Here is a 72089-nt window from a genome sequence, read left to right as displayed (position 1 = left end):
CAGCTTTGCAATATTATCTTGGCTGACTTTGGCCTAGATCAGTCAGCCTTGCTTCAGGAAAATGTTTGAGAGTCAGTGTAATGACTGTCTGATCAGTTTTTCTAATTCTCTCTTTCTACAATTGGACACCCAAATTGTACTTCTAATTAGAATTTTTTTCAGTGACTGATTAGAGGCAAGATAATTTAATTGCCAGTATGTTAGAAGGCTGCCTGCTGCACAGGAGACTAATGTATTGAATTCTTAAAAGTTGCCCTCTGAATTCTTGTTTTTCAAACTTTCTTGCTGAAGCCTCACATACCGAGCCGAGCTGAGATCGTGGATAAATAGCTATTCTCAACTTCCAGAGAGCAGCGAGGCCCGGGGGTGAGCATGTGCCTTAATAGATGGGTAGTGATATACATAATATTTCAGTTTTGACAGCAAATCTGTTCTTAAGTTGCCGTGACAGCCACTCAAATTCTTGCCAGAGAGCTATCAAATGGAATGGATTATTCCCTGTTCCCCGTCTACAAACCAAACTGAGTGGGGCATGACACAGTTCCTCTGGCAGTGGTTTGTGGGATGGCATGCTGCCAAGGAACAAAGGCCCCAGCTTGGCAGGGCCATGTGACAGAACAACAGGAACGTCTTCATAGCCCCGGCACAACCTTCAAAATCGCACAGGTAAAGGAAAACATCTGTGCACAGTCACAGCCGCAGAAGATCGCAGCCTCACTCAGACGTGACAACACAGCTGCTTATTGTGCTCGGCACCGTACTGAATCACACCAATTAATGTCCTCATGATCCTTCCTTCCTGGCAAATTTGGGTAAATGCCGCCATCGGTTCTCTCTCAGAGTTGCTTCCAGTGCATCTCTGAATGTCAGTGTATCAACATCTGCAGAAAAGGCCATGTGTGATGGCTGAGAGCCTCTCAGCGTCATGCACTATTTGTATCTCCCCCTGAGAGGTCTCTGCTCTTCCTCACCATTCATGGAAATAAACAGCCACTTCACACACTTTGGATCCTCTGTGCAGTAGTCATGATTTGACATGTTCTATCATCGCCTGTACAAGACAGTTTCATTAACATATGACAAGACTGGAGATGTGAGACAAGACTTCTATTTCAGTTCGATTCACCTCAAAGTTAATTGAAATCTTGTTTGTAGACAGACTTTACAGCACACATCAGCAGAAAAAAATCTAATAAATAATAACAACATGGACCAAATGCAAGTCAACAACATTAAAATAAAATGAGTTGTTCGTCACTCATTCAAGCACAGGAAGTCACAAACATGGTAGAATTAAACAGTCTACAAGCTTCTTTTAGTCCTATATTAACAGTGAAATTGATGCCCAGGGGCTGCAGAGAACAGCGTTAGCTGTCCTCACCACCACCACCATGCTCCACAAAGACTTACTCACACCACTCAACATAACTGTCTGTTTTCACCAAGTTTCCCCAGTGTGTTTATTAGTGCCTCTCAGAGAACGCAGCTAAAACAGAAGAAGCCGCTACTTAACAGACACAGATATAACTCATTTATCATTGTCCCCTTCCTGCCAGGGTGAATTACAGCATCAACCAACAAACGTGCTAAAATCAGAATACTGAATTCAGAAGCATGTGGACAACAGATGAAACGAGCCACTATGAGCCAGATATAATGAAATCTGTCAGTACAGAACCCTCTGACTTGACGTGATTTGATCAGGTTCACTATCAATCACTATCGCATCTGCTTTTCAATATACTGTAACCTGAAACACTTCTTATATAGCCCTCAGAATTTTCTCAGCTCTCCAAGAAGTCTAAAAGATCTTTTCCAAACTTTAGTGATATTTTCTCTCTGCCTTCTATCTTTACAGTCTCCCTCCTCCAATTCCAGTATTTGCCTGTAGTGAATTAGTTTGTCGAATGCTGCTTGGGGGTGTATAATGGCTAATGTTTTCCAGACGGTCTAATTTGTCCACACTTTATCTCCATCTTTATGCCTCCCTAACCTCCCTCTACAACCTCCCAGCCCCCTTTCTTTCTACTTTTTGCACTTAATAGGGATGCAGTGTTTGATCATCACGACTCTGCAGCACTTTATCAGTTCAGCGGTCACAAAATGTTCGTGAAGTTCATGTGCAGGTCAACGAAAGCAGCAATATATGACAGGCTGCTTCACCCGCGGTGTGTGAAGGAGAGATGCTGCAGGTCCTTCCCTCCTGCTGCTGTCAGACTTTACAGTCAACACTGCTCCCAGAACACCACACACGCCAAAACTGACAACTTCACTCACGTGCAATATCAGCTACTACAGCTACTATCACTACTTTCTATGTGCAATATTCTGCACATTGTCAGTTTTATTTATTCAATTACTGACTTATTTATCATATCTTGTCTTTTCTACTGATGTCTCTTATTATCACACTATCCCCTTTGCTGCTGTTAACACTGCCAACTTTCCCACTGTGGCATTAATAAAGGATTAGCTTATGTTATTAGGCTACTGAATCAAAGTGGAACATGAGTAGCCTATAGTTCAGCCTACAGGCTGGGATTGAGAACATACTCAGATTATCATCGCTGCTGTACAGGCTCCATGATACTGTTGTCGGAATGTGAATGTCATAAATTATGCTTCTCTGCAAAGGAAAAATGTAGTAAGGTAGCATATTTGGCCAAATTAACAGACTGTAATCTAATTTAATATCTGTTTTACCATAAAGAAAGGTTGATGGTATAGAAATGTATAGGTTTTTATTTTTATTTTTTTTGGAAATTAGCCAGCAAGATTTTACAGTTACTACAAAACCAAAGCACAGTGAGTACAGTCTGTCTTGGTAATCTGTGAGCCGCTGTCACACATACTGCACTCTGTCACTGAGAGACAGTCAACAAGATAGCTAATGCAAGGCTGGAAGTGTAAGCTCACTGTAAGATAACAAGCAAAGCAAAAACCACGTTTGCCTACTGGTTTTACCTGCCTGTAACTGGAATTGTAAAATACCACTTGGTATTAACTGACATTGGCACTGACATTCAGTTTGTTATTCCACATAATGAACTGAGGCAGTGGTGGTGGTTAAATCCAATCATGATGGAGAAAAACACACACTAAATGCCAAACTGGTTACTTTCAGCTGGTAGAGTGGCAGAATTGTCACCTGCGTTTTTGACTCTAGTAATATTCATACAATTTGGTGTAATAAAGCTTCTTCCAAAGCACATATTTAAATGTACTAAACTGCAAATTAATGTTTTAGCTATATTTCAATATGACCATTATAGTATACATTATTAGGCATGCAGGCCTAGCTTTAGGTGGACAGACAGACACCTAACAAGACCAAGATAGGACAGATTTGTCACAGTCATGTCTCGTCAGATCTGTTAATGTGTTTTGTTCACGAGCGTCATGTCTTGTCTTGCACTTCCTGTTTTATTGTGAAACCTAACTCTCCTCTCGTTTCAGGCCCTTGACTTCCCGGTGTGTTTCCCCGCCTGTCTGATTGTCTACCCCGCCCTAATTGTCTCCACCTGTTCATTGTTACCTCGTGTACTGTATATATAGTCCGCGTCTCCCTTTGTCCTGTGCCAGATTGTCTCATGCCATGTCTTGTACTGCCTTGCTGTCTAGCTTTCTTGATCCTTGTCTCCTGATTATCTAGTAAGTCTCGTTTGTAGTATTTAGTATTTCTTTTGTTGTTACTTTTCTCTGAGTCTTGTTTTGCCTTGCGCTTTTGTTTGATACTTTTCACATAGTTCTTTGCCCAGTTTGTTTGCTACTTTCCATTTGATCCTTAGCGTCTTTTGTTTGTACTTTGATTATCTTGCATTATTTGTTGCATCATCCTGAGCGATTTACGTTAATAAAATATTCTTATTTTGAAACTTCTCGCTGCTGTGTGGGTCTGCATTTCTGAGTCCAGAAACCTCGTGCCTCCGGGCTTGTCAATTTACTGTCATGTCTTGTCAGATTTGTTAATGTGTTTTGTTCATGAGCGTCATGTCTTGTCTTGCACTTCCTGTTTTATTGTGAAACCTAACTCTCCTCTCGTTTCAGGCCCTTGACTTCCCGGTGTGTTTCCCCGCCTGTCTGATTGTCTACCCCGCCCTAATTGTCTCCACCTGTTCCTTGTTACCTCGTGTATATATAGTCTGTGTCTCCTTTTGTCTCGTGCCTTGTCCTGTACTTGCCTTGCTATCTAGCGTTCCATGACCATTGTCTTCTGTGTCCCTGTAAGTCTAGTTATTTGCCATGTTGTACCTTTTGTTTGCTACTTTGTGATCTAGCTTTTGTGATTAGTCCAGCTTTGCCTCTTTTGTTTGATACTTTGTTGTTGAGCCATTTTGAGCCATAGATATTTTGTTCCTTACCCAGTCTAGTTATCCATAGCGTTTTCAGTTGTACTTTGTTACCTTTCCTTGTCTGCATTTTGTCATTTATCCTGAGTGCTCTGAGTTAATAAATTTTCCTTCTTTTTTTGAAACTTCGCTGAGTTGTCTGTGGTCTACATTTTGAGTCCTAATACCTCATGCCTCCGGGCCTGTCATTGTGTGTCACCTTCACATAAAACATTTCACTACACAAACTTGATAAACTGGGAGAGGGGAAATAATCAGAATAAAAAGGAATTAAATGAAGGCATTACAACCATTCTAGATTATCTGTTACAATTTGCTGGCCAGAAACTGTTTTGTTTTTTTTTCTGAGCATCACTTGGTTCACAGTTTTTGCTGCCTTCATTGTGCTGTGTGGTAAATAAGAATTTATGAAAGCATTAACGCTACAACATTGCATGACTGAGTCATTTTCTCACAATAATGAAATAAGTAGCTGCTACATGTAGTGAGCATGATGTAATTAAAAAATAATGAGACTGTGCAATTAAAATAATTAACATATTAGCTGCCCAGGGGCATTATAAACCTATGAATTAACAAGTTTCAAAATAGCCATTGACTCAGTGCCTCTCTTCAGCCTATGAGTTGATATGCTCTCTTATCAGAAAATGTCTTATTTTGCAGCTGCAGATATTTTGCCTCACTTCTCCTTATCTTGTATGTAGCCATTTAGATGTCCCAAAGCGAACTGCTGTATTCCACATGTTTCTGAATTAAATTTGCATGACTAGGGCATGTTTCAGCATCTATTGTGAGCGATTGTTGGCTTACTAGTGATGAATAAATAATGACAATTAAGCTATTTGTACAGTGTTATTTTACAGTTTGACATAGCCTCTTTTTCAAAATGTTGAAGATGGAGTTACACGTCGCACACTTCCTTATATTGATTTGACTTGGTCATATTTCTAACAGAGATCATAATGAGTAGTTAAAAAAAATGCAATAATCACATGATCACTTCTGGAGACTGTGGTGTCCCAGATATCCCAGCTGTTTCTATTTTAAAGGGCTGGTAGGTCATGTGCCTGTAGATTCATATAACAGAGAAAATTAAAGTTGGTTTTACAGGGGTCTTTTGGGGGACTTTGCAGTGAATGGTGTTTGCTGGTTACCTGGCAACTGTTTCTCAAAGAGAAATAGTTCCAACACATAACTCCTTATACAACAACAAATCACTGTTTTCATATTTTGTTTGCTTTTTGTACAAATCACACAAACAAGATAGAATATGTTAATTAGTGAGCTTTGGAGGCGCTGTAATGCAGCTTCCTTTGCTTCTCAAGCTAAGCTAAGCTAATTGTCTGAAATAAAAATGTCATGAGGCTTCCACCGCAATAGTTCTCTGGTGCATCAAAGTTTTCCATTTTTTCACTTTAACAAAATGAAAGCAAAACAAAAAAAAACAATTCCACAGAGAGGCGGAGGGGTACACAGCATCACCCGCACACACGAAAACATCCAGCTGTACTCAAAGAACAAGTTCAGTGAGAACTAACAATGTTCAGCAGGGTTTAACAGGAAGTGGCACGGTACCTCAAACACTAACTGACACTGAAATGATACAAAGCAAATATTCCCACATGTCAGATCCACAGATTTACTGACAGAATGGGTCAGTGAATGCAGCACAGTGTGTGGAAACACAATGTGAACACTCAGGCTATTGTAAACTCCTCACTGACAGGATTTGGAGACAAAAACCCAGTGAATGGCATTCGTAAAATGTGATGAAAAACTGCTGTCAGACTGCTGTTTCGCACTCAAACCAGAGACTCACTCACAGCAGCGATTTCAGTATTTTGAGTACGCATCCTGACAGATTCTGCTCATTTCCAGTAGATTGCATGAAACTAAGAGAGTATACGTAGAGCAGCTGTCACAGCATAAGACACAGACAACACAGCTTCATTATAAAATGCTAGATGAATCGTTGCTTAGCAGAAACATAAAGCATTAACTAAAATATATTGCCAGTCTTCATGATAAGTATTGGGTCAAATCTCAGTTGGAACTTACTGTGAGCTAACCAACAATATTAAGTCTTGCAGCAGCCTGAGCTGATAGACCTGTGCACTTGTGGTCTCTCTGTCATCACATACTAACCCCCCCCCCCCCCCCCCCCCCCCCCCAAAAAAAAAAAGGGAATAAAACCCTTGCTAAAATGGATGTTGCAATGGTGAGCATCTAATCAAATTTGGCAGTATTCTACCCATAAGAGAGAGAGAGCGAGAGAGAGCGAGAGAGCTAAACAGCGGCATGGAAAAGAAAATATTGATTAAAAAGAAAAGAAGAGCAAAACACTGAAGGAAGATGCAGACAAGAGCTCTGTAATAACAGATAGATCCCATGCTGGGCAGCACGTTGCCAAATGTTCGTGTTAAGATGCCAAGATGCTGTCTTAACTTTCACGATTGTGTTGCTTTGAACAATGCCCGTCCACACAAAGACAGAACGGGTCACACACGCACCCACTCAATGATTTTCAACCAGCAGCTGTCAGATCAATAACAAGCCCATGTGAATAATCAAAGCAGTGCAAACTGTCTTTAATTTCATTCACTCTTGTATTCACTTTGAAATAATTAATATTCTAACTCTGATTTATAGAAGTATGCATTCAGACAGAGAAGAAACCAATTAAAATGCAAGTTCTGGTGTGTGTTAATAAGTTGAACTGAGGCGGAAAAAGCAGCCACAGTCATGGGGGGAAACAGCTTGGCCTAAGGATGGCGCCAGAGGAAAGACCGGGTTAGCCGCTAATACGGCTCAGCTGAGCATAATGCTAACAATAGCATGCTAATGTGTACACTGAAATTTCTTTTAGCTGATTGCTAGCTGTCATTGTGTCAGGATTTTTATAATAAAATTCAAAGTTACATTGCATCATTAGAGATAAAAATGCAAAAGGTTCATACTATTTACATTTCCAGTGTCCACCGCTAGCTATATATGAAATCTTTTCCATACCAACTCTGCTGAATGGGCGGTTCTGGGCCCTTTAACACTGTCTTCAGTGTTTATATAATGCACATATTTAAGCCTCATTAGTTATTTTAATGATTTCATTTAGCTGAATCACCAGAAACAAAATCAGAAATATTTATCAGTGAACCTGGTGGGTGTAGTAGAGATGTATTAAAATACACAACACTTGTATCAGCATTGGCCAAAGTGTTTCTGATGTTGTTAGCCAAGCAGGTCTTTGTCACATTATGTTGACATTATACAATCTCCTTAGATGTTTTCTCTGCTTGATGCACGCCAATGATTTGACCCTTCTCAAACAGACTAACATCTTTTCCACGACCACGGGATGTGTCTTTCGACATGGTTGTTTTGGAAATGAGAAGCAACTTATTGCACCAGTTGGGGTTAAATAACTTGTTGCCAGCTGAAAGATAATCGCCTATGCAGTAATTATCCAATAGGAGGCTCGTACCTATTTGCTTAGTTAAATCCAGGTGGCAACTTTTTTTTTGGGCCGGGCAGTGTATTTTACTGCATATCTTTGTACATGCATTGTGATTTACCTCAACCACTGCATCGTTCTACATTTGGAATTAACTGTCTACATTCAGATTTCCATCCTCAGCATCCGTTGTATTGCAGACAGTATGCAACAATGTTGGATTGTTTTTCTTTGTCTTTTTTTTTTTTTTTGCATTTTTTCCACTTGTTCCACCTTTGACAAGTTCACGGTGAGGTGTTATCCACATCTCGTGTTTTTTTTTTTTTTTTTTTTGCAGCACAGACCCAAAGTGCAGCAATAAAACATAAAGTGTTATTCTCGCCAGTGGATGTTGTTATACCTCCAACTTTAGAGAACTGGCAGTAACAACAATGAGAGCAGTACTGTATGCTGCCAAGCCTGGAGCTTCAAAAACTCACCATCCTCTCAGTCAAAGCTGTGTATCTCACTGGAAAGCACTGTACACCTTCAGGTGGATTTCATCTTTCAGATCACTTTCCACTTGTTTTCTTTTCCTCTAACTTCTCTCCCCATGCAGTGTCTTTTCAGAGGAACAGGTTCAATCCTAAGCATGAAAACAGAGACAACATGCAAAGTAGCATGAAGCTTTAATAATTACTTACATAACACTTTCTTTCCATGTGTGCTCCCTGCTCCAGGGGTCAGATAAGCCAGTCAGCTACAGAGCAGCATGGGAATCGTTGTTGTGTTTCAGAGCAGCAAACTTAAAAGCTTCCCAGCCTCATGACCTCTTTTTAAGAATTTTTCAAACTGATTTGCATACATTCAAGCCAACATTAAGGCACATATGAAAGAATCCCTCAATGTGGTGCAACAGCCACACTTTGTGCTGGAGTTCTGACCCTTCTTGTTGGAATCGTAACCAGTCAAACCCCAACTCATACTACGCATGCTACTGGAAATTGGGATTTTCAGTGGTTCCTGTTTCTCTACAGTCTTTCAAAGATAAATATCTGTTATTCTCTTAGAAATCATTTAAAAAGAAACTCAATGTAACTCTAGATCTGCTTCAAATGTAGACTTTACAGTACCATCAAGTATTAATTAAGTGTTAAAATGCTGTGCCTTCATTGTTGCAGTTCTATATGATAAAATTAAATACACTGTAATATGATTCATTGTTCGGGTCAAAAATGGGGCTCAGGAATTGCCCATGATACCCACATAATATTTGCCAGCAGTCAGGTGCCTGCTTGTGTGATGCATTTCCGGTTGCTGGCCGCAGTGCCCGAGAGGTTTAACACACACTGAGACATCTTAATGAGGACATCCCAACACTCACGCCAATACAAATGCATGGTTCACTTGAGCTTGGATGATACGTCGGCTTGGTGTATTTTCACGCAGAAATAAAGGATCCAGAATTACAGTTGATGACAGTGAAATCCATCGGGAGCTGGGATGAGTAATATAGTTGATGAGTTATCCAGAATCACATGGGTCTAGATAACCAAACCAGTACATACTGATGCTCGGTCAGGACCCCTTGACGTCACTTTTTAGGGCACTGGGTGGCCCTTAAGCATAATTTTTCAACATGCGAGCAAGTTATCAGAAACAGTTGCACTGTTTTTGGTTTAGGCACAAAAAGTGCTTGGTTAGGTTCCAGAAAAATCATTGTTTGGATTAAAGTAATACATCAGTTACATACGTTAGTTATGTACATGAATGTTAACTGAAATGAAACTGAGATAACTGAAAAAACAACAGGACATGAACCCTGGTCTCCATCCAACCTCCTCCATATGTGGACTTTTCTTGCTCTTTATAATACGTCATTTGTTACATTTGGACTGCAGACTGGTTGTCTATAGTCTGTCCTGCATGTTAAAAAATGACGCTAAACAGGTACCCAGTGCCTTGAAAGGTGATGCCAAGGGGTCCTGACCGAGCAACCGTACGTGCTGAGTTGGGAGTGAGAAGGGTCGCCCGAACAAGCAGATAGGTGAACTGGTGGACAATTCACAGCTGTACCAATGATGAATTCTGGGATACGCTTAGCTCTGAATACTGCTCCAAAATGATATTAGAATACAGCAAGTGGGCATCCATTCTGAGCTAAAAGTACTGTGCCTCGCCATTTTTCAGACATGGGACACCATTGCTACCCAGGAGGTGTATGAATCTGCATGTTGTTAAGATCTAAGCATCGGGACAGACCCTCCATCCAACAATAAATGGAGCATCTGCAGGTCTTGAAAAACCTTAAAAATCATTTAATGTAGTTACCTCAAAAAAGTCCTTTGAATGTATAAAAAAGTCTGACGTTGGGCTGTTATTACACAGGGATAAACTGCGACTGTGTAGTGTGTTGTCCTGCAGGAGGCTGTTTAATCCTGCAGTTTCACTCAGTACCATCTCACCTATTACATCACCTCATAATGGTCAAGTGTCAGTTTTAACAAAAACTTAAATAAATTAAATGAATTCTTAATTGGTTAATCCAACACTGTATACAATTTATCCAGGTCCAAGTTACATTAATTTAGTCAACTATATAATTTAAAATTATTGTTATATACTGCTGGGAAGTACTGTAATATGATAATAAAATAGAAGGGCACACTGTAGTGCAGACCTCTGCCCTGTAATTTGGATCCATTCCAGAGTGTAATGGGTTCCTCCTTGGCCAGTGCTACACTCTTCTGAAAGTTTCATGAAAATCGGGTCAGCAGGAATCCTGTTGAAAAACACACAAACAAACCCAATTAAACATATATAAATCAGACATAACTGGAGGCCAAATTGTCCCTCCTGGTTTTCCAACATGTCTGTTTAGTTTACATCTCCGAAAGCACGATGGGAACCTCATTGGCAACAACTGAAAACATCTTAATTTCACATTGAAATCATACAAGCAATTGTAAAAACAATAGGAGTGAAAAAAATCCATCTTTTTTTGTTTTGTTTTATATTATCAGTACATTTCAGTACTTAGCAATGTTATGTCCTATCAACACAGTTCTTCCTGAAACACCGATATCCTCCTGTATCCTTTCATATTCAGATATCTGCAGGAACCCAGGCAACAAAACGAGCACATTTCACATTGTGTTAATGTTTTTTTTGTGTGTGTGTGTGTGTGTGTGTGTGTAAATATTAAATAACACATATCCTAGAACATGTACAGTACCACTGACACAGCAAACAGTGGCATTTCTGAGTAGCCTAATTCATTCCAAAAATAGCAATAAATGACATGCCTAAGATAATGACTGTGTAAATAAAGGGAGTGAGAACAGGACAAAAATAGTGGAGGTTTCAAAGTGTTATTGGTCACGAGACACACTCTTTTCTGCATTCACCAAAGGGGGAAACTTGACACTTAAAATGGGTTTAGAGGCCAATCACTGGCATATCCGCATAAAAATGTGGCAAGATTCTGTTTTTCAGGCTGAGTAAGTTAATCCAGAAACTTTATCGATTCGATGTAGCTGAATGTTGTTTTTGCATGCACTGCGTCACCTCAACATTAATTGTAAAGATATTAATTTTCTCTTGACTTCCTCCAAGCAGGTCGGAGTGCAGATTGAGCTCTAAAGCAGCTCCAGACCTGGTTGACCTCCAGTGTTTTGCTCCGAGACTTCTGCTCCCTGAAACTCATGCTTGTACTTGCAGAATTGTCTCATTACTCATTTCACCAGTTTACTTACCCGTGGATGAAGGTGGATTATCTGCGGTGGCAGTGTATTTGGTAGCCTCATATCTCTGCTGACCTTGAGCTGTCATTTCTCCAAACACAAACCCCCACTCCCACACACCTCTCCATACCCAATAAGATACCAAATGACCTTAATTAATGGCATTTCACCTCCTCTGTATTTTCCATCAGTCTCTCCGAAAGCCCCCCGGAGTTCTCCTCTGCCCAGAAACATTAAATATTCATATCTCCATCATTTTAATATTTAAGTCAATCAAATGGATTGCACCAGATAAAACTAACAGCAATTATCTATGCAGCGATAGGGAGATTTATTTAGTGTCATGAGTGACAGTCGGTGAAACATGAGGCTGAATGTCTGCTGCTCTCCTTCTCCTTCGCCAATTTTTCTTTTTTTTTTTTTGACAACAGTGCGTCTTTCAAGGCTTCCCATAACTTAAAGAGAATTGCTGGCACAGCTTGTGAAGAGTTTTGAAGAAGTGAGATATCTACTTTTAACAAAAAGTGACACAGACCCTTTCACAGAGGCTGACACCATAAGAATTATAACCGTAGTACCATCCAGTAGATTGTTGTGGATATCATGGCTAAAAGAGCTCAAGTGGCAGCTCCATTTTATTGAGATTTAATGATTGTGAACCTCAGGCTTCTTCGATAGGGGCTGTGCTATATCTGCCTGAAAAAGGCTGTAATGCTGCATTATCGCTGAATTTCTTCACATATCAAAAATCAAAGCATTTCAATTGTGTGCACGTCTCCTGTGACAGGAAGTAAGCAATATTTCCACTGGGAGGAAATCTTGGTCAGTTTTGCCGGTTGACCCTGAAAATACTGGCCTCAATCAATTATTCAGTATAATGATGAATTATATTGCTTATCAATACCAGATGTATTTCAGTATCTGTATTGATGGCGAAAAGTCTGGTTCACTTCCTCGCAGTTATAAATCATGTACATGACAAGTCCTGATGGATTAGATGAAGAGACACTGTGTGTGATGATTCTGCAGGCTTTACTAATCGTGGACATTGGCAAATATTTTCACCAAACACCAACTGTACATACATTTCTAGACATGCTTAAAGCAGCTGGAATCATTTCTCACTATTCTGTTGCAACATAGAAGTGCTGTAATAAAACTCTGGAAGCACAATCCCTGTCATTCCCAAAAGGTTGGAACAAAAAGCTTGTCAAACTAAAGGTAAAGCTGCTTCGTTTATCGATAATAATATTAGCAAGTCAGCTGTGTTACCAATATCTAACTATTCTCAAACCCCACTAGCAAGTTGTGTCATACATGTCAAAATTCGGATTTGAGAATAAGGGAAATTTCCCAGCACCCTCACCACTATCCACATACCCCTCACATTTAGACAAGCAGACACAGTGAATCCTAAAATCACCACCAGGCAACCACCTGCTTTAAAATATCAGAGCAACAAGAGTTACTAGAACTAGTTCATACATTAAGTGGCAGGTCAGGTGGTCAGAGTCAGGTACTCCATCCCTCTCCAGTTTGTCCTTCTTCTTTTTCTTCCTCTTCTTCTTCTTCTGTTGGCATGTGGCGTTTGAGTGAATGACTCCTTGTCAATATATGTTACAGCTAATGCTCTACATGCTGCCACCTGCTGTACTGGAGGGGAATGTAGCAAACACATCAAGTATCGCAGTTACGCCTCCTTTCAACATAACATCCAATGGGAGGACAGCAGGAGAGAAGGCGAAAGAATGAAATACTCCTGGGAAAAACAAGGGTTGAGATGTGTTCACAAAATGCTTTATTTTGTCAACAGCTGCTTTCCCGCAGCTTGTTTTCTTCCTCACACCTCTCGTACTTTTTCTCTTTAGGAAGATTGATTTGACTTATTATTGACACACTTGCTTCAAAGTTCACCTGAAGGCATTAATGATTTTCAGATAGTAATTTTGTCCACCCACCTGCTGGAGCAGACTAAACCACGTGCACCTTTCAGAGGGGGCTGCCCTTTGACAGGATTGCATAATGTTTTAGATACAAGAAAGCCAGCAGTAGTAGTTTACTTGCCCTCTCCCTGTTGGACCCCTGGGTATAGTTCCACCATTCCCTTCACTACGTCTCCTGCTGGTGAGTGAACCAAACAGTAATGGTACCAAAACTACTGAAACACTCAAAAGAGCTGAAGGAAACTACAATATCAGATAAAGATTCTCTGTGGATTTGTCGCTATAAGAAACTACTTTCACATTATATATAGTAATTTGATCCACTGCTAATATGAAGATTGATAAGAGCAGCTTTAAAAAGTAGTCACAGGACATATTTCTGAGCATGTGGATGTGCCAGGCCAAAACCAGTGTCTAGGACCCCAGAAGTGTATAGTAACAACAACCCCGTGTTATTAGCCCATATGGTTAAAGCCTAGTAAGCATGTAATAAAATTCCCTGGCAGAACACTTAAGAGTTTGCAAAGAGCTGTGAGAAAACTCCCCCAAAGCTGTGTGATTTCAGATGATTGCATCATGAAAACAATGAAATTTCAAGTAGGTGGCACCATATTTATAGGCCAAAAGGCACCAAAGCACCTATCTGTGTGGTCCTCTGCTGCACATCTGGCCGCTATCCTTTAAAGGGCTGCAGGATGAAACTCTCTGACATGCTACAAAGGCTCTGGCTGAAATGTGGCCTCATTTCACATCCAACCAAGATTATTCTTGATTTCTTGATTCAATGTGTAAAAAAAAAAATTTCTTGTGGGCCAGCTTGTCTTGTGCGCATCACTTTTTTCCCTCCCCCCCTTCCATCTATTGATTATCAGCGGCTGGTCAGGAGAAACCTGGCCATCCAAAGTCGGTTCACTGCATCTGCAGAATCAGTTCACCACCAATACGCCAAAACAGGCATCAGACACTTCGGTCATTGTGATAAATGATCAGCTTCAGGTCATTTCTCCTAAGCGTCTCTTCTCACGTTTAGCTGGCCATTCCCAAAACATTTCTGGAAATTTCCACTTCGTCTCCGGTCTCCATAACGCAAATACCCCGAGATCAAATGTGCACTCACTTGAGCAGAGGAATGGCAGGTGCCCACAAGCTGGTGGCGCATTACTGTGCTGCGAAGTGCGATGGGTGTTTTCACGCGTCACCAGTGGGCGCTTCTTCCTGCGCACAAAGAGAGCAGAGCCCGGGGATGCGCACAATGTGAGTCTCCGCTCAGAGGCACCGCTGTCCTCTCTGCGTCTTGGCAGCATCTTGCGGAGCGTAAGACGAGGAGGTCGAGGATCGTCCCGGCGTAGCGCGTTTCTCCCTTCAGCCTGCAAACTCACTGACTGTGGAATTTAACCGCGGTGGAGGTTGCTGCTCGTCCCATCCTTAAAGACCGAGAGGCGCACTTAGACGGAGCAGAATCCAAACTGCCGGAGCAGAGAGCAGCCTCTTCTTTGGCCGCTGAGAGGACAAGAGTTGCTGTGAGACATGTTACCCGCTCACTAGAGCCTGAAATAGCACATCCGACGGATACTGGAATTACAATCCAAGCAGTTTAATGAAGAGGAAAAAAATTGCGTCCTAAAACAAGTAAGTATCCGGTCAGAAATCACCGCTGCCGTGTTTGCACATTAATTTCCCCGCCTTTGAATATTAATACGTTCGGAACTGTGTGTGCCAAGTTTGCAGCCTTTGCTTTGCAGAGAAACAGTCGCGAATGCAACTTCGTTTGACTCAAAATGCAGAACGTTACAACCTAAAAACCATGTCCCCGTGCCGAGATGTCTTCATCTAATTGAGTAAAATCGGAGAAAGGAGCGCTGAGACTGAGTGTGCGTGTTGATAGTGGTCACACATGCATGATGTTGATGATTGCCTCTCTAGACGAGCCTCAAACGGTTTGAATGGTCCTACTGGGATTTCCACTGTTGGGGCTCATTTCCCTCATCCAGGACAAAGTCCATATGGTGCTGCTCTGCTCAGTCACACAGAGAAACAGCATCAGGACCGCTGCCTGGAGAAAAGCTCTCTCTCTAACTTGTGTAAAGAAATAATTTCTGTCCCTGCAGAGGAAACGGGTTTTATTTTTGTTTGTTTGTTTAATTGCGATTTTTTGTTGCTGCATCTGAATGCCGACAGACATCATGATATTCTGATGTTTGCACAGCATATTTCTACAAACAATTCATAGGATTAAGTTGCATCCTGCAGGAGAGCGTTTTTTCTCTCTCTCTCAGAGAAATGAAGGCAACAGCTCAGCTTCACTCATTCTTCTGGAAAACCAAATGTTTGGCCACCAGTGGTCTGCACACAAGTGTTCTTTTTCCCACCCAGACGGCACAAGGAGAGACAGCACGAGAAAAATGCCCAGCCCGCTCCATCTTCAAAGTATCCTACTATTCAGCAGGGATTGTAATCGCTCTCCCCACTATTCATGTTTATTTATAGATCCTTTGCACATATTTTGAGCAGTAGCCAAATGAGAGGTGAAACACGTCTTTGAAGCCATGCAGTGAATTATTCTATAACGCAGCAATTTCCGGCATGGCAGTGCAGGGATGAAAAATCCCTTTTGATTGAGGCAGATTGGCAATAACATTGTACAGCCAGGTTCTTGTTCGGGAAGCCAGCGAAATGGATTGAATAGCATAAAAAAAAATACATAAAGAGCATGCCTGAGTGCCTGCTGCTCCTCATCCTTGACCTCCGGTCGTGTGTTTGAGGCTGTATCTAGGATGAGGGTCTGGGGATGTGCCTGGCTGATGATGGGGTTGAGAAATGAATCGCTGCTCCCCTCTCCTTTAAGTGCACTTACTCTCCTGCCCCTGTGTTAGGCAGCAGCTGAGGGATGCAGCCGTGTTTAACACTGAAGGGAGTCACTGGGGGCGTCCTGCTGTCTTCCAGGGATTCAGAGATTTTTCGCATGAATGTACACAGCTGTATATTGTCTGCAGAGCGTCCAGCCCAGATGTTTAGTCCCAATGTGGTAAACAGATATTTAATGTGTGAAAAAAAAAAAAAAAATCTCAGAAGCGGTCATAAGTGCATGTGAAATCACATTTTTTATGTTTTTTTTTAAAGTCCTCATACTGAATATAGCTCCCTGCTTTTCACTTGATATTTATATTGAATATTTATTCAAGTGGAGCTCCCTTTTTTAATCCATTACTATGTTGTCCTGCAGCATTCAGACGTGACCTGAGCCTCAGCTCCAATCATGCGGTCGTATTGGTACATGCACAGTGTGGCTCGTCAGGCACACACGTGAAGTGGTTGCTTTCCTCTCGCCTGCGAGGATGTGCTTCAAATGAAATTGAAGAAACATCTCAGGAGAGAATATGCATTCGACGTATTCTTTCATGAATGTTAATGTAACAGCTGTTGAGATTGGTTGGCGGGGGGGGTGGCAATTACATGAAATGCCTTTTTATTTGAAACCTTATTGCGTAATTTGCCATGGGACGCATTTCTCACTCACCTTGGATAATGCAAAAGTTATGGCGCAATCAATACCAAACAATTACTCCTACCCTGCTTCTTCTTTTCATTCCACAACTATTTCGCCATAGCCTAAGCCATGAAATACAGACATTAAGCTTCGCTTTTATTTGTTAATCACGCCACTTATTTTTTTTGCTATCCTCCCTGGCTCATGTAAAATAGACTTCTGCAGGTCTTCAGTCAGTCAGAGTAAATCAGGAGGCATCAGTGCACTGTTGATTGTGAATTCTTCATTCATTTGCTGAAGCACAGAGCAGCTGTGTGTTCAGATGGAGTCCGTCCCTGGTGGCAGATCCTTGTCTCCCAGGTTGTCTCGCTGACTAATTTAATGGAGACGGCGGCAGATAGTCGTAAAGACAGTAACTTTGTGGAAATGAACGCGTCTTGTACTGTAGTGAGAATTCATTCACTTTTGACGGAGTGGGGGGGGGAAGGGTGGGGTTGCGTGGTCGGATATATCTGGATCTCCCAGCTCTGTGTATCGCCTGTGATCTGAATGCAGACCTTGAGCGTGCACACCCCTATGAGAGAAACGCTCTCCTTTCCTCCCTCCCTTATTAGATTCTTTTGCAATTATACTGCCCTCAGGGGGGGAATGGATGCCTTTAACCACCTTTCCTATCAATTATGTGCCAAACAACAGCCCCACTAACCAAGAAGTCATCTCATTTACTCTGGAATGCGTTTAGCCAATGACTTCCATTAGGTTTAGCTTCTGTGGAGGTGAAAGTGTGATGCCTCATTACATTTGGCAGAGCAATCTTTCGCTCATCATTTCAGTCGAGAAAGCCGAAGAAAGAAAATGCCGTCTCACCTTCAAAGCCCAGACAGAGTTTTTTGGTTTCTTTTCTTCAGTTTTCTCGGCGTCCAGAGTTTGTTTTGTTCTTTTTCTTTTGGATTTGGTAAAGCTTCAGCTCATGTGCAGCTCTGCAGGGTTTGACACCGGTGCAGCTTTTTGAAGGTCAAAAGTGATACAGTTCTTTCTTCAAATACAGCTGCAAAGAAACGGGCATTACGAGACACTTAAGTTCTCCATCGAAATCCACTGAAAAAGAAATTCTTCAAGGCAGGGTGACACACCCGTCCAACACAATGAGGAGAAAAATGAACATATATTGGGCCTTTTAATGAACCATTCTTTTAGAAACAAACCAAAGAAGAAAACGCTCAAGAAGGAGAATGCCACTGCGTGTTTCACAGACTGCAGGATGAAGCTGTGCTCAGCGACAAACATCCATCCTATCAGCAGAGACACTGTGCCATGAACTGTGTAACACCCAGCTCGCAAAGAAAGTCTTTTCGAGGAGATTTTCCTCTCCGGATCTCGAAGCTTTTTGGACTGATGGGTTGGGATGACGAGGTCGGATCCTCCAGAAAGTGGATGGCAGTTAATACTGCACTCAAACTGAAAAATGCAGCACACTTTTCTTTTTTTTTGCTCCAGTAGAATCTCAAACCGTGTAATCCAATGTGATGGGTTTTTAGAGTGGCAAAACGCCCCCTAAATTTTGAAAGACACCAGGAAATCCACTCTAAATCTCGCTGCGCCTGCAATTACACCAGATGAGGAACAATTACTGGCACCGGGACAGCCGAGCTAAGCCAACACTGGCCATTAAGTTATGATCAGGCAAATGGGATGATTCCCCCGCACACACCCCGTAGACGCTGCTTCGTACGCCTCCATAAGATTATGGAGCTGTGATTTATACGTCAAACCAGCGCCACAATCCCACACTTACAAGTTGATGAAACAACTGAGTGGTTAGTATTTAGGTCTGTTTCAAGAAGTCCAAAGATAGCCCTGGGTTAATCCGCATAACAGGGTTGTGTTGTAAGGATGAGGGGTTGGGTTGAATTCTTAATCCTGAGAGGCGTATCAGTTTCCACTTACTGTGATGTAGGTCAGAGCCTGAGCAAAGCCCCTCCTGTGCCACTGATACTACAATTACAGCCTTAGAACTCTCCGTTCCACCTCCACATAGGAAAAGTTGAATGGCCATTTAGGCCATTGATCACTGGTTAGATTGGATATCTGATGCAGCGATTTGTGGATGATGAGCCTTTGAGTGTAGGTCCTCGTGACGCTAACAGGTGACAGGGGTGGGAGACACCAGGAATGATAAAATCGCCTCTCACATTCTAATTGCAAATCAAGATAGATTAATAAGTTGATACGAAAATTGGAAAATCTGTGTTTGGCTAGTCCAGGCATAAATACCTGTTAAATCAAGCCACGCCATCATATTCATGCCACTGTGAAGCAGTTCTGCTTTATTCTTCCAAGCATTGCCAGCAATGGCCTAATACAACCAGAGATATTAAAAGGGGTATCACATTTCCACAAAGCAGAGGAACTATAGGTGCATCAGAGGCCATGATATCCTGACAAAACTGTGGATGCACATTCCTCATAATGCACGCATAAGCATGTTTTCTACTGCAGCTTGTAACAAAGGCTTTTGTCTTAGCAGTGTTAGAGATGTTGCATGAAAGTGTAATGAATTGCTTCCTCCTTACTACTAGTAGTAAGATAGTACCCAGCTCCTTCAACAACTCCAGAGCCACACACCTCTGTATTCAGTGTGTTGAAATGGAAGATGGCTGTAGCAGTTCCGAACTAACACATGGCAACCAGAGTAGGATAACTGCCTCACTCTATGACAAGCTGTCATTATCCTACAATATTGCAACTTTGAACTAAACTTCGAGAAAATCTGCAAAAGACAATGCAAATAAGTGCCAATTATTAGGTTAGATCAGATCTGGGTGGAGTGATGAGGAGATGTTTGTAAAGCTCCATTCACTGTTCAGGCAGAGGTTAGAGGGCAGATGGATAACACCTCGACGCCACGGGAAAGACTAACAAGCCCTACAGATCGCAAAATGAAACACGCATGGTAATGATGGGTTGCTATGGTGATGTTGGGTTCTTTCCAAAGCATTATGAATAAAAATATTAGATATATATTAGATTAATGTTTAATTATTAGTTTCTCATTGTTCTCGTTGTTGTCGCCCATTTTCTCTGTGAGGAAGCTACATAACAGCTACGAACGACAGCAAAAAGCAATTTTTCCATCCGTAACCTGACTCCTCAGACAGGTTGATTTCCCCGTTCCCCGTTTTGTGTTAACGAAGAAAGCAGCAATAGGCCGGTTCACTGAGAGAGGGACAGGGTCTGCAAAGGGTGGGGGTGACATTTTCTGAATGCTGCTCGGTTTTGAATCAGAACAGAGCATTGCAGATTTTCTTTCATGTCAAATGGTAATTTGAGTTTTGAGTAAAAAGTGACAGCCCTGACCACTATCGACCATCGGCTAGCTTAGCTGTGGTCTCTGCATGTCGTACTTACCACCTCGTCCTCACAGTGTAGCTCTGGTTCACACTCCCTCCACCTCTGACCAAACCAGGCAAATCCAGGTTTTAGGCATACAGCGAGTTAAGAAGACTCAAAATGTGAACAGACATCTTACCTTTGAGGCATATTCCTCCTTTTTTGGCCGGCCTCCAGCTCCTGTCCTGAGCTAAAACCTCTCTGAAATTATATTAACTGTCCAGCCAAACTCCTGGTTAAACAGCAAACAAGCCCACCCCCAAAACGTCAAAGAAGCAGCATTGTAGAGATCAGTGAGTGCACTGTAATTACTGATTATTAATTACTGATTATCCTTACCCGTTCGTGTTACTGACAGAAGTAATCACAGTGCTGTAGTGCGTTCCTCGCTGCCCAACGCTGTATTCTCCTGATGACAGTAATGCTCATGACAGCCAGTCAGTCATTGTCTCAGACTTGACGGAGCTCCTCCACAGCCGCAGAGGACGTACATCTGTTTTCACAGGCTGACTTCTGCTTCCTCCAACTAGTAAACTGATCTTGATGTGTAAAATTGTTGCAGTGTCCCCTTAAAGGGATAAATACCTTGGTGCAAAAGTTCTAGATTGACAAATTTCTATCCTCTTGCAGTGTACATCGTTACGTCAGCAAACGCTAACAGCTGACAATGAAGTGTTTTACTGTCTTTGTATATGGCCCTCTTCTACTTCAGTGGATCTAAGGGAATGATGCATCTCTATAAAGTCGAAAATAGTCACTTTGCTTACATTCAGTCTGCCACCAAACCCTTTGTTAAAGTATGAAGTGGCATTTTGTGGAGTGCTGGTGCACAGGCTGCCAGCTCCTATTAATAGTCAAATACAGAGAGAGAAGTACTCTATCTTTTGAGGTCAATCATTTCCTTCCCCTCTTCTTTTTAAAGCTGCGGAATTGCTTGTTAGGCGGGATGAGATACACACACGGCAGAAGAAAACATACTCATTTAGCAGCTGTTTCTTCTTCTGTGCCACCTGAAAATCGCTCTGGCGGGTTGTGTCCTCAGGTTTTTGTCTGCTTTTTGCCCCCGTCTCCTCTCAGTTCCTCAACATTCACGTTCTCTTACTTTACAGCCTCTGCTATATAATAAGAACAAATTGTGTAACTTGGCGGTTCTGTAATCATGTTTTTTTTCTGATGAATGCTTGTCGCATTTGGATCAAAATGTCATATTTTAATAACATCCATAATTACTTTCCCTTCAGATTAAAATTCTTGTGTACAAGGGAGAGAATTCCATTCACAAGCAATTGGATGAGAGTCTTATTAACCCACGGCAACTAAACATGATGTCACCATGGAAACAAATTGTTCTGCTATCAATCACTGGATGCCTTGCAGGTAAGCTATTTTAACACATAATATGGTTGAGTCTCACTGCTCTTGTCTTGGTTTGTGTTTTGACAACATCTCTTTGAATAAATTGTTTTCCAATGCATATTCATCACAGAACAGTGCTAGTGTGTTGTGTTATTCTATAATCTAGCAAACTGAATGCATGTCTGTAAGGTTCTAAGTATCTTTTTATTCTGTGTTTATATAAAACATAGAGTTTGATCCATTAAAATTGTAAATAATCTCAAAAAGTCTCTTCTTCTCCACTGAAAAGGTTGGACTGATTAAGTTGCAGTCATTATATGTACAGCGTTGCAGCATGGTGCCCTTCACCGCTGCCTAGAGCGGTGTCCTGCTGCACATTTACAGTACAGCGTCGGGGACAGCTGGGAGTCCGATCCCATTCCTGTTTATGGCCTGTCCAGATCATTATCAGGATCCATGCAATGAATCCAGCCTCGCATTTTAGCACAATCTACTTGCCAGCGTACCTCATTCTGCCCTTGTGAGGCCACCAGGGATTTAAGCAGGAGAAGCACAGACACTCTACCAGAATGTCAACCCTTGTTCAAATGACATTGTAAATCCCAATGAATGTTATTCAAATTGGCTCATGGGTAATTCACACCCAGTACTCAAGGGAGCAAGATCCAAGCTGTCTCACCTTCCTAGCGGACAAGTGTTTTAACAGGGCCTCGGCTGCTGCCTATAGGTGCTAGTTCTGATTCAGCGTTGTGTTCATCCTCTTGGAAACCCTCTAAAATCACTACAGCCGATAACAATCATTAGGACATCTGAAGTGACATGTAGTCTGGCTCTATTGTCTGGGACTTCACAAAATACACTGACAGCTTAGATGTTAGCCTGAATGGCATTTTATTCAAATTCACATCAGGGAGAGGCTGATTAAATTGTGATGTGAATGAATTAGAGGGTAAATCTCACTTATTGCTCCATATTTCTGAACAGCCACAGAAAGCTGCTGTGATATTTGTTGTCATATCTTCTCTCCATCTATCACACACAGTGGAATATATGTTGATTCTTTGACATATTATCACCAGATAAAACCACGTGTAGTACTGCTAGCCACATGCTGCAATCTGTTAGCAGTAGGATATTAATTAGGCCTACTCTGGCCGTCTGTTGACTCCGCTTTCATTTAGTACCAGATTGTGTTCCACATCCTTTCCTTTTAAGCTGCTGGCAGATGAGTGCATCCTTATGGCCTCAATTAACCGGTGCATGCGTAGTATGACATAGATGTTCTGAAAATAGCTCACTCGGCTTTATTTATCAGCCCTGTCACTTAACGGGAATCATTAATTACTCAGGAAATATGTGAAAATTGGCTTTCTACATCAGTAGACAACTATTGTAGACTTACGAGCTCAACTTAAATCCTTGACTTTTATTATCTATTATTATATTAATGTTTCTGGAAAGTAATTAACACTGAACATCTCAGTTTAAATCTGTCACTCGGTATATGTGAGCTCTCTGCAACTGCATTAAATTTCTCCAACCCCTGAGCCAGCTAAATATTTACACAGTAATCAAAGCATTAAATCACATACTTGCAGTATTTTTATTTACTCGCGTGTGTGGAACTTTAAAGCAGGGAGATGATATATCTTGGACAGTATAGCGACAGTACGATGATTTATCACGATGATGAAGCGACAGAGTGAGGCCTGACACTATGGAAAACCGGCCCTGCGACGCAAACGTAAGCATCATGGTCCACGTTTTTGTGTGTCAGGCTCGCTTTAAATAAATGCAGCAGCATGCAGTGCGACAGATAGCAAATATGTCAGCAATAGGAATTAATGCATAACAAGGGTTGCACTGAATGCAAGAGAAGCAAAGGCTGTACACAACAAATCTTCCAGATTGTATTTCTTCCAAAAGAGGAACATTGTTCAGAGAATAGGAGATAATATATACATTATAGTGAAAAAGTAGCGCACACTGTGAGTCAGAAAGTTGCTGTATTTCAACAAGATAAACTGTTTTTCCTTGCATTGTCGGTGCTTTTACTGTGTTCGTCCAGTATTTTCTCTTGAGGTCAAAGAGACAATTTTCCTGGCTTGTACTACTATAGACTTTCTCCCCTTTCCACAGCCTGTACAGAGGATGTCATATTTCAAGGGCCAAGATGGAGGACGGAGCCAAGTGACCTCATTTTACCGATCAACTCCCCAGACCAGCAGGCTACCATCACGTGCGAGGCAGAAGGCAGCCCTCCTCCGCAGTACAGGTAAATTACCACATCAAAGTTACGCTCCCCACGAGCCTCGGCTCAACTGTCTGCCCGCTTTGACTCTACATCCACATCACATGCTGAAAATCCATTGCTGTTTAATTGCTTGTGAATCTTCATTGCTGCTTCCACGGAAATCAAAGAGGCTACCGATAGCGTTGATTGCTATTGATTTGTTAAAGAACGACGTTTTTTTCTGGACATAAATGCTCGAGAGAGAGATTACGCACCAGCCAACTAAAAGACAGGCTTCAAAGAGCGACTGCTTAATTGAGCATCAGTTTCTAATTGAACAAAGCTTATCTATTTTCAGCCTGAGCTACTGTATGATGAAGAGTTAGAGTCAGATTGATGTGGCTGATGAATGCCAACTCCTCAGATATGAGTGAGGTTAACTTTATTAATGATAAGATTTAAGCCTCTGTACGCCTAAAGCTGATGATTTATAATAAGGTGCGCAGCTTAAGGAATCATTAGGGGAGAAAAGGAGATCCCAGTGACTCATTTGCGCCACAGATCCTTTGATATGTCCCTGGCTATTTCCTTGCGGTGCAGAGAGCATGCCTGAAAATGGCAGCTGGCGATGTTTTTTGCGGTAGATTGTGTTTCGGAGCTTGGTCAGCACCATGTGGATGCACAGCAAGCAGGGGAGAGAGGCAGTAACCTTGTGAGTGACATTCCGTTAAATGCTTACATTTCCTATAATGTGTCTACGCTGAAGACACGGTCCAGGCACAGCAGCGGGGGGTATCATTATACTTGTTGTGCAGCCTGAGCTATCCCGAGATGAAGCTGCAGCCATCACTCGCATTATTTCACCCCCGACTTCAAACAGTCTGACGCTCACTGATGTTGCTGAAGAGGTTTTCTCTTTCGGGTCCTTTGTGGAGTTAACGCAATAGTGGGAAACGCTGTTGTCATCAGTATGTTCTGCCACTTTTTCTCCAGCTGAGCAAGAACGTAGTATTGCAAGAGCAGCTATGCTCAGATTATAACTATTACACTGCTACATGTTAAACACATATTAAAGCCGCAGCAATCAATATTTTATATGAACAATGGATCAAATGACCATGTGTAATGTGAAAGGACTCAAACCCACAGAGATTCATGGCCAACCCTGCCTTTCCCATTAGCGTTATGGAGCGTTTTAGTGTCCTAAACCTTACTTTTGTTTCACATCCTGGTACTTTTACTGTTTTGGTTGAGTCCCACTGCTTTCAGCAAAAGGTCCAGCAGCAGAAGCAGCTGTTTTTAGCAGAAAAGCTCTGATAGATGGACTTCAGGGTGCTTGCCCAGCTCCACACGGCTTTCTCTGAGGCCAGTTTTTCCTTATTCTTATCGAAAGAAAATATTGCTGGAAATTTAGTTTGCTTTGAAGTAGCAGTTATATCTGTCAGGGGTGGGTGGAGACCAAAATAATGCTAAAAGTCAGTATTTGACTTGAATGTGTCAGGTCAAAGGACCACAACTCCAATTGAATGCCAGTGTTGCTTCATGCCTGATTGATGCTTAAACAAGCAATAGTTTTCTAACATATTAGCTGCTAACACATTAGCCACAGCAACCTTACAAGGCAATAACTGTTCAAGCTTGTGATTTTGAGCTTGTTGTTGAGTTCTGACCTTCAGTGGCCAGACACAAACAAACAAATCAAAAACTGGCAGCTTTATGTTCTCTGATTTAAGATTTAGAAATAATGTGATGCACTGCAGGATATGGTTGTTCATCACCTTAATATTTGTTTTTTAATTGAAACAAACTACGAAATATAGACCATCTACATCTTAATGAGATCACTGTAATTTTTCTGACCCTTTCTTTTGCTCTGATTTTATATAAACCGATTATTTAACTTCATCCTGCTTCTCTAGCAAGCTCTGTGTATCTCTTACTTTGTCTGTTTCTAGAGTTTTCACCTGGAGTTCACTGATTCTCCTCCATTTGAAGCACTCAGCTCCTGTTTGTAGTACAAAACAACACATATATCTCTCTGGCGGTATTCATCTAGGTCAGTAGTTCTACTGTTTGAAGTCAGTGCCCTCAATTATGAATAAAAAATCCGAAACCAGGTTAAAAAGGAAGAATTGATGTTTGAGTGAGCGAACTCTCACCGCTGTGGACTGACATTTCTGATAATGCTCTTAAAGACACTCAATTCCTACCATTAATTTAACTTTGAGGGTTAGGGTTAGGGAGTCATTTTTTTTTAGCTCTATTTGGGTTGCATCAGTTTTTCTGACACTGATTGTCCTTGACTTGTTTCCCTTCGGGCAAGGAGAGGACTGTTTTGTCCTGATGATAAAATAGAGAGAATAAATTCTTAGCAATTTTAAACACTGAAATTAGACCCTCAAAATGTCCTAAGCAGCCTGAAAAAAATGCCTTTAGGAAGTGGTCATGCTGTGACTTTCACCGGAGTCTGCAAACTATGCATGGGCCTAGGCCCTGCAAATGAACAGTATTTGTATAATTAGATATGCCAAGTGAGGGGGTATTACATTCAGAGCTCCACACTTAATTTCCTCAGTTACTGCAGCTATTAAGAAAAATTCATCCATTTGGTTTAATATCCATAGAAAAAATTGGGTCGCACAATATTGAATTTGTCAGAGAAGATGATGTTAACCCTTGTCAGAGAGCCACTGTAGCGCTGAATGTGTCAGCTCTTTTGCGTTCTCTCGAGTGTTTCGGCTTTGCCGCATATCCCGCAGTAATAAAATCTATGTAAAATGTAGATAAGATGAAACTATCATTTAGATTTATTTGAATTCAGCGGATGGTGGCCAAATATACCATGGAATAGATTTCCAGCACAGCTGCAATGAGCTAAAGCATAGTATGTAGTAATACAAGGAACACAGTGTTGTATTGGTTGTTTGTGTCATTGACATACAACTGGCCAGCCCACACACACTTTTTGTCATTCAGATAATATGTGGAAATGCTGAGAGTGATTAACCTGCAGCAGGATGATGCACAGGTGATTGAGTCAAAATAAAATACAGTGTACCACTAACGCAGGAAGAGGGAGTGGAAACCCGTAAAATGTAAAAGAAAAACTTCCTGGCACACTTTCTCTTGTGATATAGATGAAATTACACATTGGTGATGTCTAACGGTGATATGGAGGCAGATAAGACATGCTGTTTAAGCTTTAAAATCCTGTCTGGCTGATTTAAATACAAGAGTACAGATAGCAGATGTGATCAAATGAGAATATCAGGTTGTCGTTTGTGTTTATGCTGATAACCTTTGCTAGTTAGTTTAACACTGTCTCATTTTGCTTCCAGTGCCTCGCGCCGCTCCACCCCGCGCACTCGATGACGCCGTGAATATACAAACGGGGATGCTGACAGTTCTTCAGTTGACAAATAGTCCAGTGTAGCGCCAGAGCACACTCCAGGGCTCAGAGCCGCGCTTTATGAATACACCTGTCACTGTGTTTACTATGAATCTGCTGTAACACAGGATCAAGGGCACAGCAGTGATTGGAAGGGGGGGGGGGGGTATAAAAAAAAGTACTCTGGCTGGTGTCTGCTATCATGTAATGTGACTTCAGGCAGATGTATGACTCTACCTTTATTCGGTGCAGGGTAACAGGGACATAAATAGAACTGGGATGGCGTGATTAGAAGATTTTTTGTGTGTGTGTTATGAATTCAGCCGCAGCATAGAGCCAGATAACGGCTGAATCTGGAGATTGTTCAATCGATTTTTATCTTCTGGAGGGTCACTTGTCCTTTTATAGGGTGAGAAAATTCTATGACCTTAGGGCTTATGAAATCATTGCAAACCCAATGGGATAAACTGGAAGAATGCAGGCCTGTGGTCTTAAAGAAAGCCAATAGTTTCGAATTTCTGGAAGGTCCATATATGGACTTGAATTATTTAGTCTATTGGTACTTGGTGAACATGAATTTATTTATTTTACTTTTAATTTGAATAAAAACATCATCCAGGCTATAAATTGTAATTGTAAATGGTGTTATGCCTGCTGATAAGGGTGCATAACTGTGTGTGTGTGTGTGCACATGTACTGTGTACATTATTTGTTCTTATTCCATAGGCATTTTCATGCAGATACACACATACACACACACAAACACACGGCGATACAGTGTGGTTTTAGGAAAATTTATTGTGTTACATTCGGCTGGAAGGCCAAATGAATATCAATTTATTAAAAAGCAGCAGCAATAACCTACTAAACATAATTGTAGAGAGTACCCTGGTCAGCAGTTGGATTTCCATTATCAGCTCTAAGCTCTGCTTGTGCGTGTGTGTGTGTGTGTGAACAGTATGTGGTCTGTGTGGTCACTGCCGTCTCTGTGGGTGTCTGGCCTCAAGGAAAGCCAGGTGAGCCAGCGCTGCAGTACAATCCCCAGTCTATTTGATGAGGAGACCTCATGCAAAATTGATGTGAACCTCAAGGTCATGGGGAGTTCATTCAGAGCATGCTCAGATCATCCCGCGCCTGCAGCACACCGCAGCGAATAGGCCTGTTCTGCTGGACTCTGTCGGACTCACTGTAAGCTCCTCTCGGGCTGATGGGGTGCTGGATTCAATATGATTCAGTTTGGGCCGTGCTGACATTAAGACCTCTGCTCTGCCTGTTTCACCTTTCTGTTTTTACTGCTGCAGTTGTGTTTGAGAGGGAATTATAATGAAGGAGCGAGGGAATTATTATTTTTGAAATGAGAACAAATTGCTATGATGTCTGGTGCTCATTAGCAATAAACCGGCCACAAGTATAAATCTGCTTATTGATTATGCTAACAGTTTTTTAGGTTGATTTAATCTGTTGTATTGCGGTTGTTCACCAACCTTTTTGTCTCGCGGCCCCTCGGAACAAAGTAAAGTCTGCTTGTGGTCCTCCATCACAGGTTATGGCCTTAGTATGGATGGATGGAGCTGTGAGCAGTTCTACCAAACAGAGCTCCTCCCTCTCAGACTGTTGAAATGAAATCACTTTTAGAGGACTGAGGAAAGTGAAAATACCCAGTATTTCACACGAAAAAAAAAGCAGAGTGTATCATACAGTTGGTGGTGGGTAAACATTTCAGTGTCTTAAGAAGAGAAGAACTCATGCCTCCTGTCTGAAATTCACCTTTCATTATACAGTCCTGGGAATTATTCTACCACGTATAGTGGACTCTGACCGAGATGCATCTTGTAAATGTTTTATACATTGCAGCCAATGGCTTTACTCATGGTTAATAAATCATTTAATAGTGTTCTTAGATCAGTTGTAAACCATTAATAAGCAAAAGTTTTAACTTCAGCATGTTTTTTCATTAGACTCATCGAAAGTCATTTATTAATAACTCACTCTAACTGCTTACTTGATGGTTTATTACCCTTCATTAATGACATACCGACATGTCCAACTGCAGACTGTTAAAGAGAGAGTGAGTGAGAAACTCTTTATTAATGGCTTTTAATAACCTTAATGTAATAATGTCTCAACAGCCTGGAAGATTTTTCAACTACTGCCAATTTTACAACCTGCAAACCCAAAACCTGATGTTATTAATGATTTTAACTGCTCTGCAAAGCATTATTAAATGATTTCTTAACCATTATTAAAGTAATTTGTTACAATTTACAATCTCAATTTATTGCTGATTTATTTACTACCATGCATTGTGCAGACAGGAAAAAAAGGCTAATCGAGGTGACTATCAGATGAGAGAAATGACCTGAGTCTTGCTGCAAAGTTGATTTTGCCATCGAACACACTATATACTACATACTATAATGGCCTACATAGATAGTGAATAGAGAATCAATAAATGATTTTGGTTAGAATCTTGATTGATCAGTGACATTACAGCTACACTGATCATCAGGCGGTGGATGGACGAGGTCAGTCATTCTCTCACATTAAATGAAGGTGCTGTGGGAAAACATTTCCACGTGTTGGAAAACGAAGTGGCAAACTTGAGCATATGCCCAGAATTCAAACAGAAATCCATTCAGACAAGGTTGGATTTCTCACTTGTGTTTTCTGTTTTGTCTTTTTGGTATAAGGACGTCACAGCCCAGCTTAGTTTATAATGATGCTGTGTACGGTGCATTGTGCCCATGTTTCCTCACATTTTCTTATGAATCTTCACATACTTTCACATACTTGATGAGAAATTCCTTTAAATACATATACATTTACAAAGCCGCTGTGATTGGCTAGTTTGGTTCTAGCTAACCCTGATTGGCTTTGTGATTTAGAACGGGTTCAGTTTTTTAATAAATAAATACAAAGGGGTGGGCACTCAAAAATCAGTTATTTCAACCCACATTATAATGAATTAATATTGGCATCTGCAGCTTTAGGAGAGTTAAGTAACTGTAGCTCATTCGCTCTTGTTATCTTTCCTTGTCTATAAATCACATCCACCTTTTCTAGGTTCACATACAGAAAGCAAACAAGAGCTCTCTGATGACAGGCTCCACATGTCTTCAAATATCAGAGCCTTTCTCAGGTGTTTCTGCAGCTACAGTAGGTAGGTGGCTCACTGATTGTGTCTGCAGTGCACAGACACCATCACACTCGGCCATCTGTCTGCTCCAGGGGTGTGTGATCTGTCCAGGCTGCCCACCTTCCTCTCCCATTAAGTTCAATCATGCTGGGTGGCTGCAAGTCTAACTAGCTTCCCATCCTTTTCCATTTAACCTCCTCCCCTCTTCCACATACAATAATCCTCCCTTCGGCACAAACAGAGGAGGAAAGGCACAGTGGAGAATTCAAACAGAGAAATACAAGGACTTCAGATGTAGCAGTAAAGTGTGTCTTGTATTCGAAATGTTCATGTTATGCACCAGAGTGTGTTTTCAAATGCATTTTTAGAAACATAAGCTTTGTCAAGACAAGTATAGGGTATTTAAGCGTAATATTGTTGGAGCGGTGCCAAAATCAGTCAGATTAAGTGACTGGCACACTGTTAGATGAATAATGCAAGCTACAAGATGAAAGACAGCTTTGTCTTTTGTAGTCTGTCAGGCAAGAGACTGGGGAGAGCTATGACTGGCTGCATGAAGCATCATTCTAACTGCCTGTTAGTGTGCCTGGGAGGAAAAAATAGTATTGATTTTTCTTTTTTTTTTTTTTCCTCATCATTTGGAATGGTCATTCCACAGTCCTGTCACTAAGACTCACACACCGCAGTCCGATAATTCTTTGTCTCTCAAATTCTGTGAGGAAGAGGAAAAGAACATTTTCATCTGTGTTAAGGTATCACTCAGTTTGCATCTCCGTCAAATATGTCGCCGTCAGACTGACTGACTGTAGATTTCAGTGAATCACGTGTGAAGGGTTGTCATTGTTCAGCATGACTATTATTCAGTGTTTCGTCTCTTTTGGTAGCTGTGATTAATAGGTGTTACTTTCTGAACCGAGCTCGCATGACAGAGTATCTCATGACCTTTCCTGGAAGTAAATGGTCTGTAGACAATGCATTATGAAGGTGTCAGAAAGCAATAAGTCAGAAACACAAAAGCACAAACATAAACTAATTATAAAGCACTCAGAGAAGGCATACCTCTGCCAAGGCTGCACCGTCCTTTAGACTTTTAATTTCAAAAACAGAAACAGTTAGGGCATTTTTAATCTGCAACTGAGTCTGAACCCACATCAAAATGTGCATAGAGATATATAATCTGGGCTGCTTGCTTCTTTTTTTCATCATTTTTGTTCAAGTACATGCACTCTACAGCCATACAAGTGCAAGGCTACACTCAGCAAGTTATGCTTTTGAGCTAAGTGCTATCACCAGCATGCTAACATCCTTTTAATGATAATGCTAGCATGCTGATCATGGCTCATGGCAACCATGTTACCTTAGCATGCTAGCAGTGGTGGAAAGCAACAAAGTATAAATACTATACTGAAGTGTAGAGTTACTTTTGATCACTTTCTACACTTTTTACTCCACAACATTTATTTTGCAGCTGTAGTTTCTAGTTATTTTGCAAATGACGATTTTCTAAACATATAATGAGCATATAAAATTTTGTATATATATACTGTGTTTATGTATGTTGCTGCATTTGTGTTTGTTTTTGAGTCATGTCACTCAAAACCACCTCATGGTGGCGCTAGAGGAGAGAACAGGGAGCCACTAGGATCATTAGGATTCATATAATACTGTTTGTACAAAATTGTATCCGTCCTGTAGGTGTTTCGATTTGACTCTATAAGTGAAACCTACTGTTGGTGCCAGATGAAAGTCAGAGGATAACCAAAGTCGTTATGATCAATTCTCCCTGCATCATTAATGTCCGTACCAGATTTTATCCATCCAACAGCTGTTCACCCTAAATCACAAATATTTACCATGTGGTGGTGCTAAAAGAAAAGTCAGGGGATCACCAAAGTCAGGATTCATCCTCTGGGTACCATGAATGTCTGTACGGGATTTTATAGCAATAGTGTGGCTAAAAACAGCAAGCATGCAAAACCTGCTATGAAATATCATAGGGTGTTAGTGTGCACAAAAACATTGAGCTAAATTTCCACCAAATGTCAATGAAATCTGGGAACATTTTTCAGATATTCTGCTAGCAGACTTCTGAACTGCACCAAAAACACAACCTCCTTAGTGGAGGTAATTAAAAATGAGATGAAATAAAATCCACCTCACAATGAAAGCAGAGAAAATCAATACTCACCACAGCAGATTTGCTCTGTTTGGAATTTTGCCTAAATTAATAGCAAAACAAAATACTTCACTGAAGTCAAACTGTTGAAAACTGGAAACATGTTTTCTTTCTTCGTAACTTGCCATAAGGGATTTTCACAAAATTCATATTTCTCTGTTAATAAAACAGAACCCTACTCTTATTACTCACCTTTTATCTTGTCAGCATGGTGTGGGTGGACCGATCAAATCGATCTCTGTGACAATCACGGTGAGCGTGCGTCTCCGGGGGGATCAGCTACTGATTGTGTTTGCGTTTTTCCAGATGGTCACTAAACGGAACGCTCATTGATCTGGGGAATGACTACCGGCGTCACATGTCTGGGGGCAGCCTGATCATTAGCAACCTGGACAAGGACCAAGACACCGGGGTATACCAGTGCACGGCCTTCAACACATGGGGGTCCATCCTCAGCCGCAGAGCCAGCCTGCAATTTGCATGTAAGTGATCCCACAATTGCTAACACGTTTCTGGCACGGCTCTGACACAGTCATGACAGTCTGGCACTTCTTTGTGTGTGCTGCATATCAGCCTGACATGTGTTATATAGTTGTGGCCCGGGCCTTTTTTCTTTTTTTTCTTTTTTTTTTTTCATTTACTTGTCCAATTTCTCATTCAGATTGCTTGCAAATAGATTTTCGAGAGGGGAAATGGTAATCGAATGAAATGTCAGATGCAACAAACACAGTGGGTGAGGCGGCTTCTGACTGCTTCTGAACTCCATTGATTCTCATTAGTGGCTCCAACTCTGACAGCATCTACGCTCAGTCCGAATTGACTCATATTTTGCCAAGTGATACGCCAGCCCCTGTGATCCAGACTTTAAAGGAGACAGGAGGAGGAACAGAAATAATGCCTAAGAAGCGCTTGCATCTTTGTAATCGCCAGCCACTTCTTTTTGTATAATATATACAGCAGATTATTTGCGTATCACGTAGTGACAGGCTGTCGGCTTCACTGTCAGCTTTCTGCTTAAAAGACAAAAGGAGGGCTGGAAAGTGATGCTGTGGAGTGGGGTCCTACCTTCCAGACAGACACTGTAGAGGCACCTCTCTTCTCTTGATCAAGCCTGCTGACTATTGATCATGTCCCAAGGATAGAGAGCCTTTCACTTCCTCTCAGGAGATGGACTGCTATTATCCCTATAGCCCAGTAATGAATCTCACTTCTGGGGACCGGCTGAGGAGCAGAGCTGCTTGACATTTATTGTCTTGCTTAATGCACAGTGAGGGAGGTCTAGGAGATCAGCACGGCTGATACTCTGTTTTTCTGTGTAATGAGGCCACTGCCCTAAGATAGAAATGTCATGCCTTCGTTGCTGTTTTGCTTTCCTTCAAGATTTCAGCTGCAACCACTATAAGCTAACATATCCTCCCACAGCTCACAATTAAAGCAACTGGAATAATGTGTGGAGTTACACACAAAATTGCAATCTACAGCATCGACATGCCGCATTGCTGATAAGTTAATTCATTCTGCCTTGCAGAAATTCTGGTTTCATACGATCTGGGTGTTATTTTTATCGCTTTGGGAATCGTCAAGGGTTATTGATAACATTGTACTCATGAAGTCAATTGCTGAGATCTATTAGCGTGGCAACACTGGCCGACTGCACATCTACATTAATGTTTCTTTCCTGGCCTCGTCCTCTCATCATCAACATTACGTTGAGATAATATCACACACTAAAAAAGCTCTGAAACTTTGGAAAATATAAAACTTAAAGGGGGTTTGGAGGTGTCTTGTCAGCATCTTGTTTGACAATAACGGTTTATGTGGAAAAATGCTTCCCAGGCCATGAGAGATTTTTGTCTGCAGTACCACGATTGTCCACTGGGGTAAATTAGTATCATGACATTATAAGCAGGTCTCGTAATACTGTACATCCATGCAGTTTACAGACTGACTTTGATGTGCTGCGTTTACCATAGTTTGCTAGTGTAGTGAGGAATCATAAACAAGTTTAGGTTGCTTTTGCATGCGATGCGTCAAATAACTGCGTATGGTGTGAAATATGTTCCCTCGCTGTGACACAGAAATGACATGTCACCTGACTCTATGGCTCACTTCAGCTCCATATAGCCTTTTAGTGTCTTTTCACTTCACTGTTGGTTTTATGGCCCTCAACTGTCCTCTTCGGTTGAGTGTCTGCTCTCTCATCAATGTCATTTCGAGCAACACCTGGCAGCTGTGTTTCACGGAAAAACTCATTGTACAGAAAAACCCACTGTGCCTTCCTACATCAGCACCAAACAACGGGGACGGGAAGAGACTAGCTGGATACCAAAAGCAGAGCTGTCATCGGGTGGCAACAAACGAGATGACAAAAGAATGATAATGTTGCTGTGTGTCTGCTGGATGTGTAATAAGAAAGTGTTGGCGAGCACCATATCGAACGCCATATGAACTTTCAAGGTGATAACATGTCAGTGTTGTGTTTTCGGCTTGTTGTGCTGCTGCCAAGGAGCCAAATAATAAATACTGTTTTAAATAGGCTGCACTGTTGGCTTGTTGACAACCTTTGTGATCGTCTGACTGCACACTGTTCTTGCCCTTGTTGCATTTTGTTGCAATTATGTTATCCTGTTTGCAATCCTCAGCAATTGCATAGGTGAGTGCAGCGTTATCATAATTGATAGTAACAATGGCAACAACGGTAACAGAAAGCTACAAGAAAAAAAGACCAAGTTGTAATAAAGCAGGGTTTTTTTTTTCTTATTAAAATAGCAGCTGGACATTGAGGAGGCTTTATTGTCTTGCCTCTGGAGCAGGTAAAAGTAGGTTTGCTCAGGAGCACTGCTGGACACAATTTATAGCGGCGAATGTCTATACGCCGGCGCCATTGCCCAGACCAATCATATTGGAGCTGTAATGGTTGCTCTCTGTAATATCTAGGCTAGCCATTCTTGTGCGGCAGAGACTGATTATGCTTACAAAGGAATCACTGCAGCTACAGTGAGTTTGGCCTCTAGCTCTCAGAGTTACAGTGTGTGGTCAGTTCACTCCAGTGAAGCCCATTATTCTTCTGCTCAGAGGCCAGAGAAGAGAGGAGTGTATCCCCTCCAGCGCTGAGCCCGGCTGCATCTCTACCCTCTTCTGCGCCATTTTTGCCTGATCTTGGCGAGGGAGTCATCCTTTCCTCGTCCACTAAGTAATTATCAGTAGCTCTCTGATTCTCCTCCTGCTGTTTCCAAAAGCGATGCCGTTATAATTATCAACTGCTGCTATGCCAGGCTTTTTCAATCAAACCGAGTGTACGGATCTCAGTCCAGCGCCGCTCCACAGAATCGTAAATGTCTTTAGGAGATGGACTCTGTATTTACCAAGGCAGCCTGGTGAGATCAGAAGGACATCGCCTCTGTCTGTATTTCGAGTCGGCCATCTCCTCCTGTGGCCTCCTCTGTGTCCTGCCGTGACTTGGCTCTGTTTGATTCCACTGCGGTCATCAGAGAGCTGCTCATTAATCTTACCAACACTCTGTCCCACTTCTCTCCATAATCTTCCCTCTCCTAATTTCCCTTATCGGTCACACTGACTTTCTTTTGTTTGTGTTTGGAAGGCTTACTCTAGGCTGTTAGCCAGAGGGTGCAGACAGAGTACAGAGCAGACTGCGGCAGCTTCCCTCCATCAGTCACGAAGCCAGGGGTGGTTTATCATCCCAGGTTTAGGTTTTGTCTGCCAGCAACTGCTCATTCATTTGCAGGGGATAGATTGTGCCGAGAGTATTGATGGGGAAGCTAATGCTTTTAAGTGCAAGATTACACCACATTTAATAATGATGTTACTTATTGCTGCTGGCACAGCAAGCTGTTATTTGTCATGCATGCTCCCTGTGTTTGCTCAGTCCGTGCACAGCGTCTCCTTCCCCCTGCTCATTTTGTCCCGTTTTAGCCTAATCTCTTCCATGTGTTAAAGTGTAGTGTTGCAGGGTGAACGTCACCAAGTCAGGTCCATCTATTTCATCAGCACCCCCGGATGCCTTTGAAAGCATCGGAGGCTGTCAGGAGGTGTCCCACGGCTATCAATAATGCCCTGTTAGAGCCCCGGTGCTCAAAATGTAGCATCAAAAACATGCCTCAGTGAATCAGTGTAGGGAGTTTGGGAAAACTTATGTTTCCTATTTTCAAAACTATCATTTTCAAAGAAACTCTTGAGAATACAGACGACATAAAAACACCCCTTTCGGCTGTCTGATATTCAGTGTGATGCTGTTGATGATTTTACTTTCTTTCAGCTGCTGTCTAATCCTATTTCGATCTTATCTGACTCATCAGATCTTGAAAACTTCAAAACTCAGACAGTGAGGAGCGCTGTGAATGTCCGCGAGGGCCAGGGAGTGGTTCTGCTATGTGGACCACCTGCACATTCTGGAGGTAAGTTTCCTACACACACACACACACACACACACATATTTATATCCTTTGATTAAAGGATTCAATCATGCCTCTCCTGCCATTTCTTCATCATCCCCAGAGTCAGAGTCCTGATCACCCTGGCACTGTTTTGCCAGTCTGTGTTCGGTCCTGATCCGGCTGTGTTAACTGTGAGGCTGCTGAACCTGGTTCTGCTGCCCGCGGTGTAAACAACAAACAATCCCCAGCTGCTCCGAGCTCTCCTTCAAGGCTCCAGTCAGCTGACAGGACCACCGGCTAGCATGGTTCAGTCCAAAATTGACAATATGAGCATAGATGCACAACTAAGGCTTTACGTAGTGAGTTTTAAGAATTTTGAGTTTTATTCGTTAGACTGTACAAAAAAAAAACAACCAAAGAATAAAGGAATAGTGTTTTTTGGGGGAATTTGAGCTGATCAAAAGACTTTTAGCTTGGTTGGAGTAACTTTCACATCTGCACTGTGAAACTGCAATTGCATTTGCATTGTGTGATTTTTGCACTTCAGTTTTTCTTTTGGGAAAATAAAAGTAATATCATGTTAATTAGTGAGCTTTAGAAACACGAACAGGCAGATTTCGCTACCTTTGGACAGAGCCAGGCTAACAGCCCCCCCCCCTTTTCCGAATATCTGCAGAAAACTGAGAACATGGACAATGGCTGCTGCCCAACTTGCCTCCCTCTTGATACAGTAGCTTGCACATCGGAACAACCAATTTTCTTCACAAGAGAACAGTTTGTGGCGCAGTGCATTGTACAGCTGGTCCATGGGATAATGGGTCAGAGTACTTCGTGTGAAATACAGTTTGACAGCTTCCCTCTGACATAGGCTTATACGCGGTTGGCTGCTGTAACCGTAGCGCTATTGTGTTTTCTCACATTTTCAGAAGTGAATGAAAGTAAGCCTGCTGTTCCTTTCTTGCCTCGTTGCTGCCTCTCTGGCTCTGCCTCTTTCTCGCTCTCCCTCTTCTTCCTTTCCTTTTCTCCCCCCAACCCCCCCCCTTTTTCTTTTCTCTCTCTCTCTTGAATTTTGAAAGCATCGATTTGCTACATAACCTTGAACTCCACTGAAGTTTATCTAACACCTATAAGGCATCCCTTCTGGTTTTCATTATGCTTCATTGACTTTGAATTCTGCAAAAGCTTTCTCCTCCACTACCGCTTCCATTATCACATCACTCAGATATGAAGAATACAATATTGTCACAAACAATGGCGATTGTATCACTTTTGTGCTCCATCACAGGCATTTGTTTACTTGAAGGGCCTTTTTTGGTGCACAAGTCACTTCTTCTGTTGCATAAAAGCCCTTGTGTTGTATTACCAGTTTTTACTTGACTTACGATTGTTTGGCAAAATTCTATCAGAGCTCATTACAGTCACCCAGTTCAGATGGAGGTTATGCTGACTCTGTGTGGCTCATGCTTGCCTAATCAGAAAGCGCTTTGTATCTGCATCGCTGCACCCAGCTCGGACGCTCGATCCCATCCAAAGGCGAGAGACTCGCTCCCTCGGGGCGCATCGGATATGATTGGCAGTCATTGCGTACACCTTTTGACTCGGAGCCCCTCACCTCTGAGGAGGCAGATTACGCAGAGCGTCCCCTCGCTCTTGCGAATCTGTGCAGTGTGTGCTTCTCAAAATGACACAGTAATTCACCCTGGCAGGTTTCTCCTTTCTTATGGTAGACCCGCCACTTGTGAAGGGGCATCTGAACATATTCCTACTTCCATACGTCAATCCATCCATCCTTCAACCCATCCGTCCATTTGCTCTCGCCTCCCGTGAACCACCCGAGTCACTCAGGGAACCAAGGAATGGAGGCCATGTGTCAGGGGAGGGCCACTGACGCGCTGTAATCCATTTTGTTTCGCTCCCTTTCCTTAGGTCTCCCATTTCTTCTGCACTGATAGCTATTACATTTGCCATGGTATCTCTTCCCAAGGAAACTACTAACATTTTTAGGCCACAGCAGGGTATGTTCCTTTCGGTCCAGCTGTCCCAGTCAAAGAGGTTGATGTATCTAATGCTGCATGTGGAAATCAGTCGTGCTTTTAAAGAGCGACAGTGGACTCTAAGTTGAACTGTTTTCCTTTGCGTTTCAGAGCTGACATTTGCGTGGATCTTCAATGAATACCCGTACTTTGTCCAACAAGACAGTCGGAGATTCATCTCTCAAGAGACCGGGAGTCTGTACATCGCAAAAGTAGAGCCCTCAGATGTCGGCAACTACACCTGTGTGGTGAACAACACTGTCACGAGGGAGAAGGTGCTCAGCTCTCCTACGCCACTGGTCCTCAGAAGTGACGGTAAATGCCTAAAACTAGTTAACCCCTTGACGCCTGAATTTATTTAAAATTATATTAAAAGATTAATTCTTTGTGTTGATTTTTTAATTGATCCTTAATTAAGAGGAGTTTGTTAATTTTTCTGTAGCACATACAATAGATATAAATTTAGGTAGGTTCACCAACTAGAATAGGGTTCAAACAAACAGTATATGTCCACTTTTTTCAATGCTTAAATGCAGTAAAAACATTTATTTCATCAAAACAGCCACAAAATTGGCTTACAACCATCACATTGTAACAACAATCACTTTGACCGGTCGGACGAGAATCCAGTGCTTGCAAAAGGTACCTAGGTGTGTGTTGAATATGCACAAACCGGCATTAGAGGAATGCATGCGCGATTCGGCTGCAATGTGGATTAAAGCGGTATGATGCGAACTCACGACGATAGGCGTTATGGGATTAAATTAGTTTGAACCCCACTGGTTTATCACACTGTCCACTAAAATACAAATGCATTACAAAATGTTCATGTGTCATATAGATTCAAACAGGAATCTATGATGGGATAATCCATCTTTGTTATATGTGGTCATTGCCCGTCATGCACCAATTTGGCCTTTTGTCTACAGCACTTTAAGACCGAGCTAACTCTAGGTTACATATTATTAAAACAACATTATATCTGAGACTTTCCTTCCCAATGTTGCTGCAGCATTTTAAATTGTGATTATTTTCCATAAATTAAATAAATTAGGTCTGCATTTGTAGTCTATTAAACAAGACTTGATTATACCAAGCATAATCACAGACCTGTTTCTGTGTGAACAGAACCAGAGATGAATATGCAATTGTTAGTTGTAAAGCCAGTGAATCAGAGGAAAGTCAGTGATGTGAACTTACCAAATGTTCTGTGACAATATTCAACCATTTAGCCTCCATTCTTTATTACATTTGTGGTTTACTGAACATTATTTCATGGAAAGTGGCATGACATTCACTGATAACAGTTACAATCTTTAGCAAGTTACAGTAACACGTAAAAAGTGTTGATAAGTCACACCTGACAATGTTTTGATATCGGACTGATGACGCCTAATGCAACTGCTGACAGCTCACTTGAACTGCTGGAGCTGATGTTAATGTTAGCCTCCCAGACTGACAGGACGAGCCGCTCTGAATACTGGGCAGCTCAATCCAGAGTTTTCATGGTCTTGAGCTTAAAATGATGATATGATGTGGTTCGAGATTTGACTGGGACATTCTGACAGCTCTGTTCACCGGCTGCCTGACGTTCACACCGAACGGCTGCCACGCTAACTGCTAGCTACCTGTCTGAGCTTGACATGAGGCAATCGCCTAGATCATTATGTAGAAAAAAGAGAGGCCTGTTTGCCTTTTAGAAACAGAAAAGACGTGCTTGTTCTTTTAAAAACGAAACAGAGTGGTGGTTCTTTCACAGGACCATCTTTGGCCAAGCGTGCCAGCAGAGAGCATATTAACCAGACAACAACCATCATTTCTCGTTTGGATTTTGCAGCCGCTGACTCAACCGTCCACCTGCGTCAGCATGTTAAGACATTGTTCATGATGTAGTTAGAGATGAAATTGCTGATCTTGCAACTTTAAAATTGTTCCCTTTCAGATTTCAATATAAAAACATGTCATCACTCAGCTCTGCATTGTTATAAATATTGCATCACAATTGTCTGAACGACATTTCATTGATTATATTTCAACGAGCCGGCAGGATCTGCTTTTTGTCGATTATGTTAAAAAATATAAAGCGGCGTTTCAACCCACCTGGATGTTTCTCACTGCTGCTGCTGTGCTGTTGTGTTTTTCTTCTCAGTCACATGTGTGTGGCCAGCATTGTGATGTGTTTTTCAAAAAACACTTTCTATAAGGCCCCCTTCATACCTATAGTCATCTGGCTGCAAGTTGTTTTTTAATGACTTAATAACACTTATTACTGCAGACATGCTGGCTTAATAGATTTCTCATACCTGTGCAATCCAGATGTTGTTAATGGCTTATAATTAATAAAGCCATTCATTACAAAGCCTTATTTGAATGTGGTAGAGTGTTTTTTTCTGTAGTCTTAAATGTGCATCTCTTTATTCATCCAATCAAGTCATCGGTTAAGAGCATTAAACGTAAAAATATCAAAGCTTTCACAAGCTGATTCAGAGTTTGAATTGCCTGTGTCAGTCTGAGACGTTTGTAGATGGGAAAATATCAGAGATCATCTCCGACTACACGTTGAGGATGTGCATTGTGTGATGAAGGAGATGCAGTTTCCATGCTTTGTGTTGCGTAAGATGCTCGCACTTATCACAGCTTTTCACAGCCTTAAGTGACCTTTAATCTGAAAACATGCACTGGACCCCAGATCAGCTCCTGCTGCCAGACTGTGGTTGTAATTGATAATACTAAAGGGCACGCTACTATCGCTGTGAAGAAGTCTTTGACCTGCTTTAGTGATGTGAATACAAATACAGTCAGAAATGAAGTCACATTGCCACAGGTGATAAATCTCTACTACACAAGTCTTTTTCATGATGTGTTCTCTGAATCTTTCATAAGCCACCTCTGATTTTCTCTGTACCAGCCCTTCAGTGGTCACTTTCGCTCCGTACGCATAAAGACTTTTCTGTTAGCTGTCCCGCCGTGTTACTGCTCTCTCTTTGATCCAGCATGTGCGTGACGTGTGCCGTTAATTATTGATATAAAAAGCTTGTCATCTATTGTCTCCCTTTTGTAGGAGTAATGGGTGAATATGAACCCAAAATAGAAGTTCATTTCCCTGATTCAGTTCCAGCTGCGAAGGAAGCGGTGGTGAAACTGGAATGCTTCGCTCTGGGAAAGTAAGTTGGCCTCATTGTGCGTGTGTGTGTGTGTGTGTGTGTGTGTGAAGGCTCATCCATTCATAGTGCTACTCAAGATGATTTAAGAATGCACAAACGTAACATTACTCATGCTGAGATTCATCAATCCATGGGAGAGTGAGGGCCCTGGCATGAAAAGACAAGGGAGCAGAAATCAAAGTTCTTTTAAGAGCTTTTGGAAATCTGAGCAATCACAGTTTGATTTGTAGGGAACAATAATTCACAAGACTGTTGCTTCAACTACTTTTCCTCTGTGCTTAATCAGACTTTGATCACTGTGACTGACAGTTGCCACCATGGGGACTTTTTGTTCGCAGCCCCGTCCCAGAAATAAGCTGGAGGAGAACCAGCGGCATCCCTTTCCCCAGCAAAGTCAAAATGAAGAATTCAAACGCCGTCCTCGAAATACCCAATTTCCAGCAGGAAGACGCGGGGACGTACGAATGCATGGCGGAGAATCGGCGAGGCAAAAATGCTGCACGGGGTCGTATTTCATTCCATGGTTAGTGAGCCATGTCAAATTGAATGCGAGCAGATATCCACACTTTTACAGGGAAAACATTCATATGAGCAGCGGCTTTAATCTCATTTGTTGAATCTATAGCATGTTTCCGTGAAGTGACAGGACAGGCTATGGACCCAGGCTTGTGAAAAGTGAATATTATTTTAGAGGCTCCAAATTCATTTATTCAAATCTGTTTGCCAACCTGTATTCCTCATTCTGCTGATAATCCACTTGCTGAGTTTAAACTTTGATGATTTCATGTGAGGCTGCTTTAACAGCTTTGTGATTTCTGATGCCACTTTGCTAATCCACTGCTTCTTTAATTAAAACGCATGTTTTAAAAGGTAATCCTCTCATTCATTCTTAGCTAAACCTCACTGGCTCCAGACAGTGGCCGACACGGCTCTGTCCATCGAGGAAAACTTCTTTTGGGAGTGCAAAGCCAACGGAAAGCCAAAACCATCCTACAGCTGGCTGAAGAACGGGGACCAGGTGGTGGCTGAGGTACGGAGATCTGTTAGATTTCTCAGCGCAAAATAGATGGGTGACAAATTAAAAACCTGAATGGATGTGAAGATGTCTGAACAGTAAAAACACAAAATGAGGGAAGAATGATGCTCATCCCTCCAGACGAGTTCCACACACTCGGAAAATCTAGGTTAAGGGGCATTGAAGCTGTTCTGAGGCTTACTGAGAAGCTCAGCTAAAGCTCAACTTGCCTCTCTCGACAGAATTTGCTGAAGAAGCCTGTAATATCTTTTTCACAGCTTTCACATTGCCTAAAACTTGTCCTCGATTTGATGAAGAAACACAGCAAGTTAGATCTGCTAATGAGTTACACTGAATTCAAAATGTACAGAGACAAATTGACTGTGAATTAACCCTGTTCTGGATGAAGGCAGGTTCTGCATCACAATCGTCTTTTCATGGCGAGAATCAGCCTCTCATTTCCCACTTGCAGTGTAGAACTGCTGTTCAAGGGGTGCTCCAGTGATCAAGCACTGTGCTTTCATAATGTTGAGGACATATTTAAAAAAGAGGCAGAGGTATCCTGACACTTTGGCCCTATTTAAACGTGGTGTCTGCGTCTGTACAGCGTGATGGCATCGGGCTCACGGGCCTGTGCATTTACACCTGGTCTGAATCAAGTGTTCATGCTGCATTGATTCTTCTTGCATTGTGATTTGATCTCAGTGTGCATTTCTGTGTAAACCACTTTTTAAGCTGCTTCTTGGAGTTTTTGCTTGAGCCAGCAGGAAGAGGCGGAGTATTGCGACCTTCCAATTTCCTTTATCGTAAGAGTGTGGTCACGCTATGAATTGAGTTGACACCTAGCTAAGACCTGATCACAATACAAGCCAGACCACCTGCAGGCATGGTCTGCTCGCATTCTGATCTCAATGACTTTCGTGTGCGTTTACCATCCGAACTCTTCTTCTTCAGGTGGAAATTGGGTGTGTTCAGACAGCATGCGAGGCGAATTTATGTGAGATTGCATAAAAAAAGTAAATGGAAAGACACTGGGGAACCGCAAATTGATGTGAATTGGTGCAAAGCAGCGAGTTGAAAATATTTCAACTTGAAAAAAAAATGTACATATCCTGTAAATCTGCTTGATAAATGTACAGACGAGAGGAAAAAGAGAGACTGGAGGGAAATAAGAGGAAGAACTAGAGTTCCTGTTGAGCTCTGAGTTCAGTCGCACACTGAGCTGAGCACAGACTCACAATCAGTGTGTACATTGCTTTCCAGCTTACAGTTAAAGTTGATTGGGGCAAATAAACACAAATGATCAAGCATTTACATTGTGCAAATTATGACAGATGAAAATTTGCTTTTTTCCAAAAATCTCCGACATTTCTCACAATGCAGGAGTAATAAAATCCTGTTATGGCACTGGAAGATGCTCACATGTGCTAGACTCTGTACCTGCAGTCCTTTTGTTGAAACCTTATACCCATCCTCAGAGTTTTCTCAAACTCCTTCCAGACCCTCCCCAAGACATTGTTCAAGTCTCACCTCTCATAACTATTAGACAAATGTGCAAAAACACCTTTTCCATACGGTTCACTTAGAGGGTAAGCAGCGTTTGTGTGACTGTGTCTGTGCATCTCACTACTGTGTTCTATTTTACTAAGCTCCAGCTTTCTATACGTCTATAATTAACATAGCACCGTGAGAAACCAGGGGGTCTCTGACTAAATCACTGAGTTAAAAACCACTCTAAGCCATCATCCAAGCTGTCAACATAGTTTTTCCAACTGAACAACCACAGAAAACAAATGACTTTTTAATATGCTGCTGGTGCTGTTGTCAACATTGCTTCTTTTCTGTATATCTAAGATGCAGGTTTGCAGTTTTCACCGCTGCCTCCTCATTTGTTCTCCTATTACAAGCTGAACATACGTAGAATGCCACAAGGCTCTTTAACTGTTTGGTTTTTCTCCCCCTCTTTCTCCTCTCCCGCTGTCCTCCTCCCCTCATGGTGCACCAGTAATTGCTGCTGCGCTTTTGGACATAATAGACTGGCCTTGCAATGGATATGCAGAACTGTTTCTCTTTCTTCCACAGGGCCGTGTACAAATCGAAAACGGAGCTCTTTCTATAGCTGCATTAAACCTGTCAGATTCGGCGATGTATCAGTGTGTGGCTGAAAACAAACATGGCATTATTTATTCCAGTGCCCAACTAATGGTGTTAGGTAAGATTGCATCCCTCCCTCTGCTTTTATCCTGCTTATCTGTCTGTGCGTTTGATCATCTCCTCAGATAAAAACCAGCAGCCTGGTGTATCTCTCCTCAGCAATCAGTCTGCAGACTCATTCCGTGCCACTATGGGCTCTGCCAGCAAAAATATGAATCTGATGGAGTGTCTCATTTTACGTTCACTCGTTTCATCGTATTGATTTGGATACTACAAACGCATTGCTTTGTGGCATTGTGCATGCTTTCTCATGTAGATGGGGTATTGATTTATCTGCAAAGCTTTGATGACTTCCATCTGACCGGCTCGATGAGGAATTAGATTCTGTCTTGCCACATGTGATGACACTTGGGGGTCCAAATGATGGCTGACAAAATGTGATAATGAGGGTGGACAACAGCTGCAACCTAGACAGGTTGGAAGCTTGGTGAGGGTGGGTTTTGTGTTTATAGTCCATAGCCTTGAGCCCAATAGGCATTGCCGATGCATTCATGTTGAGATTTTGAGCTGCAGTGGCTGCTGAAGCTGAAGGAGAGTCGATACACACACAGTTAATCTGGACAAGTTCAGTTTTTTGTTATTGTTGTTTTATTTTTTTAAATCTCACTTCTTTCTCTGTCTCCCTCCAACACACAACTCACAGCTTCACCTCCCAGTTTCTCCAAAAGTCCATTAAGGGCCTTGCTAAAAGCTCGCTCAGGCAGCGAAGTCACTCTTGAATGCAAGCCTCAGGCCTCACCCCCAGCAATTAGCCTGTGGAAGAAAGGGAATGAGATCCTGCAGAGAACTGAAAGGTAGGATAAAAGTCCAAGTGCATATTCCTCGCAGCTTTTGTTCACATTCACTGCAAGCCGAGTTGTTTGAATAGTGTATTTGGCATTTGTGCAGGTGCATAGAGGGAAAGGCTAATGAGGAGACTGAAAGCAGGGCACTCACCAGGAAAATTGCACATGGCTAATATACTGCGTGCACCCTCACGTGCAAATGGCTTGGTGTGAGGGATGAAGATGCTCGCTGGTCTTATCAACACGGCATGCATGGAATGTTTAAGAAGATAAAAGATTAGCAAATGGAGTCACTGCTGAAGATAAAGTCTGTCTGCTTTTAGGCAGACGAAGGAATATGAAAGTAAAACTGAAGCTGTTGCACCTTCAATCAAAGCTTTATCAGGACACACAAATAGAGTTTGATTCGAAGAAGCAAAGACAAAAACCTTGCTCAAGATTTGAGAGCAAAGTCGTCTCAATGAGCAATGAGCAGACTTCAAGCACCACTTTAACCGGCATTAAGCGGTGCTTAATCTAATTTGTTGTCCTTCTCTGTCTGATTTCTCGTTGGAAACAGCAAAAGTGGAATTTGAGCTACTGAAAATATTCCGCACGATACTAACGAACCAATTAAAAGGCGGAGAAATGCAAAAGTAAATCAGAGGCAAGAAGTGACACATTTGAGCAATCCGTCCGCTGACTTTTCATCATCCCGACTGGAGGGAGAAGAAAAGCCTCGACGGTGACTAAACCCTGTTGCAAGTCAGCGCATGCACATCGAGACAAACACACACACAACAGGCAGGACTGAATAAAAACAACCCCAACACGCAAACGCATCCCAGCACACTGAAGAAATGCTTAACTTTGTGCTGTCTGAATCACTCCCATGCTGCTTAATTCAAAAGGAGGTTTAAAAGCGAACAATGTGAGCATCAAGCATCTTGTCAAAACAGCGCTGGGGCTCCTCAGTTGGCTCCAGATGGGGAGCTACATCTATAGCTGCAGGAAATTGGTAGAATTCCCAAGCTGACTGACATTTAGCGCACTGTATGTGAAGCCTACGTACAGTACAGTCTTTGAAGGTGCTCGGCGCTGGATGCTACAGGCTCTGGATGCTACAGGCTCTGGATGCTACAGGCTCTGGATGGGGAATGTTTTCTCATGTTTGCAGTCGCGCTGTAAATTGGTGCAGTGTGAAAGTGATTTGTGCACACATTTTGTCACTAAATACCATCAGCTGAAGTTAGTGTCACTCAAATGATGAAAAACATATTTTCGCAATTACCCCTCGTGTTGTCCAGCCATGCAGATAGTTTTAATAGGAGCTTTTTGCACCCAGGGTTTGAGATGTCGGTCTCTGAAATATCTTCCTCTGCCCCGCTGTTATTCTGGATAATTTTTTTTAGAAAGCATCGGGACTATTTGTTTGGTACACAGTAGCTCCAATAATAACTGTTTACAGTGAAGTCTGTGATTTATTCATTATTTCTTAAAAGACACATTACTGCTTTGTTTTTTTTGTTTTTTTTTTGTACATAGTTTTTTGTTATTTTGAGCACCACAAACACAATTCTACTCACCTTCGCTGCACTGGTGGTGGAGGCAGAACTCTCAGAGGAAGATATCTTCGTCCAAAACCCGAGCAACCAAAACACAACAATTCAGTATGGCTGGACACCGCAGGAGACGAGTGTGAAAACGCTGTGAAATGCTAAAAAGAATAGAAAACTTATAACACATGTTTTCCTCTTACAATCAAAACTTTTGGTACATAAGAAATAAAATGGACCATTGATCAATTCACTGCACTCAGCCTTAGTTTGTCTGGTAATGTTTGCTAAGTTTAGCTAGATGCTGCTGCCTGACTGACATTACTGAGGCAGTTCAACCACTTCTGGACTCCATTTATGCTGCTGCTACAGCAGGTTTTAGCATTTAGTATTATTGTCACTTAGTTGTCACTTGTCTGCACTGCAGCCAGTTGGCTTGCTTTAGGTGCAAACAAAACATTACATTGTGACTATATTTATTGATATTATAAGTGGTGACGATAAAATACATGCTATTTGCTTTAATTTAATTCAGTTTAACTTAATTCAATTGACATGTTTTCATTCATCTGTTCATTTCTTTTATCTTCTTGAACAAGTCTTTGCTGGTTATTATAATATATAATAATATTGTGGGGCAATACTTGTGCCTTTAGCTTAAGGAGATATATTGGGCTTTTACTAAACATCCAGCCAGTCAGTGACCTCCCAGTGTGATAGTTGCCTCACTGACCTTAGCAACATAAGGCCTGTAAAGCACATTTTATTTATTCATTGAGTTATTCACTGTTGCTGTTTGTAAAATATTTCTTCAGTTAGTAATGTGTCCCGGAGTTTAGCCCACCGCTGAGTCAGGGTGGTGGGTCACCCTGCCTGCTGCTAACCCACCTCTAAGAATTTCATTTTCCTGGGTATTAGTGGAGAGCTTTAAAATAGGCTTCCACAGGGGTCAAAGTGCTTCAGAGGCTTTCCCACTTTGACAAGAATACAATTCTGTGGAAGTACAGAGGCTCTACTGCTGGACGGCTAAAATAAACTGTCACGTGTGAAGATATTGAGCGCAAAATAGTGACTACAGGCAGATGCAGTACAAAACTCAGCACTTCAGCCTAACTGTGCTCTCTCTCTTAGTCAATACAGTAAAAAGCTGTTCTGCCCCCCCTCAGGATTACTTTGCTTCCCAATGGGACGTTAAAGATCGCCAACGTAACCAGACGGGATGCAGCCAGCTACACGTGCATCGCTAAGAATCAGTTTGGGACGGCAAGCACAACCGGGAGGCTGCTCATCACCGGTGAGTCCTGCTCTTCTCCAACAACAGCTCACCCTTAGCTGACCCTGTGCTGCACCCTCCTTTGGCAGTATTATGTCTGTTAATCTTTCCATTCGAACACACAAAGACAAGTGCAGCTTCTCCTTTCTAACTGGCAACCATGCACTTTGACAGCTGAAATGACAACTCTTGTTGTCATTTTAAGTTATCCTTGATTAATCCCCGTTGGGAGATGCATTATCTGCAGTGTTATAATGCAGTGGGCAGCCACTGAGCAGCGCCTGGGGACCAACTCCAGTACCAAGCCAGTGCCTTGGTCAAGGGCAGGAGAATTAACCTTATTATTACAATAAACATACATTGTTTTGTTTGGGGTTTTTTTTGAGGGTGGGGTAAACTGGAGCGCCCAGAGGAGAACATGCAAACTACACACACAGAAAGGTTATGCTCAGGTCCGGGGCCTTCTCGCTGTGAGGCGACAGTGCTGACCACTGAGCTGCCGTGCAGCCACCGTTAGCAGATTTTATTAGCCGTAGCTAGCCTGCCTGCAGTTCACTAACATTAATCTGCGAGCAGGTTGAACACGTCTTCTCTGGCTGACTTCTCAATGTTTCCGGCCGACTCGAAATCTGCTTATGTGTTTTCTCACTGAGAGTTTTGATGAGAAGATCAATACCACTCTCATGTCTGTGCACCAAGTATGAAACTGCCAGCAGCACGGCTAACTTAGGTGAGCACAAAGGCTGTAAACAGGGAAACAGCTAGTCTGGTATTGATCTTCTCATCTAACTCTTGGCAGGAAAAGAAATAAGCCTGTTTCCAAAGCGTACCTGAACTTTTCTACATACATGATTTCATGCTAATTCAATGCTCCAATAAGGAACACTGAAGCTGAAGCTTATTGGCGAATGTAGCCTAACAGTCGGCATCCTCATCAGTTAACATGTAGATGACATGGAAGCAAAAGCAGCATTGATTTTGTAATGGTAGCAGGTCAGCCCTAGCATTACATTTAAATATCAGAAGAAAAAATGTATATAAAACATGCAGAATGGAGTTCAGTAGAAATGCATAATTAGTTACTTTGACAATCAGCACAAGTGTTTGCAATTGCTTCATCATTTTTTTTTTATTTAACAAACCACTGAGTTTTTGCGAAGTAATCTAAATTAAACTGCCCCAAATCCAACACAAAGCCAGACGGAGCCACTAACTCTGACTCTGTGTTCGCCCTGAACAGGCCTTTGTCAAAGTACCCTGGAATCGCACATAATGTCGTAATGCTGTCGGCTAATGGTAAGTTCACTCTTGGCCTTGGAAGTAACGGCAGCTCACTACTGTAGGTGGACCTCTAGTCAGCCAGCCGTTCTAATATTTGTGAGAAACCCAAGCGCACATTTCAATCCATTCTCAACAGCTTTTGTGTTTTTGGTTTTGAAAAGGCGATAAAAAACACCAGACTCCGCACGCTTTGCTCTTTCTACGGCTGCATAACCACAGTTTTAGGATATGAAGCTTTAACCAGCGGTGCAGGGCTGACATACAGTGCAGAGGCAAACATCATTCACGCTCACATTCACGCCTACGGGCCACTCAGAGTCACCAATTAACTTAACTTGCATGTCTTTGGACTGTGGGAGGAAGCCGGGAGCGCCTGGAGGAAATCCGCACAGACACGGGAGAACCCAGAATCTTCTTTCTGTGAGGCGACAGTGATAACCACTGCAACGCCGTGACGCCCAGTTTCCTTTCAGTCGTTCCAAAATAAAGGTCAGCCGTTTCTCGACGGCCCATGGCTTGAGAATATCCTCATTTATATTACTTTATATTCAACTCATATTGCATGCGTAACATTAACAACCAAGGTTATTGTCAAATTAATATGGCTGTTATACATTATGCAAAATAGCAGTTAAGTAAGCAACAAAACATTATCCTTGATTTAGTTAAAGGTCATTATTTATGAATGCAGTGACATAACACGTACATGTAGACCTCCAGTTTAATCTAATGTGTGTGTAGCCACCTGACTTATTTTTGTCATTAGCTCCTATTCTTTTCATACACTGACAGCTGAACCATTTAATGTCATAGAATTTAATTACTGTGACCTTTCCTCAGCATACTCTGAGGCCTCCAATCCACCACAGTCACCGGTGGGGGTGTGCTTCCATCTCTGTAATCCTGTTTCAAACACTTTCTTCCAAATTGATCCCGGAACATGAAGTGCAAACTTGAGATGTCATTAAATGTTGCTAATGGACAGGCTTGGAATTTAAGTGCTTATTAAAATCAGGAAGCGCACACATGCCCGGCTAATTTAATGACGGTGACTTGATTTAGCCGTGAATAGAAGTGAGATGGCAGTTGCAGGGGTCACGGCGGTGTTAAAGGTTCCCGTGGCAGAGATATTAACATGCTACACTGTCGTCTGTTGTCTGGCCAGAGCCCACCAGAATCACCACGAGGCCGTCTAACATGGAAATTATTGTTGGCGAGAGCATCGTGTTACCCTGCCAGATTGCCTGCGATCCAGCTCTGGATGTGTCTTTCTCGTGGGCATTCAACGGCCAGCTCATCGACTTCCAGCGAGACAGCGATCATTTCGAAAGAGTGGGCGGGGTGAGTCATCTCAAGCATTAAACTCAGCTACTTTCTGCCTATTCTGGGATTAATTGGGACATACTGTGTGATGTGCAAGGGTATGCTCCACTGCCCCGCTGAGGGCTTTTTAGACACCAATAACACCCAAGCAGAGAAATTAATGCCAAGACTCGTCCATTTGAAAGTTTCCCCGTGGTCAGCGGTGGATGGAATATCAAAAAGATAGAGATATCTGTTGAGAATCAGTCATATTCGTTCATTCACATGCTGTTAAAGCCTCGGTGAATGGCAGTATCAGGTCAATCATCTTGATCTGTACCTTTTGAATGGGCTGCGTGAGCTGCTGCGTGTTACGCTTCTGCAGATGTATCGGTGAAATGCCGTTTCAGTCATGCAGAGGGTCTTCACTTACGAAGTCGTAATATTTTTCATCCCTTCAACTTCTAATTCCCTTACCTCAAAGGAGAACATTTTCTTATCATCTCCCTCTGTCATAATTCAATTTGCATACCTATTTATGAATCTTGAGCCCCAAAATAATTAAGTAATGAGCTGGCTGGCATTCACCAAGGGCAGGCCTGGCGTTAGTAAATGTTCATTTTAAATCCTTATGCTCTGAAATGATAATAAGTGACGACTCTTTGTTGAATATTTGTTCCTTTTGATGAAGGGCAAAGTCAATAGTTCAGAGCTTATCTGTATGAAATTACACTCCTTTTGCTTTTTGTAGCACCATTTATCATCCAAGGTCAGCAGTCTGGTCACTGTCAGTGGCGTGTTAAAGGTCAGCTTCATATCTGAATGCCCTCATACTGTTGTGGACATGCCAAATTCATATCTTCATGAATGCGAATGCCAATTACTAATGACATTGAACTGTGCATAGGCATATAATGAGATATAGTTTTCACAGAATCTGTTTCCCCTGTCCAGAGAGATTACCAGCCCCCTGCTCAACAGCTTCTGATGAATTAATTAACATAATTAAAGCAAATCTGCCTCATCACTTCCTCCCTGCCTTGCTCTCGATCGCAAGCTCTCAGGTCGGCCAGGTGGTGGCTGACATTGCGGGGAGAATCAGACGTGGCAGAGGCGTGCGTAAAAACTGTCAGGCGAAAGGAGAGGAGATGAAAGGAAGGCAGTCGCTTTAGCCCGTGGCCGCTTAGAAGCCCCGTTCGGCTCAGCGCTGCTTTGTCAGGCGCTTTAGAGAGGCGGAGATCCACAGACGTTCCTTCCCAGTCGCCGCAGAGTGGAGCTGTGATCGCTAGCTGCCGCGGGTGATGAAATCTGCTATGACTGCAACGAGTCCCACCTGGCTCGCCCCTCAGGTGACTTGTCTCTAAAGCAACTCACCACCTTTTGCAGGCTGACATGCTTTGTGACAGGCCACTTGAAGGCAGCTGTCAGAGGGCGGATTCCCTTATTCACTCAAAATGAGAACAGAATAATGCTGTGTGGGTAAAAGTTGTTAACACAACATTGCAAATGACTCTTGGCATACATTCATTTTAGAGGATGAGGCTGGTGACATTCGAACCCCACCAGAAGACCAAATCCAACAATGAAATGATCCAACTGCCCGATGACTGCATGTCACATGACGCACAACTGGTTTTAGACGTGTCAGATAAGTACCCATGGGTACTTGCAATGTTGTGTCGGCCAGTGTTTTCTGTGTCATTTATTGCAAAATTCTGATTAGGGGATGAGTAGACAAGAGACAGTGGCCAGGTTTATTCTGGGACAGCCCAAATTGGACAGTATTGTCTCTATATCCCAAGTCTGATCTAGATTTCCAGATTTTTTTTAAGCTCTGTGCCCTGACGCTCCATTGTTGTCCAAAAACTATTTATATATAAACTCCAAGAAAAGCATCCATGAGCCACACTCTTGCTCCTTCACTACGATGAGCACAGGCATCATATAGTGTACACTGAGTCAGTACCACATATGCCGTCCTGCTGCTGTGGGCACGAGAGTAGACACGAGAGAAACAAATGTGTACTAATCCACAGCTGAAAATAGTCCCCAACAAAAGCAATATTTATTCCTGTTCATTATTTAGCGCTTTTCAAAAATGAAACTTCATATAATGTTTATGTGTTTTTAAACATTTACAATTACATCGTTCAGTAGGAGTACCGCAGGCAGGGCGATGCAGCGAAAAAAGGGGCATTGTTGTTTTTGGTGTTTTTTTTTACTGGATTTGTTGTCGGTAAGAGGAATGTAGAGAGCAGCAGCCTCATCCTTTCAAGATTTTCCCTCGTGCAGCGACAAATAATTCAGTCGCTCTCATACGGATTAGAAGGTTGATTCAAAGTTTGTTGATTTTTTGTTGTTGTGTTCCTTCATGGTCACCACATGCATCCTGCTTATGTAAAATAATATTTGCACTGGGAGTTATGCTCATGTCTTGCTTGAGCTTATGTAATTACTGAATAATTAGGATTTTCTTGCCAATTTACTAGACCTGTTTGTTTTGTGTGTCCTCTGTATGGCTGGTAGCTGTTTGCAGGGGCTGGTTGGTTGTGTAGTGCCTGAAGGGCAGCCAATAGCATTATTTGTGCAGAGCACATCTGCCATGTCTGTTGTTGGTGTTTGAAGAGATGCAAAAATCAGTGGCCTGCAGACGATGTGATTGTGCAAAGCATTATAAATGTTTCAGACATCCCAGAGCCAAAAACGGAGTGATGAAATAACACAGCAGCTCTTACTTAGCTTTATTTTTTCAACGATCATATTCCATTCCAGAGTATATCAGGGGATCTGATGATTCGCAACATCCAGCTGAACCATGGAGGGAAATATGTCTGCGTTATTGACACTGATGTGGAGAGCCTGTCCGCCTCTGCCATCTTGGTTGTCAAAGGTAAGAGAACCAATTGATTTCAAGAGCTTGCTGAATACCCTAGTATGTTTACTGTAAAATGATGTGGCATTGAAGCATCTGTACAAGTATTCAAGGAGAAAGAAGTTTGACAGAGAAAAATGTGAGGAGTCCCTGAGGCTCCCTGTAAATACACAGTGAAGCAAAGCAAAAAAGGATGCTGCCTCAGTCAGAGTCATGTCAGCGTCTGTTTACATTCGATACATGTTGGTTAAATTTGCAACAATGGCGCGCACACTCACGCTGGTGCGTTTGACTGCAGGCTGAGGATGCTTCGTTGATATGTGCTCGGTGTATCTGGCTCACTGTGTGGGCTTATCTCTGGTGATTTCCATTGGTATTCATGCCCTTAACAAACTGTAATAGCTGTCCCAGGTGCTTTGAGAAGGCAATGTTTATCACAGAAAATGACTATAATTGGCTCATTTACACATCGGCAAAATATCATGGAAAGCATCTGAATAATTGAGCAGTAGTGCAAACAACCAGAACATGGTAAAACCAGAGTGTGTAACAGTCACAAACACCTCCTCCCATTCTTCTTCTCATGGGTGTGTGATCCCTTGTAGTCCCTCTTCCCTTTTTTCATAACTGATCCAATCCAATGTCTCCTTCCACTGCCGGTGTTCAGTAATCACTTCCTGCACATCACACGCGCAGTGAATGAGGAGTCCCTGCATGCACACATCAAGGACGTGGCCTTTAATTAAAGGGAGCGCACTGGCCTTGATATCGAACAAGGTGCAGAAATCTTTATGAGTTTGATGAGGGGAGGCTTCTTGGGATGGATGATCACCTCTGGTTCACCCACTGTCTGATTGATTTAGGTCCGCCAGGTCCTCCAGACAAGGTAGCAGTTGAGGAGATCACAGACAGCACTGCCCAGCTCTCCTGGACTCCTGGAAGGGACAACGGCAGCCCCATCACCGGCTACATCATCCAGGCGCGGACGCCCTTTACTGTGGGCTGGCAGGCTGTTGACACAGGTACCGCGCAACACTCCTCCTGTCCCCATGCAGTATTTATTCAGGTCTTTATGTGGGTTTTTATTTATTAATCATTCAATTTGAGTCCATTTGAAAGGCAGCCTGATTTCCTAAAGAACTCATTTCCGCTTTGCAGTGCCGGAGGTGGTCAACGGTAACATGCTGACAGCCACAGTGGTGGGTCTGAACGCCTGGGTGGAGTACGAGTTCAGGGTGGTGGCCCGCAATACCGTAGGCCTGGGGGAGCCCAGCCCAGCCTCAACCAAGACCAGGACAGAGGATGCCAGTATGTGAAACTAAACACTTCACACACACACACACTTCACAAAATAGTCTTGAAGGATCTGTCTGGATTGTAAAAGTGATGCCAGTCTTCCCTGGACTCCTCACTCTACATTTTAACCAGAGTGTTGAGGTTAAATACTTCTAAAAATGGAGGTTTATTTTAATTTGTAATAATTATGGTAGAGCAACAATTCCGTCACACTACCTTTGAGGTGAAAAAAAAAAACACACTGGCAAGTGTTTGATGGGCTGCTGAAAATAAAAAATGGCCTGACAGCTCTGATGGCACTCAGGACTCAGACTGCATTTTAATTGACTTTTCAAGCTGTGGTGGATGCAAACTTGAGGAGGAAAGTCAAAGAAGCAAAATACAACATACATGAGAGATTTTACGATTTTGGAGAAGTGCTGTGCTTTCCTTGCTTCCTTGCTTTTCGCTTTCCTGGTAATATTTATAGACCAATCTCAGTGCTGAGATTTTAAGCCTGACTTTGAGACATTGTCCTATGTGTGGAGGTCACTCATATAGCTTGTATAACTATATTTTTCATCAAATAGTGGCTTTTTGGATGCCTCTTATTTGGTTAGATAATATTTAAGAGTTACATACTGTATATCACGATGATAATACTAAGGTTTAGTAAGGCGTGTCTGTTTTGATACATAGTCTTCAATTCATGAATACACAGCCAGAAACACTCGTGCTAAAAATCCAGGTTGCCCACAAAGTATTGGGATCTCAGTTCAGCCCTAACAGACAGCCATAGTACATGGGCAGACATAAATGCTGCAAAAACCATTTGCTGACACATTAAATGCGATGCTCCACTTACTAAAGGATACTATAAGGACGTGCACAAATGCTCCTCCATATCCACGGTCGGCTTAGCCCTCACACTGCAGTGCACAGGCAGCTGAGTGGGAATGGGAGTGGAGCGGGATGAGTCGAATGTCATTTGCAAAACACTACAGATCTTGGCTGGGTGTTTATGGAGAGTGACATTTGGGCAATGTCAGTAATTCACTATTTTGTGAAATGTTTGTGTTTGTGGGGTGTAAACTAGCAGACAGTTTCTGCAGCAGGTACCCTTGTCATATGGCTGCAAGTATAGCCGAGGCTTGTCGTCGAGCTTTGTAAACTGTGTTCTAATTGCTCCCCTCTGGGCTTTACCTCTCAGTTCCTGATACAGCTCCAACTGATGTCGGAGGTGGAGGCGGCACAAAGTCTGAATTAGTGATAACATGGGAGGTAAGTCATCTGTCACATTTTACTGTTCTCTCCATGGCCGAGTAATGGTTTTGCTTAATTGTGCAGAATTGAACGGAGCAATTTTATGACCCACATTAGAGCGAGACACCTCTCCTCCGGCACAGCCTCCGAGTGCCATTTCTCCCTCCAAAAGCAGGGACAGAGAGCACTTCCTCTGAAGAGTGTTGAAGAGTTTTGCACTTTAGCCACAATTACATAGCCGTGCAGGGGGGAAAAGATAAGGCAAAGGGTGACTGCACAGTGTTCTGGGCGGTGGCGACAAAGAAAGAGGCTGTGTCTAATCACAGAAGCCCTTGTCGAGGTAGAGCGCGGAGACGGGCCCGTCTGTTTCTTCGTCTGTATGCGTTTTAATATCACTATAGTTTTGTGTTTTGCTCCCAGCCTGTTCCCGAGGAACTGCAGAACGGAGAGGGCTTCGGCTACATCATCGCCTTCAGGCCCGTGGGCACGGTCACGTGGACGCGAGCTGTTATCTCCACGCCCGGCGTGTCGCGCTACGCCTTCCGCAACGACACCATCCCACCCTTCTCGCCTTTTGATGTGAAAGTGGGGGCATACAACAACCGAGGGGAGGGGCCCTTCAGCTCTGTTGGCACCGTGTACTCAGCAGAGGAAGGTACGATGCAGACTTGACAGCCCAGCAGAGAGTGATGCCTAAATAAACTGTAATCTCCGTCCTTACAAATGTGACCTTGAAATAGTAATGATGAAATGATTTTTTTTTTTTTCCCAGTGCTGTTATTTCCCTCCCCTCTCAAGCAGGGGATGTCAACTTGATATTAGTTATCGTGCTGGTAGATTACAGGAAATCCTAGCAGACACTAACCACACCATGCTGTCAGGGAGGTATTCTGTTAATTGAATTTGCTGGGCAGATAGTCTTCCCTTATGTCAGTCACAGATCCCATTAAAGGAGAGCTGGGGAAATAGCTTTTGAGTGAAACTACAGGTCTATCCTGCGCCTTTCCTCTTATTGCTATTAGTGTGTGTGATGGTGTTGGATGAGTCTCTGGGATTCTCACCAGCGCTCTATTTCTGCAGTCCCCAGCGTGGCTCCTAAGAGGGTTAGGACTAGAAGTGTGTCTGCAGTGCAAATTGAAGTGATCTGGGAAGCTCTCCCTGCCATCCCAGAAAGAGTGCTTGGATATGAGGTATGTTACGGTTCTCTATAAAATCATTCTTTCCTTTTTTTTCTCAAATAACATGATAATTGAGCTTTTCCCTGTGGCTTGTTTATCAGCTCATAACCGTCCTTTCATTGCTCTTAAAATGAGTTTTCCCCCTCTTTTTTTTTTACTTATAATATTCTACTACATCTTCTCATGTATCTCCGCAAAGATTGGGTTTTAAGCGTAATAATATCATGAAATGACCTCAACACTGTGGTGCACCAACAGCAAACCCACAAGAGGAAAATAAAATCCCTCATCCTTTCAAGAATGCAAAGAGGGCTTTGCTGTTTTTTTTCTCCCTCGGTGCTCTTTCAATATCTGTCACCTCTGGCCCTCAGCACAAAGCTCTCCAGTTGCCATAGCAGTGGCCACATTGTCCTTTTAGAACTGAGCCCATTTCTCCAAACGCGGCCCTGAAGTGGCTTTAAGCTGCTGAATCTCAATAGGCTGCCAACAGTATGGATCCGGAGCTGCGGACTGCACATATATGGCGCTCAGCCGTTAATTAGATGTTATGATTGCAAATGCAATCCAGTTTTGGTTCAATTTCATCATCATTATTGCTGCTCAAAAGATGACATTACTGTAAACTGAATTCTGGTGCTTATCATGCGCAGCTTTAAGTGATAACACATTTGAAATGAAATAATTTATAGCAGTGATGTCCCCGAGGGCAGACTTCACATTTCAATTAAATTATTTATTGACTTAACTCTGAAGTCACTGAATACCAGGCGCATGAATATTGAAGATGACCCAAAGCAAGCAGCAAATTAGTCCACTTGCTTTATCAAATATCACTTCACCTGTACCTGTAATTGGAGGCTGATAGCCTTAAAGCAAACTGTGCACCTTGTGGAACAGAGCACAGTGCGCTGCTTTGCTGTCGAAAGTGCTGTTTAGCTAGTAGATGTAAAGCATTTTAAAATATTTGCAAGATTTATCCATGACCTCTTCCCTTTTCATGTCCAGTGTGTTTGCACTGAAGTCGGAGCTGAGGTTTTTTTCATGAACTAAACAGGCAGTAATCATGAATTTTCCTTCCTAGGTCAGTTATCATATGACCCACTAATGCCCTCTTTATATGGCCGGGGTGGTTGAGAAGAGGATGTGCATCAGTAATTGAGACTCCACTCGTGAAAAATTTATTATTCATCATTGCTTCCCTCCCTTCTGTTCTGTAATACAAACAGCATTTCAGATTTCATGATGGAATATGAATTTCAATAATGCAGTGAAGCGCACCACTAGAATCAGGCTGTTTGTGCTCATGATTGTGGCTTTTTTGTTTGTTTCCTGCCCAACAGGTCGTGTACTGGGAAGACGACACCAAGCCTGACACTGTTGGCAAAGTGCGCATATCTGGAAACTACACGCTGGTTAACATCACGGGACTGAAAGCTAACACAGTGTACTACCTCTCTGTGGCTGCTTTCAATACAGCTGGCCCCGGGCCACAGTCGGCTCCCATCAACACCACCACAAAGAAACCACGTGAGTGCGTCCCAGAGGGGCATTGAAATCATTTCTAAATGCCTCTCGTTCATGGGCCGCGTCTCTCTCGGATGACGTCGTACCGTCCTCAACATGACAAGCGTAGCATTTCTTCAGCTTCAGTCTGACGAGAGCTTTCCATTTACCTTGGGGGGACAAAAGCAAAAGGAAGGGAAGATAAATCAGTGGGGTGAGGGGAATATAGCGACAGGGACAATTTAGCTTTTTCAAATTGTGAAGTGATGTTAAAGTTAAACTGGATAACTGCTGCACAAGCTAGATTCTTTGACATTTAGGGATTTCACCCGTCAGACATTCTGCAATTTAAGTGAAAAAGTAACCACAGCACGCTCATGCTTCATGACACCATTATTAGGGTCCAGATTTCTTTGGCCATATCTCTTTTTCATTTCCTGTGGCCAGAGATGTGCTGCGAGTGATCACACAGCACTTGACACCACAATTTTACTTGGGAAAATAGTGAGAATTCTACGGCGGCCCTGAATGCTCGATGCACCACAACAACTACAACAACAAAAAAGTGCAAATAAATAAAACACAAGCAAATGAAGAGGATGTCAATCAATCTGAAAGTGTTTAGCGTTCAGAAAACGCTGCACAGTGACCAAACATAACCAAACACATAAAAACATGGTACTTGGTACTCTTGGTACTGGTTATCTGTCCATCCATCTGCACCAGCATACTGGACATCCGTCCATTCCATCCTCGTGAACGTGATATCTCAGGAACTCCTCGAGGGCGTTTCATCACATCTGGCACAAACGTCCACCTGGACTCGAGGCTGGACGGATTAAAATTTGGTAGGCCAAGGTCAACAGGCACTCACAAAACACAGTTTTGGCCATAACTCAAGAGTTCATACGCTAATTCTGACAAGATGTTACACAAAAATGTCTCATGGGATAAAATGAGGTAATGACTTCAAAGGTCAGCTTCACTGTGACATCATAATGTTCTGCAGAAACACTTTTCTGGTCATTATTCAGCATCATAACTCAGGAACAGAAGGGCAGATTGTGACCGTATTTCACATTTGGTCAGATAACTGAAGTGGTGACAATAATCTTTGGTGTCGACCTTGAAACTGTGCTGATTGTAGAGATGAAGATGAAGATGTGTGTGATATACAATTTATAGCTTCTTTGCAGCATCATCCATATTTGAAGCATTGCGGTCCGCCTCAAGCTCATTGGTTCTGCTGATACTGAGTTTCAGGTGATTGTCGTTGCACCATGTGATGAAGCTCTCTGTCGGTCCTCTGTTCTCCTCTGGAAAAATAGTCCTTAAGTGAAGACAGCAGGTTTCTCACTGAGTCTGGACATGGATGTAAATGCAACTTGAGCAGTTGGCGGAGGCGTACAACAGCAATGTGGAAATTGTAGTCTCAGTTTGCCACACTTGTTTGTAAATGCTTGCACATTTTTTGAAAGGGGTGAAAACGTTTTCTTTATTTCCTCTTGTTTCTTCCTCAGTGAGTTGAGCTCTCAGGGCCACCTTAGAATTCACTCTGTCTTAATTAGAGAGGGTGCTGTGCTGCAGCCTCAATTTATTATTCAGACTGATAAGATGAGGGTTTTTCTTATCAAAATTGTTCCAAGTGGAGCTACTATACAAAGCAGTAGCTCCCCTGTAAATTGTTTTATATACATGCACTACTTTAGAAAGCCAAACACAGGCAACACATTTACCTCCGGTTCTTTCTCCAGCTCCAGATCGGGCTCCGCTCAACATACAATGGACCATGATTGGCTCCACACTCACACTGCACTGGGATCCTGTAGTAGCTATGGAGACAGAGTCAAAGGTCACTGGATATTTGGTACGTCCCAATTCACTGCAAAGCTCTGATTTATCTCCAGAATCAAGGATGACGGTTCCAGCATTAGCTCATTTTTCTGCGTCACCCTCTCCTGCCTCAGGTGCTGCTGAAGAGACATCGCTATAATGGCATTAACACTTTGCTGACCAACAAAACGACTGTGGAGCTCAGCCTGTCCGCCAGTGACAACTATCTCATTCAGATCAAGGCCATGAGCGAGGGGGGCGAAGGTGTGGGCAGTGAAGCCATCCACATCCATAAATTAAGTGAGTTTATTGTGGTTGTCTTTCCTTCTTTATATCATTTCCTTTTTCTTTTCCACAGATAAAACCTACGTGAGGATTCAATAATTCAGTGACAACACTTAATTTGCCTTCGTTGCATCCCTTTCCAACCGTGTGCAATAGACTTATTTCAAGTGCGAGAAATGCGACCTTTTTAGAAATGCGTGCGCGGTGTCATCCATCTCTGCCATTGGGTTATTATTCCTTGTTGACTGGCTGCACAGCGCTGCAGCATATAAAGCAGTTCTGTGCTCCCATCCCACTGCTGTGCAAAATTGTGAGTCAGTCAGTCAGTTTGCCGCTCTCCTCTTTGATGTGATACGAACTTTATCTTCTCAGGGTGCTTACGTAGCCTCTCCTGTTGAAAACCAGTAATAATGTAGATATGTAAGAAAAAAATCAGTTGGCTTTTGCTTTATTTAGAGGATAGCACGGCAGAGTGCAGGTTTTCTTCTTTTGATTGGAGGGGTATTTCTGGTTCTTCACGAGCTGCTCTGCTGGTTTTTTGTTGCAGGCATGGGAGCGCGGGGATCAGGAGCGATCCGCCTCAGCCCATTGTACCTCTCTGCAGTCCTCATCAGTGCACTGCTCTGCTCCGTCTGGTGATGTCTAATCAGAGCCCACGGAGCGCCCTCCCTTCCCCGCCATCCCTTCAGACAGCCTGTCCTATGTAAACCCTCCACTGGACTGGCACAAGGCCTGGGCCTCAGTGGCAGGGCTGGGAAAGACTGGAAAGGACTGGACTCCGCCGAACTCTTAAAGGGACCATGCCACTTTCTTTTAAAGGACCATCGCATAGAGACTCGATGATTTGCATGCATGATATCTTTCAGTATTTCTTCCAGCGTCGTAAGTGCCACCATGCTCTAGGTTTCATTTTAGAAGTTATGATGTCTACATGACTTATCTTCTTAGTATCTCTGGAGATACTACTGCCTTAAAACCCATTTACACGTACAGTCCATACCAAAGTAGGTGACAGAAGCTGCTTGCTTTATGGTTTCTTTAATTCTATATACAAATCTTTTGCAAAAAAGTGTAATCACAAGAATTTTTCTTCTCAAGGTCAGCTTCTAAGCAGGTGATTGGCCATGGGTTGCATCAATTTTTTATTATCACAAGAGTAAATAAACTAAATCAGTTCCATTGATAGAACATTAACTTATATCTACAATTATCGCAGTTTTTTGCAGCTTTTGCCAAATGAAACATCCATTGCAGGCTTAAAGGTTTTCCCAGGCTTTGTCAGATATATGAAAGATACACAGCAAATTGATCAACTGTGCCTCAAACCCACTTATCTCTGTGTACTGAAATAATATTCGGTCTGTCCGAGAGCCACCGGCTCCTGAGCTTAAGGCCTGTCTACAATGCGCTGATAGATCCTGGCATTTGCCCTCTATCTCATGCTCCTCTAAATAATAAATGCCGATCACTCTCTGCATTCTCACTCTAGCAAAAAAGCTGGGATTGCAGAGAACAGAGACGTGTGGTGTTACTAAGTCAAGCAGATCCCATGTGTACTGTTCCTCCTCTACATTTAGACGACCTGTGTTCTAGATACGTATATCATATCGCAGAACATGTACCATCTACACCCCAGATGACCAGCTGGCCCAGTGCACAATGGACTACGGGATAACAGTGCCTTCACTAGAGCTCACTCAGTTTTTCCTTTCCTCTTTCTTTCCTTCTCAGATAGCCTAGGAGAGAGTTTCATGTCGCAGGAGAGGCATTGTTTGCTTTTCTTTCCGAAGAAATTAGCGAGGAAGGACAGGAAACTCAGAATGTAGAGGAAGCCCATTATTGGAAAGGGTATGTTGATTAAATTTTCATTGAGACAAGTACACCGGGACAAAAAAGGTTGGAAGCTTTAGAAAAGCCGCAATGGATTGAGATATATGTCGGAAATTTTGGTTTGAGTATTTATGGTCTGTGGTATAATAAATGTATGACTCCATCCGTGGCATAATTTATGGGCTATTAAGGCATCAGAATAATTGATGCCAATACCACGGTGAGAGAGCCCCGACTGGAAATGGAGCGAAAGGCACGGCTGTCATTTTACCCCCATCCCATTACCATCTATTGGACACATACCAGACTGAACAGTAACAAAAGAACATTGCTGCTCTGCTGAGGGAGCTACTTTTCACGCCCTTTTATCACACGGATGAGTCTGTCAAAAGCCACCCAAGTAAGAGCTGAGGTGTCATTACTGGGGTCCTGACAATGTTCATGTGGACGTGGAAGGATACAGTCAACTGAACTGCTACACATTACTGTGCCTTTGCTGAACATGGGGCTGTGTAGGTCATTAGCTCAGAGGCTGTCGTTGTCTGCATTTTGCACTCTCTACTCCCCCCACCCCCACCCCAAAGTCGAATGAAAGCACAAGGAATTGATGCAAGGTGACTGGATGTCCTCACTTAGCCGTCTGAACAGGTGTGCAGACCCCAGAGGCCTCGTAAAAAGTCCAAACGGCCGACATAATCAGGCTGTCCTATCTGCTCCTTGACTGGTTTCATAAAGCGCTGTGCTCGTTGATTAGACTGCTGCAGACCAGTCAATGGGATATTGATTTTCCTGCCCCATTATTACGGCTGTCACAATTCAGCTGCTTGATTGACTGATGGCTCCTTTCTCATTGCACTCGTTCTGTTGTGTTACAGTCGGTGATGTTTCAGATGTCCTCCACTACTTTGCTCCCTATCTGACAACGTCAAAGGCATTCTTTTTCTGCCGTGTTTCGGTTTGCTTTTATTAGACATCTCACTGTATTTGCTCAGTTTTTTCACATATTTTACAAGTATTTTGTAGTGTAGTGGTAGATTGTGACTTTGAATTGGAGTAGTGATCTGAAATTGACTGGCTGCTTGATTCTTTTGAGCTACGTGTCGAACGCAACCACTGCTAAGCTGTCCTGCTCCAGCAGTAGTGCTACTGCATCTTTAGCACCGTCACACCAGCATTTACAACGGTAAAGTTTCTTGGCAAAATTGATGTGCTGTGATCAGCGGATTGACTCGTGGGGCTGTAAATTTTCTGCGTGGAGTTCAACTTCGGTGAAATTTTTTGTGCCGTTGAGCAAACACAAACCGTCCTGACATACCTTTGAGGGAACCATAGAATCCAAAATGGAGGACGCTAACGTAGCTTATTTGCTGTGTTGCACAATCCGCTTTCATTCAACCCTCCTCTGTTTGAGTATACTCTGCTTCACAAAGGAGGTATGGCTTTTAGACCAGTTTTGATGGTACAAATATATTTTGAATCAACTGTGTGAACTTAATGTTCTGTTTTTTACGGACTTATGATCTTGCTAACCGACAGTGAGCTTGGTTAGCTAGCGTGGACTGACTAGAACTAGCATTTTCCCACTGTCTAGCGTGTTTAGCCGTTAGCTCGACAGCTTCAGTAGTTCACGAACTTGCCCTGTGAGTATCCACTGTGTCACCGAGCCTCTAGCAAAGCCTGTTTCACTAAGACGTGCAGACGAATACCACTTTCTGGTGTGACCCGGCCTCAAGCCAGCTTGTGTGTGCAAATACGTGATCCAAGTGTTAATATTTCCGTTAATATCGAAATAAGGTAACCTCATCGCCAGGTGGCAGACTCGTAGGTTACTAATTTGCAGTGCTTAAATGTGTGGCAGTTTCAGTTTTCTTATTATTGGGCTACATAGTTGTAATTCAGCCTAATGTTTCTCTGCTCATGTTGACATAAAAACACAAAACTATTGTTTCTGGCCTTGTGCTTTAGTAAACACTACAACGTACAATCTAAAGGAAGCTGAAAGAAGCGATCCGAGCCACAGGCTGGAATGGTTGAAACGTATTGATCTCAGAACAACATATCTGTTTATATCCATAAGGTCAGTTTGTTTAGATTGGTTTCTGTGGTTGTTGTTGCTAGAACGGAGTGTACCTGGTGCAGTGTAAATAGCTTCCATATATTTTTTAAACATGGCCATCAAAGACAACCTTATTGCTTTTATATAGTGTGTTCTCCGACCTTAATACTGGTGTATTAATCAATGATCTCTGTGAGATACTGACATGTAGAATGGCATTTTCATATTGAAAAGTAACTGTTTTGTCTTGTATACTAAAATTGTGCATGTTAATCATTGTTTGTGAATTTGTGTTGGATTTTTTCTAAAACTATAACTTAATAAAAATGTTTATTCCAGCCATCGGGCTGTTCGCCTGCTTCTGCCTAACTCATAAACACACCAACACTGTCTTCCATTAAAAAAGGATCTAAATCCCAGTGGCCCAAGTTCAGTTAATGTTGGTTACTTGAGTAATGGCAAATTTGTTAGAGAATCTGCTCCTTTAAACCTCAGCATCAGCTACCGCCGGTCTGCATTATTAGCCAGTGTTAAGCTCTTGCCTTTTACTTGGGCCCTAGTCTAGTTTTAAGAGTTTGATTCATTTTGTTTTTCTCACATTTTCTCACAAATATACACAATATTTCTAAATTAAGTTGTGTTTAATCTCAATTACCACAAACCGACTGACACATGGAAAACCTTGGGCCAGGAAGTGTTATTCCAGCTAGGATGGCTGGTTAGTTTCTGCATCTCTGGGCAGAGTTTGCTGTGTGCACTGTGCTTAATGGGAATTTGAAGGAAACAACATAGACAACATAGTTGGTTGGTTAACAAGGCCCTTTTTAACCGACCAACCAACCCCCCTCCAGCAATATTTCCTGTGGGTCCTCCAATCTGACCATGGTGACTGATACTTTTGAAATAATCATTACAATATTACTGCAGATATCAGTATCAGTACATATTGCAATATGTCAATTGTAAGCCTAATCACATAGTAAATAATCAAATTTATGCATAAAGCAATGGACTGTGATACATAGTTATGCATTTTATGAGACAAAATTCTGGTGTAAAGTTTTTTTAAAAAACACCTTGTTTGGACAACAGAAATGCACAAATAATGAAATTCTAAGATAATATTATCAAAATATGAAAACATTTTATTTCTAAAACATAAAGTGAATAATAATCCAGTCATAATCTGAACTCAAGTAAAGTCAAATCAGACTCAAGATTGAGCCACTGAAGCTGGAGACCAGACCAGGTCCAAAGGGCATCAAGACTTGGACCTACTCAGGACTAAATTTGCTCCACAACTATTTTATCAAACATAATGATGTTGGAGTTTCTTAAGAATGCATGGAGATAGGGATCTTTTTGCAAGAACTCCGTTCCCCTACAAGCGTCCCATTATGCATAGAAATTTAGCATACCTTCATACACAGTAATTTGCATACATGCTTGAGCATGACAACATACAGGATTTTCTTCAGGGTGAAACCCTTTATAGTGTTTACGGTTCTGGGTAGAAATTACACCTGACATCAACAACAGGACCCATTTCAAGATCAGATTAGATCTACAGACCCTGCCTTTGAATCATTCTTAATTGCCAGGGCTTTGCGGGTATCAAGTGAAATCCAATGTGTAATCGAGATGCATTAAACAGAATGGTGACACCATAGCAATGCTTGATTGAGCTGAAGGTGCCTCCTTCCATAATCCGAGGCGTGAACAGCTGAAACCCGCTGCTTGTGGGATTCACACATCAATAGTGAGCAGGCTTTTTTAGTCACTGAGATCTAAACAGGATTACTTTATGCCGCAGCAGTTTGTAGAGCAAAGGACTGTTTCAGAATATAATCACCCGATTCATCAAAGCGCAGCTTTGCACTGCCTTCTCCGCTGTGCATTTTACCCATCATTAGCCCCACACAGGCACAGTATCTATGAAGAATAGATGTTTCTTTATTTCTGACCAGAGGTCGTCTCGAAGTAATACACAATCCATGTGATTTGAACTCGTGCTTATGTGTCAGAAAAGGTTGCTGATTTGCTTTCACCCTTTGCTGACCTTCTTGTTCGGTTTTTACAGAAGAGATGCACTCTATTATGCATGCAAATGAACACTGAATGTCCCGATGTAATGAGAAATAAATGAAAGCTTCTCTTCAGTGGACCACTGCTGGTGCTCTTGTGGTCTATTCTCGTTTTGAAAAGTGATATTTCCTTCAGTGTGGGATTTTTTTTATTAGATTATTTTTTTAAATATGGTGACAAGCCCAACAGGAGGGCTGCTTCACAAGTTTCACAAATACTCATGTCAAAGGATTTCAGAATACCACAGTAAATACTTGCAGGGCTCGTTTGTTTTTTCCTCTAAATGTAGCAACAGTAATTGCAAGTATTGCATTTATTAGAATTGAGATATACATTAATAAGTGAAGGCCACTTCATCCTTTCTTATTTATTCCTAATGCAGCATGTGTATCAGGGTCGTCCGATAAATTAAAAAGGTCTGGTCTTTTCACACAAATAACCACAAAGTTCAATATTAATGCGTATTTGTATGTTACCTCAGCACTTTATTTTCTCCAGAAATGTGTCATGTTTCATAAAATATCAAAAGAGAATGACCTTACTCTTACTTATGCAATTGCTGCTTTATTTAATAGGTTTAGAAAGATTGAATTTTAACGAGTGGAACAATGTATATGCAATCATTCTTGACATAAAATCCATCACACTTCCTCTTACAGAAAACAAGAAAAAACAGGAAGCAAAGATATATTTAATTCAAATATTATGTTTTGGGAAATACATTTATTCACTTACTTGCCAAGAGTTAGATGATCAGTCATGAGATAAAATACTACAGCCAGAAGGTGGTTATCTTAGCCTAGCTTAGCATAAATGCAGGAAGCAGAGGCAAAAAAAATACTGCTGCATTTGTCAATAGTACACTGAGTGAATGAAGATGCCATCAAATTCAAACAATTAAAATCTGTTGCAAACTCTGCATGTTTTTGAAGCCTGTTTCTTGGGATCAGGTCTTATCTTATCACAAGGTTGCTGTTGCACCATGTGTCACATAATTAAAAGAAGTAAGCGATACTGAGCATTTCATAAATTAAAGAAGGAAATGTCAAGTTCATCACACAGTGCACAACAGATGATTTTAAGGGAAATAATTAGCTTAGTGTATTTTTAATGCATCGGTTCGTCAGGAGCTGTCATGATAAGGTGGCACATGATCTTTGTTGAGTCAAAAAGGCCATTAAAATATAAGATTATGAATTAAAAAGTGATATGTTTATCTTCAGGCAACATCCACTAGACATGTGGTACAGATGGAGGGTTCTGCCACAGTGAGTAGACTATTCATGGATTTCTTTTCGACAGCAGTACTGCTCCTTACCTTTGTCACTGTGCATTATAGATGCTCCATCAGTGTTCACTAATTAGGAGGGCGCTTTCTTTTACAGAGGAGGGAAGGGACACAAGAGGGAGGTTTGGAAATTAATCACTTAGGTTTATTAATGAGGGGGTATCTGCCCTGTGTGGCCAGAGAACAATATGAGAAGGAGCGATCAGCAGCGAGCTCCATCCATCACTGTGGAAACTGCATGGAGACACCAGCGGAGCAAAGCTTTTAAAGGCAATCTTTAATGTGGGCACAAGTGAAGAAAAGAAAATCATCTCAAATAACATGTAATTACTAAGACCTCAAATATGAATGTTTGCTATTGTTCAAAAGAAAAATTCAGTTTAAGTGGACCTGGATGACTAAAGAGCGGCTGAATGTTATTCTGGTGCTATTTTCACCTCCACTGACAGAGATATTTAGCATTCAGTCTTCAAAATCTACTGTTACTGAACTACTGGATACATCCAAGAGCTTCACAGTTCACACTAAGCCTGCAGGGACAGGCGACATATTCTTTTTTTATGTCATGGCAGGGGATTTTTCTACTGTAAGTCAATTTGTGAAATCAAATAAATTCATTTTGGACGAATTCTGGTTGACTCCAGCCTCTCCTGTCGGTTTCATCAGCACAGAATCATTAGGTTGGACTTCGTGGTGCACAGGGCCTGAGCTTGCACAGATTGTCTTCCCACGACAATGCTGTCACATCAGCAACGACGTAAAGAAAGAGTGATCCATTCTCAGTATGTGAGCTACACCTGACACTGGTAAAAATAAAATTTGCCTGTGGTTTGTGACATTGTGCATTGCAGCTTAGGCTATAAGTTGCACTGGCTTCCTCTTTTATAAAGACTGTGTGCAGCCATGCTAGCAGCTCTGTGAGCCTGTACTTATAGCACAGCTGTGCTTTGATTTAAATGCTAACATCAGCACGCTGTCATGCTTACACTGACCATGTTAACATGCTGATATTTAGCAGGCAATGTTTACCATGTTCCACAAATTAGTTTAGCCTGTTATCTTGCATTTGCCAACCAGCACTGAACACACGCTAACAGCAGGCGATAGCAGCCTGCTGGAGGCACAACAGCCGAGGAAAAGTCACCAAAATCATGACGGCAAGAATTCCATCTAATATTTGAGAAGAAAGGACAAAAGTGGTGGAGAACATTGCTACCCCCAGAAGCACTGCACTAGCACGGCTAAAAATAGTGAAAAACCTCAACCATGTCCCTGGGTGTTAAAGCCCAAGCGAAATTAACACAGCTTTTGTTGAACCGTTGCCATTATCTATTTGTATGTAGGTTATTCTTTAGAGGAAATGAAAATGTAAATTGTTATGCAGTTCAAGGAAAATATGGAGATGGTGGACTAAATGAAGAAAATGGAAAATGAATTGAATCCAGATGAAGGACAGGAATAGTGTTGTGGTGATATATAACACATGGTGAGCAAGGAGAAATGAAACGTATGGTTTCCGTCTTCGTTTGGTTTAGGGAACAGAGTGGCACCACGTGAAATGTAGAAGAAATCTTTCTGTCCTGCGGACATTCACAGCACCAGAGAGGAAAACAGTCTGGGAATATTCTCAGTGAATGTGGTAAGAGCTGTCAAACTTAGATTTGTTTTACATTTGATGAATGGCTCACATATAAAATTTTAATGTAACCATAAGTGGTAAAGTCTTGATTGTAAAAAAAAAAAAAAAAAAAAAAAAAAAGATGGGACAAGGTCCTCCCTTCCAGTCCAGTGAGGTCAAGGGAACCTCATGTGGGAGCTTTGACTCACAGGGGGCTCCGGCCAAACCACCTCATCCAGCTCCCAGATCTCCCGAGCACTGGAGGATGAATTCGAGGCTCCTTCCAGGAGGCAGCTGGTCAGGCATGGAGGGCCAGGAGACAGTGGCTGTGCGCTGGTGGTTTCTGCGGGTGACTTCATAACCACTGGCAAGTCTTTCCGTCCAAGAGGCAGCCGGTCAGGCACACAGGCCCACCTCAGAGGAGAACTAGGCCATTGCTTTCTGTCGTACAAACCAGTGATTTCAGATGACTGCTGGAAGCTCTACAATACTGATGTGGTAAAAGCAGAGGGTAAAAGTGGAACAAATATTATAACGTTTGCTGTGTTGTAGAGATCAAGACTGATTAAAATGCACCAGAAGAAGACGGTTTGTCAATACTGGTCTTTCTCAGCTTTTTCTAGCAGCCAGGGTCAGGCTAGACAGGCAGGTTTTTAACTGAAAAGCTTCCACTTCGAATACCAGACCAGCTGGGAAAATCTGAGCTGGGAAAGTGGACGGGGAATGTGTTTTTTCCTCCCTCAACGACCGCCATCGAGCTACCCTCCATATAGGCACTTAACCCCCATTTGCCCTTGCAGCTCTGCTCGGTGGTCAACGGCAGAGGAGTGTGACTGTGTTTGGCAGCTCCTGGCTGTGGATGCAACCGAGTGAGTGGGAAGCCTGGCATCTGCCGTCTTGACATAGATAAGGGTTAGCAAATTAGAAAAACAAGGTTAGCATGTGCTCTGAATGCTAACAGCAGTTTATTTTCAAAGGGCGACCTAGATCAGATTTTCAAGCTCAGAATGTGACCACACAAGGATGTTAAAGGGATGAAAAGCAGCCTCTGTAACCTTCTTCTGTGAATCCTTGAATGTGCAGCAATTTCAAGAAAGCTAACATTTGACCTCAGTTTTAACTTCAGAGGCTAACTTCACTTTATTACACATTGGCTCTTCAGATTGAACGTTTTTTGACCTGGAAACCAGTTGACAAAACACTCTTATCGCATGGCAGTGATGTACACATAGCCTTGAATCATATCAGAAAGAAAAAACTGTTCATCCACATCACGTCACATCTGTATTAAAGCAGAGCTGTGCAAATTATACACATTAAAGTCTGTTTAGAGCTCTGGAGTTCTACAGCTGCGTGTGTGGAAAAGGTTGCATGAG

At 42.2% G+C, this 72089-nt stretch overlaps 1 protein-coding gene across 2 annotated transcripts; it reads left to right on the top strand.

Moving 5' to 3' along the window:
• The first annotated feature begins 21664 nt into the window (after positions 1–21664).
• On the top strand, positions 21665–62492 carry cntn3b (contactin 3b). Of its 2 annotated transcripts, none has more exons than XM_041949808.1 (22): positions 21665–21719; positions 23838–23973; positions 32938–33113; positions 36948–37046; positions 39170–39373; positions 42120–42222; positions 42561–42745; positions 43116–43252; positions 45320–45449; positions 46095–46245; positions 48938–49065; positions 51491–51666; positions 54400–54517; positions 55363–55521; positions 55658–55807; positions 56985–57055; positions 57458–57692; positions 58118–58227; positions 59556–59742; positions 61473–61585; positions 61686–61851; positions 62384–62492. In XM_041949808.1, the coding sequence occupies exons 1-22, from the start codon at positions 21665–21667 to the stop codon at positions 62473–62475; spliced, it is 3081 nt and encodes a 1026-aa protein (XP_041805742.1). In that variant the 3' UTR covers positions 62476–62492. The 2 variants fall into 2 exon arrangements, with proteins under 2 accessions (XP_041805742.1, XP_041805736.1); XM_041949802.1 differs by having other exon boundaries at positions 21665–21726; positions 23836–23973.
• The last annotated feature ends 9597 nt before the right edge of the window (positions 62493–72089 follow it).

The sequence above is a fragment of the Chelmon rostratus genome, chromosome 2, assembly GCF_017976325.1.
Source record: "Chelmon rostratus isolate fCheRos1 chromosome 2, fCheRos1.pri, whole genome shotgun sequence".
In the NCBI taxonomy this organism is placed as follows: domain Eukaryota; kingdom Metazoa; phylum Chordata; class Actinopteri; order Chaetodontiformes; family Chaetodontidae; genus Chelmon; species Chelmon rostratus.
The sequence above is the reverse complement of the archived record's forward strand: the minus strand, read 5'-3'. Positions and strand labels throughout refer to the sequence as shown.

Coding starts and splice junctions, on each gene's coding strand:
- cntn3b (XM_041949802.1), top strand. CDS start 21,665: ATGATGTCACCATGGAAACAAATTGTTCTGCTATCAATCACTGGATGC. Junction 54,518..55,362: donor TGCCATCTTGGTTGTCAAAG/GTAAGAGAACCA, acceptor TGATTGATTTAG/GTCCGCCAGGTCCTCCAGAC. Junction 61,852..62,383: donor CATCCACATCCATAAATTAA/GTGAGTTTATTG, acceptor TTTTTGTTGCAG/GCATGGGAGCGCGGGGATCA.